The sequence below is a fragment of the Pantherophis guttatus genome, chromosome 1, assembly GCF_059756535.1.
Source record: "Pantherophis guttatus breed Tessera chromosome 1, ASM5975653v1, whole genome shotgun sequence".
In the NCBI taxonomy this organism is placed as follows: Eukaryota; Metazoa; Chordata; class Lepidosauria; order Squamata; family Colubridae; genus Pantherophis; species Pantherophis guttatus.
The window spans coordinates 114,550,070-114,621,286 of record NC_142063.1 but is presented as its reverse complement, the minus strand read 5'-3'; the positions used below and the strand labels follow the sequence as shown (position 1 = coordinate 114,621,286).

The 71,217-nt window shown below is 40.2% G+C and overlaps 4 protein-coding genes across 6 annotated transcripts in view; 3 read left to right on the top strand and 1 right to left on the bottom strand.

Annotated features, from left to right (window-relative positions):
* ZFP91 (ZFP91 zinc finger protein, atypical E3 ubiquitin ligase) overlaps positions 1-20,775 on the top strand; it is a 21,242-nt gene extending 467 nt beyond the window's left edge. The window contains exons 1-11 of the mRNA XM_034420299.3: positions 1-725; positions 1,792-1,817; positions 7,538-7,753; positions 8,138-8,174; positions 10,249-10,335; positions 10,673-10,801; positions 11,241-11,291; positions 12,462-12,540; positions 15,449-15,563; positions 16,947-17,046; positions 17,176-20,775. The exon at positions 1-725 is cut by the window's left edge and continues 467 nt beyond it. Coding sequence (XP_034276190.1) covers positions 346-725; positions 1,792-1,817; positions 7,538-7,753; positions 8,138-8,174; positions 10,249-10,335; positions 10,673-10,801; positions 11,241-11,291; positions 12,462-12,540; positions 15,449-15,563; positions 16,947-17,046; positions 17,176-17,686 — 1,731 coding nt within the window. The 5' untranslated portion in view covers positions 1-345 and the 3' untranslated portion in view covers positions 17,687-20,775. The remainder of the gene's footprint in view (positions 726-1,791; positions 1,818-7,537; positions 7,754-8,137; positions 8,175-10,248; positions 10,336-10,672; positions 10,802-11,240; positions 11,292-12,461; positions 12,541-15,448; positions 15,564-16,946; positions 17,047-17,175) is intronic.
* Positions 20,776-24,564: 3,789 nt separating this feature from the next.
* Positions 24,565-35,867, top strand: CNTF (ciliary neurotrophic factor). Of its 2 annotated transcripts, none has more exons than XM_034420298.3 (2): positions 24,565-25,806; positions 29,567-35,867. In XM_034420298.3, exons 1-2 carry the CDS (start codon positions 25,693-25,695, stop codon positions 30,065-30,067), a joined length of 615 nt encoding a protein of 204 aa, XP_034276189.1. In that variant the 5' UTR covers positions 24,565-25,692; the 3' UTR covers positions 30,068-35,867. The 2 variants fall into 2 exon arrangements, with proteins under 2 accessions (XP_034276189.1, XP_087737648.1); XM_087881522.1 differs by having other exon boundaries at positions 25,577-25,860.
* A 10,402-nt stretch (positions 35,868-46,269) lies between these two features.
* LOC117667101 (macrophage-expressed gene 1 protein-like) lies at positions 46,270-50,874 on the bottom strand. Its single transcript, XM_034420295.3, has 2 exons — positions 50,616-50,874; positions 46,270-49,551 (listed from the first exon to the last, which is right to left on the bottom strand). The coding sequence occupies exon 2, from the start codon at positions 49,511-49,513 to the stop codon at positions 47,345-47,347; it is 2,169 nt and encodes a 722-aa protein (XP_034276186.1). The 5' UTR covers positions 49,514-49,551; positions 50,616-50,874; the 3' UTR covers positions 46,270-47,344.
* A 9,907-nt stretch (positions 50,875-60,781) lies between these two features.
* Positions 60,782-70,975, top strand: FAM111A (FAM111 trypsin like peptidase A). Of its 2 annotated transcripts, none has more exons than XM_034420294.3 (4): positions 60,782-61,273; positions 62,022-62,083; positions 64,080-64,139; positions 67,529-70,975. In XM_034420294.3, the coding sequence occupies exons 2-4, from the start codon at positions 62,030-62,032 to the stop codon at positions 69,428-69,430; spliced, it is 2,016 nt and encodes a 671-aa protein (XP_034276185.2). In that variant the 5' UTR covers positions 60,782-61,273; positions 62,022-62,029; the 3' UTR covers positions 69,431-70,975. The 2 variants fall into 2 exon arrangements, with proteins under 2 accessions (XP_034276185.2, XP_034276184.2); XM_034420293.3 differs by having other exon boundaries at positions 60,786-61,273; positions 62,019-62,083.
* The last annotated feature ends 242 nt before the right edge of the window (positions 70,976-71,217 follow it).

Genomic DNA, 71,217 nt, shown 5'->3' with positions numbered 1-71,217 from the left:
TATGCGAAGCGCGCGCCACGGCCAGAATTCCGACAGCGCACCCGCGCGCGCGCGTCCCCGGTGAACCTCGCCCGCTGATTGGCCTGGAGAGAACCAGCCCGGCTTGCTGCTGTTATTGGCTCGACTGGGGGAGAAGAGGTTGGGTGAGGTGTGTGTCTTTGCATTTCTCTCCTGATTGGATGACAGGGAGCGCTCTTGCAGCCTGCTTGAACTCCGAACTTGCTCTTGATTGGCTAAAGTCACGCGAGGGGTGGGAGCTCCGTGTAGAGGCGGAGTGAACGGCGGGTGCTGCTGTCAGAACCGGGGGGTGAGCCGCTGTTGGGGCCTCCTCCGCTAGCTGCTCTAATGCCGGGGGCGCCCGAGCAGGCGGAGACCCAGGAGGAAGAACCACAGCAGCAAGAGAGAGAAGAGGAACGGACTCCGCCTCCTAGCGGCCGCCGGCGTCCCCTGCCCCCTCCCATAGTCTCCGCCGAGCAGGGGGCGGAGTCTAGCGGCAGTCGGGTGCTCCGTGGAGGTCGGGAGCGCGGACGAGCGGCAGCCGCGGCTGCGGCCGCCTCCCGCCGAAGAAAGGCCGAATATCCGCGTCGGCGCCGAAGCAGTCCCGGCGCTCGCCAGAACCAAGACCCGGACGAGTTGCCGCCTCCACCCGGGCTTGAAACTGGAGCGCCACCCTCAGCCACTGCACCTTCTGGGACTACCGGTCGAAAGGGAACGCCACGCAGCTCGTAAGTATCGAAGCCGCTTAGTGCTTTTGGGAGGTAGAAAGTTTTTGCCTTTAGTGGCCCCGCTTCGCAGTCTGTGACTTTCGACTGCAGAAACTTGCAAAAGTAGGATTTAATACTGACTTTTTTCCGTTTATATAGTAGAGAGTCCGTTGCCTTCCACGTTTGTTGCAGGTTGGGTTGTTTAAAAGGGTGTTGATTGGCAGGTACCTTTAACTGAATTCTTGCGCTCTAACGAAAGTTGTACTAAATTTCTTGTTCTCTGAATCACTTTTTTTTCCATAGGCGTGTATTGTTCAGCACATATAACATCAGTATTTTACCTTTTATCTATTGTAAGTTGTAGAAAAATGTTGGTGCCTGATTGTATAGCTCTAACTAACCAATTTGCAGTATGCCTGTATGCATCTTTATTTGAAATAAGTTCCATGTATCTAGTAAAACTCAGTGAATAATCCTAAATTTAGAAGTTTTGAGTGGGGAATAATTTTTATTAATTTATAATATAAAATTCGAAAGAAAATAGGAAGATGGGGGAAGGAAAAAATGTAGGGAAAAGAAAGAAAAGGCATTGACTTTTGACTCCCTTTGGTGAATAAGGGTGCATAAGAATAAGATAAACTTCAGCTTTTTACTTTTACATAATAGTATAAACTAGCCATTTCTATAATAACCTACCTAATCAGTAAAACCCAAAATCAAAGTTTCATTATTTTTCACCTCAAGTACAAAGTCCAGAAGCGGTTTCCAGGTAGAAACAAAAGTAATTGTGTTTTTTTCTTTAATCAAAGCAGTCAGTTTAGCCATCTCTGTTAACTCCAACTTCTGCAGCCATTCATCCATTGTGGGTAGGGGGAAATACTAGAAAAAAGATTTATTATAGTATTTTAATTTTATTGGATACAGGTAAGCATCCTTGATTTGTGCAGGCCTGACTTTCTAGGTGTATAAGGTAAAATGTATGAGTGAGATGACTAGAAAAATACACATTTAGGAACTTCTATAAGCATCTACATCTTAGTATTGGGCGTTGTGCTAATTCACATTGTATGTTTAATTTCTATTTCAGGTGCTTGGATAAAGCAACAGTGAAAGGTAAGATTTAAATTACTCAACAGAAGGATGGATGGTGATTGTTTCGATACATCATCAATGGTCAGGAACTCTGAACTTGAGATAATTGGATGTGAGCACTTTTATATTAGATTGGGGTGTAGAGACAAGCTTGTGATCCTGCTAATGTACTAATTTGTCATGCTTCTGACTGAATCCCTCTCTGAGCTTGAGGTGGAAGAGATTTTCATCATCCGTGCCATGGTCAAATAATTCCTTCATCTTGTTACAATTCAGTCCCATTCTTGGCCTTTTGGGACAATGCAGTTCGTTTGAATGGTCTGTCTCAGGCAACTATTGTATTTTTCGGAGTATAAGATGTACTCCCCCCCAAAAAAGTGGGTGGAAATGTCTGTGCGTCTTATAGACCGAAAGTTGCCGAAGCCCCACCCACTTGCCGGCCCCCACCCTTCAGCCGGTGCCACCCAGCAATTTGCCTCCTTGCAGCAAACAGCCTTGCCAGCTTCAGCACAGCCTGATTTAGCACGAGCAGCTGATTGGCGATTAGATTTACCTCCCGGAATACCACCGATCAGCTGTTCCAGGCTGCAGGAATCACTGCCACCTATCGCTGCCTCCACATGCCCCATTTTTGGCCTCCGCACGTCTTGTTTTTGGCCTGTTCCAGGCGGCAGGGATCACCACCTGGATCCCCGCCACTTGGAATGGGCTGAAAACGGGATGTGCAGAGGCCAAAAATGGGGCGTACAGAGGCCGAAAACAGGGCACACAGAGGCAGCTAAATGTGGAAGCGGCGTCGGCATTGATGGGCAGCAGCAAGCCTTGTAGCCTGGAACAGCTGATCAGTGGTATTCTGGGAGGCAGATCCAACCACCAATCAGCTGCTCATGCTAAATCAGGCTATACTGAAGCTGACCAGGCTGTTTGCTGCAAGGAGGCAAAATGCTGGGAGGCAGATTTTTCTTTTCTTGTTTTCCTCCCCAAAAGCTAGGTACATTTTATAGTCCAAAAAATACGGTAATTGGTTTCTAGCAGATTCTGGGGAGTTTCCTGACAGTCTGGAAAGCTGTTCCATCCCCTGCTTAATACATAACTCGCAATAGGAATCACTTCAAGCTTAGACAGTGTTTCTCTGAGCTTGGTTGCCACAATCCTTCTGGCAACTGATTTCAGTTGGCGGCTAAATATTCTGCAGCTCTTTGGGAAGTAAAATGACATCTGGAGGAAATGCCAATGGAGGAAAACAAGAAGCTACTCTGATTGAGCCTGGGTATGTGCCCATGTTCAAGCCTACACTGTTTCAGTAAGGAAGGCAAAACATGCTTATTTCTCCTCCCTTATTTCATTAATGGTCTGTCATTCAGAAGCCTTATATAAAGTAATTTTCTGGGAAGAGACAAGATGAGCATTTCACATCTGGTTGATGTGAATAATTGAAAGAATAATTTGCATAGCACTTTGTTGATAAATTGAATCAGAATCTTAATAACGAGTATGGCACCATATTATGAAGTTTGGGACTCTTTGGTCTGTGACATCCAAGGAAGTAGAATATTGTCTAGCTTTTCATCTATGCCTAATTCTTGCCCCTTGCCCATCCTGACTGCTGTGCGGTGTGGAGCAACCTGAATCCAGAAAATTGTCAATGCTGTTTCTGAGGAGGAGATTTCTGTCCATGTTGAAGTAGACTAACTGAACCCCTTTCAGTCTAATTTCAAGCCTGGACATGAAATAAACATGTTCTTGTCATTGGAATGGACCTGGTAATCTTTGATGTTGTCAACTATGGTCTTTTAGTGAAATACTTATGGAGTTTTGTGATTACAGTCGGAAGTAGTTTTGTAGTGGTTCTCCTTTATTTGTTATAGGTAATTTCAATTGGAGAGGGGGTGAGAGGTTGGTCTGATGCCTCTGTTTTATGGTGTACACAGGTGGTGGTCCTCTCATATTTTGTAATATCTACACAAAATCTACTGGGTTGGGTTATCTCAGAGATTCAGGGTATGCACCATTACTATAGGGCAGTGGTCTTGGGACACTGTTACATTTTAAAGATGATTGAGGATGCAATTTTTTTGGGTTAAGTAGTTTATATCTATCAATATTAACTTTATGAGAAATTAAAATAATTTTTAAAATATTTACTTACTGGACTTTGTGGACCCATAGGGCACCCAGACCCTACTTAAGAACCATTGCTGTGGGGGAAATGCCATTGACACTTTATCCAGTGCTAGGAGGCACTAAAAGATTGGATAGGAAATAACCAATTAAAGCTGAATCCTAGTAAAATAGAATTAGCGTTTTTTCATTCTCTGCTCTGGATTCTCTGTTGATGCTAATGTTGTCTCTAGATGGACAGACATCAGCCTTGAAATAGTAATTTGCAGTTTGGAGTTCCTTCTTAATTCATAAAATCACTCAGATTTGGGAAGGTCTGGCCTCTGACTGGGTAAATCCGGATGGGATGATTGAGGCAGGTCTTGAGAGTATTATCTGAGAGGACTTTGATCCTGTGGCTCCCGAGGATGTGGACTGGATTCTGGGTCAGCTGAACGCGACCACGTGTTTATTGGACCCTTGTCCCTCCTGGTTGGTGCTGGCTTCCCAGGAGGTTACATGAGGCTGGCTCCAGAGGATTATTAACGCTTCTTTGAGTGAGGGTGTCCTGCCGGCCGTCTTGAAAGAAGCGGTGGTGAGGCCCCTCCTCAAGAAGCCCTCTCTGGATCTGGCTGTTTTGGCTAAATATTGTCCAGTCTCCAACCTTCGTTTTATTGCGAAGGTTGTTGAGAGTGTGGTGGTGCGGCAGCTGCCACAGTACCTGGATGAAGCTGTCTATCTAGATCCGCTCCAGTCCAGCTTCAGGTCTGGGCATAGCACGGAAATGGCATTGGTCGCGTTGGTGGATGATCTCTGGAGGGCTCAGGATAGGGGTTGCTCTATCCTGGTCCTATTAGATCTCTCAGCGGCTTTTGATACCATCGACCATGGTATCATGTTGCGCCGATTGGAGGGGTTGGAGGTGGGGGGCACCGTTTTGCGGTGGTTCTCCTACCTCTCTGATCGGTTGCAATCTGTGCTGATAGGGGGGCAGCGGTCAATCCCGAGGCGCCTTGTTTGTGGGGTACTGCAAGGGTCGGTCCTCTCGCCCCTTCTGTTCAACATTTATGTAAAGCCGCTGGGTGAGATCATCCGTGGCTTTGGGGTGGAGTTCCATCAGTACGCTGATGACACCCAGCTGTACATCTCCACCCCAGGCCACCCCAACGATGCCCTTGAAGTGATGTCCCAGTGCCTGGAGGCTGTGCGGGCCTGGATGGGGAGAAACAGGCTCCGACTCAACCCTTCCAAGACTGAGTGGCTGTGGCTTCCGGCGTCCCGATATAGCCAGCTGATGCCATCGCTGGTTATTGGGGGCAAATCAGTGGCCCCCACGGAGAGGGCTCGCAACTTGGGCATCCTCCTGGATGCACGGGTATCTTTAGAAGAGCATATGACAGCCGTGGCCAGGGGGGCTTTTTATCAGGTCCGCCTGATAAGCCAGTTGCATCCCTTTCTGGATCGGGACTACCTACGCACGGTCACTCAGGCACTCGTCACTTCCCGCCTGGACTACTGCAATGCTCTCTACATGGGGCTCCCCTTGGAGCACCCAGAGGCTCCAGCTGGTCCAGAATGCGGCCGCGTGGGGGTTATGGGAGCGATGGGGCGCTCCCATGTGACACCTCTCCTGCACGAGCTGCACTGGCTCCCGGTGGTCTTCCAGGTGCGCTTCAAGATGTTGGTAACCACCTTTAAAGTGCTCCATGGCTTAGGGCCGGGGTATCTACGAGACCGCCTTCTGCCGCCAATAGCCTCCTACCGGCCAGTACGCTCGCACAGAGAGGGCCTCCTCAGGGTGCCGTCCGCCACACAATGTCGGCTGGCGACCCCCAGAGGGAGAGCCTTCTCTGTGGTGGCACCCGCCCTCTGGAACAACCTATCCCCAGAGATACGCACGATACCAGACCTCCGGACTTTTCGTCGGGCCCTGAAAACTCATTTATTTCATCTAGCCAGGCTGGCTTGATCCCATCCGTTCGGTTTTAATTTGAAATTGGTTTTAACTGGGTTGTTTTAAATTGTGAGCCAAAATTATTTAATTACCTTTTAAACTGTTTTTTAAATTTTGTACGCTCTGTTTTATCTCGGCTGTTCACCGCCCTGAGTCCTGCTGGAAAAGGGCGGTATAAAAATCAAATCAAATCAAATAAATAAATAAATAAAATATCTTCTTCTCAAAGAGCAGACATACTGTAGACTGTGACTAGAAAAAACTAACTGGGTTTGTATAGTGCACCAGTTTGCACCCCTACCTGGTGATGAAGGACCCAGGTACAATTATTTCCTGATGACATTATTGCAATTGCTTTAATGTAGTTGCTCTTTGAAAACTACAACTGGTCCTTGCCAACACTGAGAGAATATTTTGCAAATCCTTCACTGTTTACTAGTGATCTTCCAGATACAATTTAAGATGCTGGTATTGATCTATAGACAGCCAACTTGATCTAGTGGTTAAGGCATGAGGCTAGAAATCAGGAGGTTAGAAATCAGGAGGTTGTGAGTTTTAATCATGCCTTAGGCATGAAGTCAGCTGGGTGACCTTGGGAGTCCCCCTCTCTCAGCTCTAGAAAATCAATCACAAACTACTTCTGAAAAACCTTGTGAAGAAAACTGAAGGGACTTGTCCAGGTAGTCATCAGATATTGAAAAAAACCCTGACTTCTTAGCTTGGCACCTTGGTATCTACAGGACTGCTTTTCCAACTCCAGTGGCCCAATTTATTGTTTTAACAGCAGCCTAATCTAGTTGTGATAAAATTATATTGATGGTATGGGCACTCCTCATTTTCCAGCTACTCATTTAGTAACTATTTGAAGTTATGATGGTGCTAAGGAGATTTATAACCAGTACTCACACTTGTGACTGCTGTATCATTTCCATAGTCATCTGATTACAGTTTGGGTATTTAGCAATTACTGCACATTTATGATGGTTGCAGCATCTAGCAGGTGCCCTTTCTTATCTTCATAGCCAGCTTCTGAAAAGGCAAGTAGTGGGAAGTTGCAAGTTGAAGTCAGGTGATATCCTTAATGACTGGTGATTTGCTTAATGATCACAGCTGGAACAGTAATTTGAAATTAAATGCCTCTATAGTAGTTGATTTCAGGAAGACTTTAGTTTTGTATACAAGTAGTCCTCGCTTAATGACCCTTTGTTTAGCGACTGTTCAAAGTTATGACACTGAATAAAAGTAACTTACAACTAGCACTCATTGTTACTGTCACAATATCATTGTGATCATGTGATCACAATTGAGTACTTGGAAACCAGCTTCCACTTATAACAGTTGCAGTGTCCTGCAGTCATATGATTGCCATTTGTGACCTTCCCAGCCAATTTCCAACAAGCAAAATCAGGAGGTCACAAGTCACGGTTAAGTTAATCCTTATGTCTTAACCATAGCAAAAAAAAAAAAAAGCTTGTAAAATCAGGTCCTTAATTGCTACACTGTTTAACAATGAATTTTCCAGCCCCTATTGTAATAAGTTAAGGGCTACTTATACTTATTTGCTCTTGTTTATACTAATAAGGAAGGGTAATCAGCAAATTGAAAGTCTTATTTTTCTGGAAAGCAAACATTCAGGAAACCAATATAGAAATTAAACATGTACATTTTATATATATTTATATTACAGATCCCAAAGAAGAGACAGAAGAGAAGGAAGTTTCTACTACTGCGGCAGTTAGTGCCTCAGTCACTACAACTAAACCCAGCCGGGGTTGGCGTACCAACAGGGCAACTACGACTGTTCAGCAATATGATGCAGAGAATTCCCGGAGTTCCAGATCAAAGACTGGGTCCCTGCAACTCATTTGCAAATCAGAACCAAATGCAGACCAGCTAGAATTTGGTATGGTGTTTTTTGTTACTAGGAAATAAAACAATAGTATTTTCAATTGAGTCAGTGTAAAACTTATAATAAATAAATATAAATAAAGTCACACATGTTCTATTGTCCCACAAAGAAGACTGTTAATAAAAAGATAATTTTGGTTAATCACATGCAACAGAATATACTCTAACACTTTAAAAGAAACAATATTCACTGAGTAGTTTATGCATTATTTTACTATTATATTTGTCTTGATCTTGAGCAAAAATTTCCTGTATTTCAGTTTAGACTTTAGAGGCTTAACATTCATCACTTTAACACAGTAGCATATCAATAGAAGTTTGTAAATCCTGATATATAGGTTGATCAGATTTCTACATCTAAATATGTTTCTTTTTTTAGAAGTTACTGAAGAGCATTCATCTCCAACTAGAATCAGGTAAGGAATTATACAGTGGCTGGAAGATTAGGATACAAAATATCTGGGTTCATAAAGCAGTAATTTTTAAACTATAAAATTATCTTTGAGTTGAACTTAATTCTTGGTGACTGATTGGGGGAAAACATGTAGTTTTCTGAACAATATTGCAGAAGTGTTTTAGGACTGCTATCTTCTAAGGGCTGTCAAACTCACAGGCTGGATACGTCACGTGCTAGCCACGCCCACACCTGGTTTAGTGAAGGGGAAGTCCCGATATGTCACGTGACGCCGCCGTGATGATGCGAGTTTGACACCCCTGTTCTAAGATGTTCTTTAACTTTTGAGTATAGTTTATGGTATTTAGTTCTCTACCCAAGTAGTAACCAGACCTGATTTCTGCTTTGCTTCCAAGGCCAGACACACCAGGTGCTAGGAGGTTCAGTGAAACATCGCTTTAATCTTTTGAGGGGAACCGGTGTTTGTTCCTAAATGATTATTAAATACAAAAGTATATCATTGCTGCAATTTAGGGAGAGTTATTATGCAAGTAATATAAAATTATATCATTTATGGCAAAATGTCTATATGGAGATTCTCAACCAGGCCATGGTTGTCCCAAAGATATTTTTCCAAAAGGCAACTGCACTTTCTTGGGTTTTTTTTTGTTTGAAAGCGTTTTGCTTCTCATCCAAGAAGCATTGGAAAAAAGCACCTTTGGGATCATATGTGGCAATTTTTGTCATATATTGGATGACATGCAAATTGTCACAGAAGTAAATTTCATGGAATGCTTCATCCAAAATATTTTGCATTCAAGAACTTTTTGGAGGCTGTCAAGATCATAATTTGGTCAGTTGCATTTGGGGAATGCTAAATGGGATTCCATTAAATTGAGTCTTCACTTATGTAATAAACATCTGTTAAAGTAGTGAATAGATTCATTGTATGGGAAAGAACTTGGTTGCAGCATATACAGCCCAGGAATTTATCTTGTTAAGATGATTTAAAATAGTAGCTTTATTGCTACTTGCCTGTGTCATCTTAACAAGAGGTGTGCTGTAGCTTGTCTTGAATAACCAGGTAAACACTTCACTTCCTGATTTAGAAGAATGGTTGTTTTTAACTCTAGGATCTGTGTGTGTGTTTGTGTGTGTGTTTTGTAAACTTCAGTGACTGCATATTTCCTTAATAAGGGAATCCCAGGAATGAACATATAATCGAATGAATTCTCCTGCAGGACTATTGTAGAATCATTGTAGTTCAGTTTCATAGGAACACTAGTGTAAGATTTTCTTGATCATAAATGTGACTCTTGAAACTACAGAATTGTTGAACATATGTCTGGTGTTCTCTGAGAAAGCTTATTCTCTGGAGTCCTTGGTACTCTCTGAGCTTGGTGGTTCTCATGTAGATCATTCATTCTTCAGCTGGGTAACATCTCTGTTGCTAGAAGAGAGACGGGTTTGCAGCAGAGAGGACTCTATAGGACTACAGTTCAACCTTGAGCTGTATATATTCTTTGTATTGAAATCTTACTCCATTATACTTGGATCTTGTTTCTTTATACCTGTTGGAAAAAATGTCCAGAAAGATTCAGGTCTGTGTTCTAGTGGCACTTGCACTATAACTGACCATAGTCGTCTGATGTCTGTAATTATATAAATCTTCTGAGCTGATGACAAGCTCAGTTGTGTTTTCTCTTCAGGGCCTAAATTATTATCCAATATTTTAGGAATACAAAAAATATGTCCTTACAGTCTAAAAAAATTGTTAGAAAGCAAGGTCTAAATGTTTTGCTTATATTTAGTATAAGCAGAATATTTTATATTGAACTGTTGCTAATATTCCTTAGTAGATGAATATGTTAACATGTCGTTTCTAGCATATATTCTGGAAAAGGTTGGTTTGCATTAATAGAGAACTGGAGATCCATACAATATTGCCTCTTATCCAGTGTACGTAACTGAAAAAAATTGTAAGGTAGGGGTTATAAGTATAGACAAGTAAGAGATCTTGACTGTTTTTTATCCACGAGTGTTTAATTTATGGAAAAATTGTATTCAGTATTTTCCTTTTCTTTCTCATTGTCAAGTGATGAAGAAGAAATGCTCATCAGTGAAGAAGAGGTTCCCTTCAAAGATGATCCCAGAGATGAAACTTACAAACCCCATTTAGACAGGTGCTCTATTTTATTTTCGGTGCAGAGAGCAGTTTTATGGTCACTTCAGAACAGGATGGGCAGCAGATAAATAAATTATTGTCAGTCTAGCCTGTTGTAATAAACTATCTCACTGCTAGAACTCTTAGTATTATGTTTCTGCTACTATGGACAAATAGACTGTTTTTAAATAATTAAGACCAGGATTATGCATATTTAAAATTGCAGATATGACAAACACCAAAAAGAAATCCATGTTAAAGAACTGCCTAAAAACTTCAGTATGACATTTAACTAGAATATTTATCTAGAAAGTATTTATGTTCTTGGATATGTAATATATAATGGTTATCTGCAGAGATGCTCCAAAGCAAAGAAAAAAAACTGGGAAGGGAAAAGAAGAAAAAGAGAAACAGAAGGATATTAAAGTGGAGGTGGAAGTTAAAGAAGAAAGTGAGTTTCGAGAAGCTGAGGATCCACCTAGGAAGTGAGTATCCAAGTGTTAGATGCTGTGCATTAGAGTGTAGCCAGTCCTATAACTCTCAGTAATACCAAGCCTTTGAAAGAAACTGAATATAGGGATGGTCCTTGTTGGGCAAAATACCCTTCAGTTCTGAGATTGGCTAGGTAGCCAAGCTGTTCTGCGTTATAGAGATATTGTACTGGTACAATGAATCTCCAGTATGTAGGAAGTGATATACCTGGTTGCTTGAGAATTAGATACATTAGAACAGGTTTTGTGCACATGAAATAGATGGTACATATTTACAGAAATAAAAATGAATTGTGTGGAAACTAGTTTCCTATCCTTGTGTTTTCTTTAGTGGTGGATTTTGTATATTTGTGTATTGTATAACTTAAAATTTCAGTTACATATCTGCAGTTATGCCTTCATTTTCACATTTCACTTTGTCTTGATGTTTCAGGAGAGGAAGGCGGAGAAAAGATGACAAAAGCCCACGACTTCCTAAAAGAAGGTAAGTTGTTTTTGTATGGCTTAAAAAGATAAATCTAGTACAAACCCATTTATCTAATTCATGATTATTTAATAATATATTCATCTTTAAAGGGCCTTCTCTTGCTTTTTCTTAGTTTTGTGTGGAAGTAACGAAAGGAAACTTGAGATAGGAAATAGATGTTAGATGTCTAGTTCATCAGCTATTTGCAAAAAAGCCATACTTAGGGTGATACCTTCATAACAGTCCTAAACTGCATGGCAATCCTACATCTACAGATCTTTCAATGTTAGGAATATAGTATACTTTCAAGAATTATTAAATTCAATTCTCCTATATATTTATTAGACATGGTCATCTAAGAAAAAAAAAGAAATTATACAATTTATTACACTTGTAACTAAATTCATTGCATCAAAACTGTGTTGAATAAGTCACAAAAATATAGCAAATTCCATAAAGTTGATAGCAAGCCAGCAATTTAAAGGGATAATAACATTTCTAGAAGTTCTGATTTTCACAACTTGTTCCCAAGAACTATATTAAGCTCCGTTTGACAACTTAATCTTCTAAAGAAAGGACTGAGAAATGTGTGAAACAAAATATAAGCAGAATACAATATTATTTCATACAGTGGATTTTAGAGACCACTTATTTTAAATTACTTGTATTTAACATGTTATATACTAATGATGAAATTAAACCATTTAATATGGTTTTTGACACTACTGAGCTCTCGCAATACACGAAATTATTATCCGGCATGTACATTAAAAAAGATACTGTGTTACAAGTAGTCCTTGCATAATGACCAGTAGCTTAGTGACAGTTCAAAGTTATGATGGACCCTCTAACAGCAACTTATGACTTGGTTCTGGACATTCCCCCTTGTAGTGGGGGACTACAAAATGACTATATTTTAGGCATATGGCAACTGGCTCACCTTTGTGGCTGGTTGCAGGTGACTGATTTAAGACTTTTTTGCTGGTTTCTATTTAATGATTGCCACAAAAAAACAAAAGTAATAAAATCAGGTCTGATCATGTGGGTGCCTCGATTTACAACTGTCATTCCTTATGATGACAATTCCAGGCTTCTTTCTGGTCTCAAGATTGAGAAAAACCTGTATATTTATACCATTTGTCAAAGTTGTGCTGTTTTCTCTTTGTTACTCACCTGTGTGCATTTTAGGAAGAAGCCTCCAATACAATATGTACGTTGTGAAATGGAAGGATGTGGCACAGTTCTTGCACACCCTCGCTACCTACAGGTAAGAATAATGTTTACAAGCAAAGGAAGGAAAAAGAGATGCCCTTCTTTGCTCAATATGAATTTCTTTTCTTTTCTTCTGTGGACTAGCCTAAAAAACATTACAACAATTCTCTGATGCTCCAAATTCTAAATGCTCCAAATCCCAAATGCTTGTTTCATACCATGGCATGACTTAACTTTTCAACCCTGTTCATGATTCTTTCTCCTGAAATGCTGAATTGTAACTTATTTATTCTGGATACGGCTCAAGGTTGACTCTGCCTTCCATTCTTTCAAGATGAGTAAAGTGAGGACCCAGATTATTGGGGGCAATATGCTAACTCTGTAAACCACTTAGAGAGGGCTGTAAAGCACTGTGAAGCAGTATATAAGTCAATATAAGTGATGTTGCCATTGCTACTTTTTTCATAACCTTTTGCCTCTCATTTTTCCCTCTCCGCTATTACATTTTATTAATTTTATTATCAAATCCCGGATTACCCTATGCAGCATTTCTTGCTCTTCTCCTGTTTTGACATTAGTCATTCATTATGACTAATGGATAATTATGGATAACCCTTCAATATCCATCCTGTTCATTATGAACTATTCTTTTTTCTTCCTCTGTTTTTTTTTAGCATTTGAACACCCCATAGCTTTTCTTTCTTTTTGCAAATAGATTAAATATATATTTCTTTTGCAATCATTATTTAATGTATCTTCCTCTGAGTTCTAGACTATTGGAAAGTACTTTTTTTCCTCATAGTTTCAATATTCTCACATCTAAATCTTATTGCGGAATCTAGACTCAAAAAAATTTCACAGGGACAAGCACCTTTTACCTCACTGCTAATGACCTTCATTGTTAGATTTTTTTAAAAAAAACTTCATTCAAATTTTATTTTGCTATTTTCAGTGCAGTTGAATACTCTTTCCAAATCAGTTTCCTTCATGTCCTACATTTCTGTGATTTTACTTTATTGAGTTCCCTTCATTTATATTTAAGGATTTGAATTTTTAATATTCTTTCTGTATTCTTTGTTTTCTTAGTAGCTTTACTCATTTTCTGCGTCCATTGAAAACTTTGCCACTAATCTGACTAATAAACAGAGCCTTGGATTTATTGACTCCTCTCTCTTCTCCCCCACCCCACCACAACTCTTGTTGCTTCTCCTTGCACAGCATTGCAAAAAAAAACAGCCTTCCATTCTTTTCTTTCAGCAAAATTCCTTTCTATGTCATAATAATCTTTTACCTTAGCTATTGCAATCTTTCTGGTCTTTTATCACACCTTCATTCACTCACACACATCCCTCACAGCACTGAGTCAGTTTGGTTTAATGGTGAAGGTGCTGGCTTAGAGTCGAACAAATATCTATATTTTTAAAAGTGAGATAATAATCACAAATACAAAGACCTGAAAATAGAAGTAGAATACCTATAATGAAAGACAGCTAGTGCCATTAGTAATAAGTGCTTTGGGTGTAATTCCCAAAACGTCCAAAGCACCATTTGAATACCATTGGCATTGACAAAAATCACCATCAATCAGTTGCAAAAGGTAGCTTTACTTATAACAGCTTACATTCAGTGACAATACATTTAAAATTCTTAAACAACATTTGCCTGTCTCAAGTCCTTGGGAAAGGCTCAACTGGATATAAACACCAAATCCAGTTTAAACACCTGGCTGACTGTGACCAAGCATAATGGAATTTTCATTATTTTGAATAACTTCAATTCTTACATCCCTATATTGCTACTCATCCTCTCACAGATCCTGCATTAACTTCTTGTCCTAATCTTTAAAGACTACTGCAGTTTTATCCTTTTTTCTCTTTTGGCACCTACAATATTTACCTTAAAAGAAAATTGTCCCTTCCCCTCTCCAATAAGGGGGAAATGGTAAATTGGACCATAGTGTGTTTACAGTAATAAAGTATTTTGTATTGTGCCTAGTTATAGGTTCACGGAAAATAAAGCCACTGCTTTTGTTGTCTCTGTACAGTCTTTAATGGGCTATTAGGGGAAAAATTACTGGTCTCAAATTTTCCCAGAAACCTTTGAATCACTCACCTCATCCTATAACTTTTTGTAGTATTTCCAAGTATTTGGGATGTTAGGCACTGGAATTTTGGGAAATTATGTGGGTGCTACAAAATTGGTGAAATTGGGATGTATCCCTTCACAAAATCGCTATTATAGGCACAATCAGTTAGAAAACAATCATGTTATAGTCACGGGACTAAAGGAAAATAATTCCAAAATTGGGATATTTGGTAGAGATGATATCTAAACCTTAAAACTTCAGTACTCTATATTTCTTAGTCACTTTCCAAATTATCTGTGATATATTCCTATTAAAAGAGCCAGTTTGCTATTGTGATTATGGCATCAGGCTAGAAACCTTGAAACTGAATTCTAGTTCTGCTTTAGGCATGAAGGCAAGTGGGTAATCTTGAACCAGTCACACTCTCTCACCCTTGGGAAACTGGCAATGGCAAACCACTTGTGAAGTCTTGCCAAGAAAACTTGGGCAAGAAATTGCCAGGAGTCAACATTAACTCCATAAGGTGGCTATTACTGTGTTTCCCCGAAAATAAGATCTTCCTGGATAATAAGCCCAATTGGGCTTTTGAGCGTGTGCGCTAAAATAAGCCCCTGAAAATAAGCCCTCCCTGAAAATATTTAAATGCATGCGCAGCTGGAAATCGGGTAAAACAGCAAGAGGAGTCCCATCTTGCTCCATGCGCCCCAAAATAATAAGACCTCCCCGAAAATAAGGCCAAGCGCTTATTTCGGGGTTCAAAAAAATATAAGACAGGATCTTATTTTTGGGGAAACACGGTAGAATATTAAATGTGTTTACCACTTTTGTTATATTAAGATCCCAGGTAATAAAAATACAGTGTTTTCTTTGTTTTTAGCATCATATCAAATATCAACATCTGCTGAAAAAGAAATATGTATGTCCTCATCCCTCTTGCGGAAGACTTTTCCGGCTCCAGAAGCAACTGTTGCGGCATGCCAAACATCACACAGGTAATATGAGTTGCAAAGAAAATCCCCACACTGTCTCTTTAAGGAGGAAAGTAAATTTCTTCTTGAATATCCAAGTCTTTAATTTAGATATGAAATGCAAAGTTGATGCAGATTGCTTAATGACACAGATGTTGTTCTGTGGCTATATTTAAAATGAGAATGACTCAAACTGAAGGATGCAGTTAGGATATTACTGCTTCTAGTCTTTTAATATTTCCTTTCCTCATTTTTTTTAGCTCTGATATAGATAAGAATAAGTAACATTGATTCTGATATTCATAATATAAGATATATTATGCAATGAATTATTTGCAATTGATATAAATAAGAACAATACCATATATGAAATCAGGTAATTGGAGTAGACTGCTTATTTGTCAGAAGTCACTTTTGACACACACACCCCCCCAAAAAAGATCAGTTTTGACAAGGTTGGACCATACTGTCTACCTTCCATGTTTTGTAATCTCCTCATTTCAAAACCTGAAGTTTCTTAAATAATATATGAAAAGTTTGAAGGAATATGAACAAAAAGGAATGTATTTCCATTAAGATAGGTACAGCTGCTTTTACCAAACAGGGTGAGCTCTTGGTGATCTTCAACTCCCATAATTCCATTGGTATATGGAAAGCAATGGTCCCACTGTCATTAAACAGTGAGCATTATGATCTTCGGTACCTTCATAGACTATGAATGAATGAATATGTGCTTTTGTTGGCACAATGTGGTAGAATCACGGGCTAAAGGAGAGGCATGTCAGTGTGGAGTTGCTCCATGGGAGGAAGTATTATAGATCAGACTAGTGAAACCTTATCTTCTGGTTCTCAAGGGAAAACGGCTAGTCTGGCAAGACTCTTGTAATATAGATGACCTACAATATAGACCAATAAAGGAGAATATTTATAGCTCAGAGTTGAAATGAGTTGTATCCTTGGTGCTATCTGAGCTTCATTATTTTCTTGCAGATATTTCATTACCCAAACTAGGTATAACAACCAAGCTTAGAGAAGTACAAGGATGGCTCACTACACTAAAGGAGCTGTGTTGGCCTATTCACAGAGTTGTTCTGCTTCCTTGTGCCTGACACACAGAATGAATAATATATATGATATTTCAAATATAATGAGAAAGATTTTAATTTATTTCCCCTTGGAGAATGAAGAAAAACTAGAATATATAAATCTCAGAATAAGAATGGGACTGTTTTCATAAGATTCTATTTGTTTTTGAGAAATACTTCCTCATCACTATTAGAAAATATTTATTTTTTTCAACTATTATCCTTAATACTGTGATTAGGAACATGGCAGATTCTTTTTGAATAGGTATGGATCTGGATTAGATTCAGGTTTTGATGTAAAATACTATGTTCTGCTTTACAGATCAAAGGGATTACATTTGTGAATACTGTGCCCGTGCTTTCAAAAGTTCCCACAATCTGGCAGTTCACCGAATGATTCACACAGGCGAGAAGCCATTACAGTGAGTAGTGTCCTTGATCTTGCTTATTTTTTTCATGAGGAATTAGCTGCATCAATAATTTTTCCCTTTACATTTCTTAAATATTATTCTGATGAAGAATTAATTCTGCTCCCTCTCATTTTTCTGTAGATGTGAGATCTGTGGATTCACCTGCCGGCAGAAGGCCTCACTAAACTGGCACATGAAAAAACATGATGCAGATACCTTTTACCAGTTTTCATGCAATATATGTGGAAAGAAGTTTGAGAAAAAAGACAGCGTTGTAGCACATAAAGCCAAGAGTCACCCAGAAGTGCTTATTGCTGAAGCACTGGCAGCCAACGCAGGGGCTCTCATTACCAGCACTGACATCTTGGGTCCTGATCCAGAGTCTATTGTCCAACCCACGGATGGCCAGGGCCTTCCCCTTCTTCCAGATCCCATTGGAAACACCACTCCTGGAGAGTGCCTATTGCTGAACTCTGATGGGATGCCTAAGGCCTACTGCAGTGGGGGTGACCGGGTCAACCTGATGGCTGATGGAAAAATATTTGTTGGTAGTGCTAGTGGTGAGAATACAGAAGGGCTGGTCATCAATACAGAGATTCTTGGAGCTACCACTGAAGTTCTAATTGAGGATTCTGATTCTGCAGGACCGTAGTGGGAGAGGAGCACATGTGTATTGGGACAACTTGAACTTGTATTTAAAAAAGAATAAATGGGGAGAAGCAACTTATTCAACATAGAGAAACTAAACATAAATAAATTACTAGTCAGATAACTAAAGGACCTGCCCACCCCCCTTCTGCCCCAGCTCACCCTTTCTTGCAGAGTGGATCACTACACTACATTTTTTTTCACTGTTTCCTTCTTGGAGAGGAATGTTGCCTTTACACAGAGATTGACAAAGCAAAAGAATTCTTGCAATGCAGGGAAGGGAAGCAGCTAAGCCTCTCCCAGCCCTCCCAAAGTAAGCAAACTTCCAGCTTCTTGACATATTGCAAAATTGAAAATGCTTATACTCTGGACCAATATTTCATTCTTGAAACTGTATTCTGTTCCTCCAGTTGTATCAACCTATTCTATGCATTACTAAATTCTGACCCTTGCAAGCTCTTATTTTTCATTTTAGAGCTTGGGGATATAGCTTGGCACTTTAGAATCCTTCCTTAGGATGAGCTGTAAAACAGCGTATTTTCCCCATATTTTGTATCTTCCCATCCATAAGAAAAGAAGGGATTTTGAAATGTTGGTGCTTGCTTTCTGAAAGAGGAGTGCCATCTTTCTATATAATTGCTCTGGTGCAAAATACCTGTGGGAGAATCAGAATGGGTGCTAGGCTTATAAAAGAAAACTTGCACTTTGTACATGTCTTTTTTTAAGTTGTGATGAATTCCTTATTTATTTGCCTTCTTAAAGGGGGTTTATTTTAGTTGCTGTCTAGAGAATATTTTTGTTTCAAAACTGAACATCCTGTGTAAGGGATATAAAACAGAACGGGCTTCTTCAGCAATCCATGTTTAGGAATTCTTATTCAGTCTGAGTGAAGGAAATACTTGTGGAGCAGGATAGGTCTTTAGCACCCTCTCTAGTGAACTGTGAGGCTCCTGTTTGCTTCAGCATTTATTGTTTAAGGATGTAATGGCTGTTCAAGAAACTCATGTCATGTATTTCCTCACTAACCACACTACTATTTGCTCACTTACACTGCGGTGCTTTTCTTTTCTCTCTGGCGTTGATGGGCTAATGCCATTAACAGGAAGCTTTGTCTCGAAGAAGTTATATTAACTGCTTTAAAAAGCCTTGGCTGCTAACATGCTCTGCCTCGTGAGACTTTGATATAACTCTTCAAACTTCATTTAGGGACATTATTTGATTTAGAGTGGTCGCAGCACCAGCTTTACTCAGCATAATATCCACTATTCTCAAATATATGCAATTGTTTCTGTGGAATTCGACTATCACCAGACAGGTCTAGATTTGGAGTGGGATAGAGTTTTTAAAAACATGGAAATACTTTAAAGATATATTTATCACATGATTTACATAAACTCTTCACTGTTACCTGAGAGCTTATGATGTTACAATATCCTGGTAGTATTTCCCTATTAATGACCTGACATTCATGTGATCAAGAAGTAAAATGAATTTGCAATTTAGACTTTATTTTGGAGCTGTATCCTGTATAATTCTAATCCCTGCTGTATAGTGCTGGCTGGCATTAACTGCAATTATTCCCAGCGGATCTTTTTACAATGCTAATTATCTGGAAGGAAGGCTTATAGTTTGTTTGTTACATTGAAGCCAAGAATCAACAGGGATTAAACTGAAGCAGTTACTGCAGTTCATTACATATTTTCTGTGATTCCTGCCTCCCTGCCTGGATGCTTGGCAGCCATTCAGATATATAATGTGTAGGTGGCATTGCATGCAGCTCAGGACTGCATGTTCCACAAGACTGCTACTGCTACAAATTGTGTGATTAACATTGATGCGAGAAAAGTATTTGGAGCTGAAAACGTGTGCATACTACTGAGGAAACTGACTTCTATCTTGATTACAGTATGCAGTATTTTGCTAGGATAATGAACAAATTACAATATGAGCCCTGTTTGGCAAATTACTTGAAGTATTTATTCTGTTTGGCTATCGGTCTCTTGTCTGTTTCTAGCCCCCACCCCTTTATTGGGTGCAAGTATCATTTTATTAAAATAACAATCTTATATTTAGCCAGGATAGCCATCCGCACTCTAGATGAAAACTTCTGATTTAGATTTGTGATGACTGTTTATCAACCAATAATAATTCCTTTAATTTTGTTCCCATCACAAGCATGTGGTTTTGATTCAATCAATTACAACTGCAGCAAATTATTTCTATTTTCTTCTAGTAACATCCCCCCCCCCTCTTTTTTTCCTTCATGGGAAGAAGCATGGCGCTGGGAATTGAACTTGTATAATTTTCCCTCTATCAGATGGATAGCTTACAGTAACTAGTTTAATATTGTTCCACTCCATATACAGTTGCGTAGTCTAGTAATATCTATTTCCTCACTCTGGTTCTCTAACAGTTGGACCCCCTTCCTGTTAATATTAAAGGATAGTTCATATCACTTTTTGTCAGAAGTTGACGAGAACTTTTTTTTTTTTTTTTGGTCACATGAATAAGAATTCTCTTTTTAGGCCTTTATTTTACTACAACCAATATAACTGGTGAGAACAAGAGGGTTAGATGTTCTTCAAGGACTAGTCTTCTATTGTGTGAAAAGTACTCCACCTACTTCAAATAGTTTCTGAAAAATGGCACAATGCTGAAGTCTTTGCAGCTGGAGAGAATTGTCAGATCTCTGGTAATATGGTAGTGAAGACCAGGGAGAACTGCACTAGCATTGTGAATCCTATCAGAGAGAGGACAGGATTTGCAATTTTTAGCAGAACTACCTGAAGTAGTAGCCACTGAGTGGCAACAGACCTGTGTTGCATTGTGGCACACCCCTATTTTTTAGAGTTAAATAACAGATGGTTGAGTTAACAAGTCTTTGATTCCTTAAAAGCCTTGTTGCGTACAAAATTTCCAGAAAGTGATAGTGGAGATTTAGATGAGGTGCCAGGATGGAGGGGCAGTGATCCATGTTCATAAAAGTTTGTGTATACAGAAGTAAATAAAACAATTAAAAGGGATGCTTTGTTTTTTCATGTCATGTCTTTAAATTCAGGAAGCCATAACCAAAATAAATACTTAAAGGGAAAAGCAGTCTGTGTCATGTTACATGCCAGCTACATGGAGAATGATCACAACTGAAGTAGCTTCCCACACACCACTGTAGTGCAGGTCTTTCTGCAGTGCCCTGCTGCTGAAGATTGCCTATGAAAGAAGCAACAATAGGATGTGACTAAATGGAGCACCAGAATCAACTACCACTGTCAAAAAGGAATGCATTTTTAAAAAATGTGTCTTGACTATTTGAATGGTTAACTAATTACATAATGCCTTTGAAATTACCTCTTAATATATTGTGAAAGTATCCAAAAAAGTGTGCATTACTTTTGGAAGTATCCTGAAAAGTGGCTGTGTTTGTAGGTTAAAACGCTACTGCATTCAAAGAGGTAATCTATTCTCTCCCATCATGAGAAATTTAATATTTCTATATTGATCTTCAAAATCTTTGGAAATAATGTTTATACATGCCCTGTAAACTCAGTTCAGAAGAGAGGAAGTTGCCATTTTCTTCTGAGATTCCTGAATATTCTGGATAATAAATTTCTTCCCCTTTTTACCCAGTGTGGGAGGTTATGTACATCAGCTCCAGAGATGACATTTCTGAGGAATGGAATGTATTTGATCATGCATTGGCTATATCAGTGACATTGGTTCTGTAACATTTAAATTTGGACTATCTGTCCAAATGTGTAGTAAATCAAATCAAAATTCTAAAATGTCCTTCAAGGAGCCATAGAACATAAAGTTCTTTATAAAGGCAACAGTACTATACTCAGCATTTCTAATATCTATTAGAAAAAGGAAACCAATTGGAAACATCTTCCCAACTTAAATTTTTTTTGAAAGTATTCTGGAGGATTGTATAGGATTCTGTCACTCTGAGTCACTTGTTGAGATGGATAATTATCAAATTGGTTAAATAAATTTCAATATAGTAGGATGTTGAAGGAAATTGGAGCAACCTGCTTCATTTATGTTTCTGTTAAGATACAATAGGGTACTAAATGACTAAAAGGTTGCTAGCATATAATGATTTGTTTCAAAGTATGTCAAACATTGTAGCGGGGTTAGTGTGTTTTTTTAGAAAAAAATGTACCATATAGGAATGTGACAAATTGGAGAGGAGGGTGCTAAAAAGAAATGTTTGGTGAAAACCAGTGAGTTCAAGCCAGATTCTTGAAGTCTGCTACATTACACAATAGCGTAATTGGTGGATAGGATTTTTTTTTTCATATTGATGGAGTTATACACTTAGTGCTTGCAACAATTGACAAGATCATGATGCAGAAACCAACCTAGAATAGGGACACCCCAATGCCATCTTAAAAGATAGATTAGTATACTATTATTAGGAAAACAGAATAATATAGCTTGTTTTGCTAATTGGAAATGAATTATGAAGCAATTATGAGCCTGAAAGCCAGCTAGGTGACTTTGGGGTCAGTCATACTCTCAGCCCAACCCAAATCACAAGGTGGTTGTTGAGGGAAAATAGGAAGAGGTAGGAGTATTTTGTTTTTTCACTACCTTGAATTACTTATAAAATAATAAAACCAGGATAAAAATCAAATTTTCACTCACAAATCTAGTATGGTGTAATGGAAGCTCTGATGGTTCCTCTTGAAAAGTTCATGATTTCATAAGTGCTGGCTGGAGAGTTTTAGTTCCTTTGGGAACTGAGGTTTGAATTATGCAGAATATTAAGAGTTTTTTGATATATCATTTCAAGGCTTAAAATTCAGAATCAGACTGTTTGATTTGTTTCGGATTACTAAAACAAAAAAAATTACAGCTTTATACCAGTTGGACCCTGATTATCTTCTATTTTGATTTTACTAAAATATCCAGTTTGAGCTATGAAAACAAGTGCCAGAGAACTCTACTAAGCTGACAGAAACCATGACAATATAATCAGGCATAACAATAGTTTGATGGCAATTTTCTGCTACAAAACTACTTTGATTTGAGGATATTTTGCAGTTAATATTTTTATATTTCATATTTTATATTTCATATTTCATTTTCCTACAATGTTAATTTCATTTAAATTATTTAGTAGCTTACCCTTTATTCTTGTATGACAGCTTTTATGACAATTACGAAAGCAGCAACAATCACATCAAACACGTATTACAGCATCAAAAAAAATCTTTAAAATAGGGGAAGTTACCTGAATTATACAATTGGGGATCAGCACTGTCCATAGTACTAACCAATGTAAAAGTTCTTATAGCAAGTCAATTACAACTGTTGGGCAATTCTTATTACTGTATGGAACATTCCTCATCAACTTATTTTAAACTAAGAGTTTGAAATTTATTAATGGTACCTCAAATTCTGCAGTCAAAGAAACCTGTAGAGAATAAAATATATTCACAATGACTTAATTCCTTCATGTTTCATGCTGCCACAATTTGCACACTTTTTTTTTGACTGTTTAAATCATAGGGTGCATTATACCAAACTGTCTTGACTAGCCAAGCAAATGTTCCAGAATATATAAATAATTGATAAAAACTACTTCTAAATGACACTGGCATTTGTGCTTCCATAAAAAATCTAAACTCCAAAGGCTCATCAAGCCATATATCTAGTGTTTTAGGCAAGAGATGATGGGAGCTAGAGAATAGAATAGAAAAGATTACACAAGATTTTTAGTATCATCTATGACTTGTAAAAAAAAAAAGGAATATATATTAAAGCTTTGTTATTTTCCATTACATTTTATATGTTGATTGTAAATGGTACTAGATGTATGAATTGATATCATATTTCATCCATTTCTGGATAAAATTTGTTGAAGGGTTAGGGTTCTGCAAAAATGGCGCTCTCTTCACACAAGTGTATAAACAACAAAGAACAACAGCACCTTAGAATCAACTGAAGCCATCCAAAGGACATGGGTGCTTTAAGAAAAGCTGCACTGATCACACCTCTCTTTTGGGAGAAGGGCGGTATAGAAATTTAATTAAATAAATAAATAAATAATTTGTACTTTCTTAGTTTCAGTACAATATTTGGTCTTGCATATACTGAGTGCTCAAAAACCATTTTTTCATTAACTTAAACTGAAGAAAAAGTAAGATCCTAAATATATTTATGAAACATATTCAGGTTCTTGGGAGAATACTTAAGAATGATTGAGTTAAATTGGCCAAATATTTCCTGAATAAAAAAAATCTGTTTAACTCTTACAAAGACAATAGAATTGTTAGCTTGGCATTGAGTCCAGCTAGTGAATCTGAAAACAGTCACCAAAACCCAGTATCTTTTATTTCCACCAAACATGCTCCCAGCAGTGTTAGGGCAGAGAAGTTGGTGTGTGAAAACCTCCCCTAATGTTTTTTGGTGGCCCAATTTCTGCAACTGGTGAGCTGTTGATGCAAAGTGGGAATATTTTTATCTATGGGTAGATGCAGCTGGGGCTTTCCGTGTTTTATGAGAGTTGGGGTTTAGTCTCTTTCCTTGCTAAATGCCATTAGCCTGCATTGTAGTTTTGTATCTCAAAATAGCAGGGAAAAGATGTCACCGATTTTCAGCATTCAAGCTCAGCAGGGCTTGGGCACACATCGCTCACTCCATGTCTACAAGATGCTAGAACTCAGATTGATAAATTGTCATATTTCAAATAGCCTGATCCTAAGAAATGTATGGCACTGTAAGTTATCAACGGCATTGGATTGTTCTTGAAATGGCTCAATAGCCAGCAAAGGGCTGGAGTTGCACAATATGCTCGCCAATAACAAAGAACAATGGCTGTGTTCCTTCCAGCAACATGTTAAGCTAAAATAAATGACAGAGTGGTTTACCATAGAACAAACCTCACAGAACACCTAGGCATAATCTATTCAGTTTAGAATAGCCATTGTGATCTATAAACACAGGGTTTATAGTGTGCTTTAATAAAGGGATCAGGTGTCCTGGTGGTTCTCTAACTACTGTAGTTGGGTGCTACATTTGTGCCAGTTAGTTTGTAAGGCAGCCTCATATCCAAATGTGTGTGACCCAGTGGCCAAACTGATCTTTCATGGGGCTGACATTCCCACAGCTCAATTTCCATTCTCAACGCCGGTAGCTCAATGGGCTAGGTTTGGCTGTTGTTTTTACAGGTCGAGTTGGTTATGGTGGGAAGCTGAGGGGAGTTCTGTAGCGATTATGTTTCACATTGATTTTTAAATTGAATGGGCAAAACAGAAAAGTCTAAATCTAACGAAGCATTTTTTTTTCTTGCAAACTCCACACCTGAGCACCGTGGTTTCAAGTTGGCTGGAAGGAGGGGAAAGTGCTAACTCCTCTGTTTAATACCTGCCGAGCTGAATTAATTGTCTGAGCCAAGAAACGGGAAACTGGAGAAGATTGTAAACCAATACAGAACTGCACCAACAGCAACAGCATCCCTTCTTAGGCTGCACCTAAGCGGCCGAGATTCACATTACCGATCTTTTTTCCAAAACACCAAGGTTGCGAATGGGTTTACTGACACGAAACAGCTTCGTTTCACAACGGGAAAAAATAAATCCTGCTTAGAAGAGACTCTGAACTCCTTTTGATGTCTCCTGGTCGTGGAATGGTTAGATCACCCCGGGTTGAATTTGCAAGGATTAGCTGGGGACGCCGACGGGGCTATCCGCCAATCAAACTCAAACCCGGAGCAAAACGTTACAGAATAGAGAGCAGAGCCAGCCAATCGCCGGGGGGGCCAAAAGGTGACCGAAACGCCCGCGTTGCTGCTCTCAGAGGGTTAAGCTCCGCGCCTGGAATGTGCAGTTTCTCCTCAGGCCGCGGGGGACGGAGCGAGCGGGCGGGCGGGAGGGCGAGCGCGTCAGGCGCACCCGTGAGGAATTCTCTCGTTCGGGCTGGAATGTAGGAGCTGAGCGAGGCTTTTCCAGATCGCTTTCCTGACGCGAGCGGCGCCTGGTCGGCTCCTGCTTTCTCCCCTTGCGGGCGATGGCTACCTCGGAGCGGCAACCCGGGACCTCTCCACACCGGGACTCGTGGCGTCAGACCGTTCTCCTCCTGAGGAAGATGCGCTCCGATGTCAGCAGCCTCCTGGAATGCTACGTGAGTTTGTCTACTGCGCGCGTTCCTCTGGGTGCGCGCGCGCGCGCAAGAGAGGTGTGTGTTTTAGGGCCGGGGGGTTCAGGTTTGGGTGAGGCTAGGGTATAATTGGAGAGAAGAGAACCTTGTGCTGTTGCTTCCATCACTGTTTATTTTTTTAAAAAAAAAAAAATCCCAAATGGAGTTTTGTTAATGCTATCAATTAATGAACACCATGCACTTGTTCGAAAATCGTATAATACCTAAACAACACATTCTATGATTTATACACAAGTGTGATGATACCTCAGTAAGATCTTTCATCACCCCACTGACGCCTGAAGGTAATGTGTACCTAGTGGTAACTGCAGCTCCCAAAGCAAGCTTGAGCTGCTGTATTTGGGATTTTGTTGTTTTTTTTTTAAATCTGAAGGCTGCCATCAGCTCTTTCCACCAACTCCCTTTAAAAAGCTATCTAATATTAGGGAATGAATTATTAGTAGACTGAATCATATAACTGGAATGGACAAACGCTATGCATACCGGCTTTTCCTGCCCACGGGCAGAGTCATCCACCCCCAACTGGATGCTGAACTGCAGATAACAAATCGCTCAAGTCACAGAGTAAAATGTTGTATTGTTAAACAATAACTAACAAATTAAAGACATTTCAAATGTCCTAGAATTCATGCCCATCAAGCTGTATGTGTGTGTGTGTGTGTACTCATGTGTGCAAAAAACATAAAGTGCTTCTCCCAAAGGAATGTTTTACAGTTTGTTGCCTTAGGGATGGAGAACCTACTTTTTTATCAGAGATCAGGATAGAACTGAAATAAGGGTTCGGTTTTATTTATTTTAAGGTGGGTCTGGCTTTGTCAGGAAAGAAATTGGGGGGGGGGGGAGAGATAGAATGCCACCTTGTGGGAGACTATGTATATAACTTGACATGGTTTTTTAAACCATGACCACATAATATTTATTTTAAGGAGTCTAACAGTCACACAGATGACAGTCTTGACCAAACCAATTTCACATGGTAGGTTGTAGGATGATAACCATCATCCCAAAAATGATGGGTGGCATGGCAATGAAAAGAGATGTCCATATACCTCCATTGTAACTCGTAGAGGATGGATGGGTTGGTCTACTTCCTTTGCTGCCATGATCAGCTGATCAATTTCTTCGCATGATCATTTAGCAAGATTGAACTCTTATCAATAAATGTCCTATTGCACTCTTGAAGGCACACAGAATGAGAATGAGTTCTTTCCTCACTTATATCAGGGTTAAGGTTAGGGTATCGTGTGCCCATCCTCAAGGGCTCATCTGAAAAATAAATGATAAGATATCATGAAATAATCCCATCTGCATCAAATAATTAATTATTCCAAATGCTTACTTGTTTCTTCAGGAACAACAGTGATGTTTCTGTTTGCCTGATTTCAATATTGGGATGACAGAAGATTAAAATTAATATTACCAAATGTACTCCACTTGACCCATTCTCTAAGAAAAAAACTGTCATTGTATGTCACGGTATTGGATTCTTCAGATGCTAGACAGGGTGTGAGCAATTGGCTCTGGGAGATAATCAATGCTTTTTCAAGGGAAGGAATAACACTGCCTCATTTGAAGGAAGCAGCAGGGCCCTCTTTCTTATAGAAACTATCCCTGGACCGACCTGTGTTTGACAAAGTTCAATCAGCCTTCAACCTGCAGTTTTGGGGCGTATTTGTCAAGAATTTGGTGGGTAATCAGCTATAGAAGATTATTGAGGAGATTGGTGATTTGGAACCTTTTCATTCAGGATTCTGGCCTAGTATAGGTTAGAAACAACATTGGTTCAGTTCCTCTTGTAGGTAGCTATTTCAGGAGTTAGATGTGGCTAGTATACCTTTCTTGGTCCTTTTAAAGCTTTCAATACCACCAACTTTATCCTTTTGGAACATCTAAGGTTTGGGAGTAGGAGGCCCATTTTACAATGGTTCTGCTCTTGTTTGAGTGGGCAGTTCCCTTCAGTGACCATGTGGGGGAACACTCTAGTTCATGGAAATTTCAACATGTTTTGCCCCTAGTGGTTCAAAAAGGGGTGGTGGAACTTCTGTATTTAGTATTGCCATTCTATTAGTTAGGCTTCGACTTAGTTCCATCTGTGTTGTCCAGCATATTGGGCAACAATTGCTCTCCACCACTTGTGATAAGATCTCATTTAATTGCATCGGTTGTTTCAGTAACAGAAAAAGACGCATTTTAGTTTGCTAGGCCAATGCCTAACTTTCTTCCTTTCTTATAAAGATTTAGGACTGGCAGTGGTGGAGTTTGGGGTTTTATGGTTATGTGTTTATATTTTAACTTTATGCTGTTTAGATTTTTCCAGGATTGGGGCAGATTACAAATATTATAAATAAATAATAAATGAAACAATGTTTTCCTTCAGAATATAGCCTCAGCAGGAGGCAGCGCTTAGTTGACTCAGCTAATTTTGGAAGCTAAGCTAGTTCAGCTCTAATTAATCCTTGGATTGTTAACCATCTCTGAATGATAAAGCTGCTGGCTCTACAGTAAAACATAATGGCTTGGTTTATGCAACATTACAGACCAACGGCCCCAAACTTTATGGCTTAGAGCAGGGGTGTCAAACTCGCGGGCCGCGGACCAGATGCGTCAAGTGCTAGCTCCACCCCTGCCCAGTTTAGCGAAGGGGAAAAAAGTCCTGATACATCATGTGACGATGCAAGTTTGACACCCCTGGCTTAGAGGATCATGAAGCCATTTTTAACTTGGACGCAGGAGGTAGTAGGTATGTCTTTCATTAGCAGAGTTGAAAATCTAGGACCCATTTTCTTTGGACTTTGGGAATTAATAGTGAGACTGAGCCCTTCATTCCCATTTATATTTTACTATTTTTCATCCGTAAATCAGGCGACCTACAGTTATTGTTGTAAATCACCCAGAATCATTTAGGGGAGATGGACTATATAGGAATTCAAAAAATTAATAAAATAAAATAAAATAAAATAAAATAAAATAAAATAAAATAAAATAAATAAAATAAAATAAAATAAAATAAAATAAAATAAAATAAAATAAAATAAAATAAAATAAAATAAAATAATAAAATAAAATAAAATAAAATAAAATAATAAAATAAATAAATAAATAAATAAATAAATAAAATAAGAATTTTGTCATCAAATCTTAGTTCTGCAATTTTAGGGTGTTTGGAGATAGTCTTCAAATTGTCGACATTTTTTCAATCATTATTTTTTAAAGTCTTTATACTTGTATTTAAAACTTATTTTGCTAAACTCAACCTATGTTGTAAAACCTGTTGATCCAAAGGTTCCTTATAGCTGAAAAGCAGTTAACAATAAATTTCTAAAAGTGATTTAAAAAAGGAACTGTGGCAGTGTCCTTTCAAATATCCAACTGTGGTTTCAGCTAGATGGTTATTTCCTTATCTCCTAGTGCTAAAATCCCACCAGATACTACTGTCTTGCAGTCTCTTCATGAGGATCAACTGTCTGAAGCACCTGTGGGTGATCTCAAGTCCTTTCCTTGTCTAGAGAGGAGTTATGGAAGAGCCTGTCCACTTGCTGGCTCTTCATTCCACTGCAGCTGTCAGTGCACCGTTTCTTCCTTGGATGTCCTGCCCCTTATTTTCTCTGTTTATTCATTTTTTAGTTTGTATTTTTTTATTGTTGCAATTGTAACTTTTAATAAAATTACTATTTAAAATCATTCTCTCCTCCTATCTCACTCTCGCTACTCCCCATCGTTTCAGGCTGAGAAGCAAGATCTGGTACAACCCTTCAACTTTGAGTTGATCGATGTTGATTTGATCGATGGAGTACCGCTAGCTGATGTTGAAGAATGGAGTGAGATTTCAGATGCTGAGCGTCTGGGGAGCAACTTACAAGCTTATTGGGCATTTCAGATTCTATTGGATCAAATCTTGGAAGAGCAGAGAACTGATTTAACCCCAGAGGATGTAGCTTTCCATGAATCTATCCAATCAGTTTTGCTGCAAGTTTCTGCTTTAGCTTACCAACTGGAGGAGCTGATGGTAATGCTGAAGCACAATGTGCCAGCTAAAGAGGTGAAAAATACAAAAAACCCTGATGAAAACAGCTTATTTGAAAGGAAAATAAGGGGCATGAAGGTGCTACAGGAGCTTGCCCAATGGACCGTCAGGTCAGTCCGAGACCTTCGCAAAATCTCTACATCTGTTCAGGTATCACCCACCACTGAGAGTGACAGCCTGACTCAGGCCCAGGAAAAATAAGGATTCTGTTGGATTCTTAAAGCTTCTTTAAAACAATGTCTCTCCCTCGTTTATGGTATTTAGATTGAAGCAGTATGGCCAGTCTGAGCATGCGGAGAAGATTGGAATGAGTTCTCCTCCCATCCATATTAGTCTATTCAGGATGCAGCCCATTCCTGAGTGGTGAAGAATTTCAAGAGTACCAATGCTACTTGGTGACTCTAGGCTTGTAGTGTTGTTGTGCTATAAGGTTTATTTGCAAATAGATGCAGGCTGAGCACCAGATGAGTATTCATACTATTAACACTCCAATGGATTCCTGTTTCCTGGGAGTTCTGCCAGGAAACTCTCGTTGCCTCTGTCTAGTTCCAGTCTAGACTAATTCTGTGCTTCGTACATACCATTCACTAATCTCCTCCCCGTGATTCTTCAAGGAGGAAAGACCCATCCTCTTCCATTGCAAAGTCATTGCCAGTGTGTTTCTGGTTGCCTTCTTCTTTGCTGAGAACTTAAGCATGACTAGCAACAGCCCCTATGCTAGCTTTTAAGGGCCACTGCCTTGGGGCAGTTATTTTCCAAGTATGGTCCAGGAAGGTCCATGTGGTAGTGTGTTGCAACCTCCCCATGCCCCTTCAGCCCAGTGGTGTACCTAGCATGCCTGATGCCCAAAGCAGATAATTTTAACCACCTCCCTCCTCTCTCACCAAGAAGTACTTTGGTGTAGGGTCCTGTCATAAGCATGAAGCCAGCTGGGCCACTCACTCTGTCGTACCCTTAGGGAGAAAGCAATGGCAAACCACTTCTGAAAATGTTGTAAAGGGAACTTGTCAGAGTCAAGTCTGACTTTAAGGCACACCCTTTTCCTTCATCACTGCTGCACCTGCCAATTGTTATTCAGCAGATTAGCATGTTGGAACGGTAACCCAGATCCACACCTGCAGCTTGCCTCCTTGTCATCTTTGGCAGCCCTCCCCTTGTGTCTTACCTGGGGGAGAGAGTGGGTCATTCTCCCACCCTTTCCATAGTATTGTTTCAGCCAGGCTTCTGTCTAGTTGAGTGGTCAGTTGACTTTAATCAATGTGTGGATGGGTGGAAAAGGTCAGATTTGCCTTGACAAGCCACTCGTCGGAGTCAACTTTCTACTTAGCTGCTGCCTCAAGTAATAAAAAAAATACCTGATTTTTGGATTACATTTTTGGTACAAATTTAACTTTTAAGAGGCCTTTACAGTAAAAATGCAGGGGATGGGAAATAATACAATTATATAACCATAATTTTATTTGTCAAAAAAGGCAAGGTTCCATATTCTTAAGGACAAAAGCATAAGGAGTCTTTGTTTAATTGGATGATTATCACATGTTCTCTGAATTGTTTCTTCAGATGGCCATGATTTCAGAAAGTCTGAGAAACACAGCCCTAGGGCAACCATACTGAGGCCCTACTTAAAGAAAGCCTTTAAGCCTCCCTCAACAGTTACAAGCAGAGTTCAAGTTTCCACAGTGATGAGCCACAGTGGCACAGTGGTTAGAGTGCAGTACTGCAGGCTACTTCTGCTGACTGTAATTTGGCAGTTCAAATCTCACCAGGCTCAAGGTTGACTCAGCCTTCCATCCTTCCGAGGTGGGTAAAATGAGGACCCAAATTGTTGGGGGCAATATGCTGACTCTGCAAACCACTTAGGGAGGGCTAGAAAGCACTGAAAAGTGATATATGTAAGTCTAAGTGCTATCCTGTGAAACCTTAAAGCGGTTCATTAGATTTTGGTTTAGCATGTTGTATAAATAAGCCATTGTAGTTTATAAGTTTTTCCCAATAGCATTTGAACCTACCAATTGTGGACTAATTAATAAACCATGATTAAACAAACTGTGATTAAATAGGAAGGAATTGGATTCAGATTAATCATCTTTTATTTTCATTGCGTAATTTCTTTTTTTGAAAGTTCGAAAGCAGATAAACTTAGTTTAGTTTACTTTGCACCTCATACAACGAAATTAAATGCAATCTTCAGTGTACACCATACATAAGAAAACTATAAAAATAAAACAAAAACACACATCCTTCACATTCTATAAAATTGAATTGAAAACCCCTGATACTGCATTAATATTACACTACACAATAGAATTCAATATAGTTATTGCTCTGGGATAGAAGCTGTTTTTCAGTCTGTTTGTCCTTGTTTTTATTGTAAAGAACAAAAAGTAAAGTCCTTTTCTTAAGGCGGAAGAATACAGATTAATGCTATTATTGAAGCCAAAACGATCAAAGTATATAGTTACATTTCTTTTTTTTCCATTTAGCTATCCTAAATGCATAACAATACTGCCAAGGTTGGCATTCAGGAATGTTCCTTTGGGTCTCTCCTTTCCATTCTCATCAGCATGGTGCTCAGATGGGGCACAAAAGAAATAGGTGTATTTTTAAGGATATTAAATCATTCCAAATTCTAGTATTTAATATGAAGGAATTTGGCCAAGAAATCATTTCTGTAAGTTTATATGCAGATCAGTTTCAGACAACTATAACAAAATAAATAGGATTCTATAATATTTATAACTCTACATGCTTAAATCTGAAAAACCAATGGAAGTATGTAGTATAGGATTGAGGGCTGTTTTTCTTTTTGGGGTAGAAATCTTTATTCGGTGACCTTAGACAAATATAGGACAAGAGTATTTAGTGCATAAAATAAATTGGGAAAGAATTCCATCTCTTTCTCTCCGTCTCTCCCCAAAAGGAAGATTATGGAAATGGATTTATGCATGTAGTAGAAGGTAGGACGGATTTGTGATAATCTCTCAAGTTTTTGTACCAGAGTAATCCAAGGATTGCTTTCCAGAGTAAGAGCAAATAGAATTAAGTAACAACACTGATGCAGTGCAAAAACTGATGGACATTATTTTGTATGGTCAAAATTAAAACAAATTATTTTAAAATAGGCTGTTCTGTAATATAATATATTTGTGGGTATGTTTTTTTTCCACATATAAAATAAATAAGCAAAAAAATCATTAAGCAAAAAATTTCAGTTCTATGAACACAATCAACCTTAATTTGGAGAAATTAAGCATTTTGGTGACAGAAAAAGAGAGGAAGAATAGAAAGAATGTGAATAGAGAACTGTAATAAAGGCTATGGCAGTTTTGCATTTGTATTGTACTTCCAAGCAACCATCTATTTCATTGCCCAAATCTTCTGATTTCCAGATTAAAATGAAGAAGCAATAATTGGCCTGTACTGACCATACAGGAATGTACTGGTTATTTTAGGACACAATGGGCATGATTATGTCATGGCAAGTCTGCAGCACTGGCACCCAATTGATGGGCAAACAGAAAGGTGTCCTTCCTGGCAACAGAATGAGCATCAGGATGACTCAGCTAATCAGGATTAATTTGTTGGCCAGCAAGAAGTGCACTGTCTGTGCGCTCAATTTTGCTTTGGGGATAAAAAATCTCCTTTCTCTGGAAAATGTTTTTTTTTTTAAAAAAAAAATAATCTCATGACAGTGGAAAGCTTTTTAGGTTGCCATCTTTAGCCCCTTTACTCATTTCTAATGTGCGTCATCATATTGGGAGACTACAGATTGGGAAGAAGGGCATCTCCTCCATAATGTCTGCTTGGAATGCCCTATACCAGTGATGGCTAACCTTTTTGCCGTTGCGTGCCAAAAGCGGGGGGATTGTGGGGGGGGGGTTTGCGCATGCCCACACCCATAATTCAATGTGCCCCACCCACCCTGTGCATGCATGTAGGACCCCTCCCCCACTCCCCCCGCTTTTGGCACGCAATGGCACAGTGGACACCGTAGGCCCATTTTTTGCCCTCTCCAGGCTCCAGAGGCTTTTTTGGAGCCAGGGGAGGGTGAAAACAGCCTTCCCCATCCCCCCGGAGGCCCTCCAGAGGCCAGAAATGGCTAGTTTCCCGACTTCCAGTGGGCCCAGAAGGCTAGAAAATCAGCTGGCCGGTGCGCACATGCGCTCTGGAGCTGAGCTAGGGTAACACTTGCGTGCCCACAGATATGGCTCCACGTGCCACCTGTGGCAGGCGTGCCATAGGTTCGCCATCACGGCCCTATATCATAATGCTCAGCAACATTGGAAATGGGAGCTCCTTCTTTGACAAGACCTGTCAGGTTACAGCAGAAGATTCCGGAATATAGAACTATAATAAGGCTCTGGAATGACACAAAATGATTGCTAGAGGAAGGAGTAACTATTTTATCTATGATGGTGACAGTGTCTGCCTCCTCCCCACCCCCCCAAAAAAAATTTGTAAAAGCGTTTAGTTTTCTAGGGAGTGTAATTCCCTTAAATTTTGTGAGTTGTTTGCTACTGTGAATAATGATTGTGAAGGAAAGCCAAGTTGCATGAAAAACCACTCTCTGAATAGTTGTCCTCATTGCAAATAGTGATTTAAATTTATATTCCCTTCATTGTCATGAAGGTGAACATCCAAAATCAGGACAATGGAATAGATTTTGTACAAAATTTGTCAAAAGTAAGACTCCTCACTCCCACATTGTTGGGTGTGTAGGATAGGGGGGAAGGAGCAAACAATTCTATTTATTTTTCCGTAAAAGCTCTGGTCATCTAAGCTATGGATGGGGGAGCTTGGGGGAGGGGATCACTGGTTCCTACGTACAATTTATACTTAATGTTCTTTCATTGGGTTGAATCCAGATTTGCTCTTCTCTTAATGAAAGATACTTTGGCTCAGATTCTGCTGAAGCTCCCACTAAAAAAAATTGAGAGAATTTTTTTTTTAAAGTTCCCCTTTTATAGTCTTCAAAGCTGCCTCCCATATGATTTTGAAATGATCCCACAATCTTCCAGAAAAGATTTCCAGCCAACCTAGAGAGGAAGATGGATAAGGAACTGATGATAAGTACTCCTCCTTCTTCTGCCAGTAGGAATACCCAGTTTCAGAATTGTGAAATTGGCAGATCTAGAACCTGTACATTGAAGAAACATGAGAAATAATTATTTTTTTCCATAATGGTGTCTGCCTTATCTCTATACTAACTTGAATGTTTATTTATCCTCTTTTAAAACAATGTGAAGTGCTTCATTTGGCATGCTTGTTCAGCTACTGAAATATGCAAAATATGTGAAATGTAATCATTATGAGTGATTCCTTATTTTTGTACTGTGAGCTAAATTTCTGATAGAAGAAAATGTCTAATAAATGTTAAATGTGGTATCTTTGATTAATGGAAATAATACTGACAGATTTCACTTGTAACATAAAGATATAACTAGTTTGATTGGTTAAAATAAATACTGGTATTTTATTAAAATATTAAAGAGGATGCTGTATGATCAAGTAGCACATTATTTTAAATTAATTATATTCAGCTCTATCAATAATTGCCTGTAGAAAAAAAATCCTTCTCTCTCTTCAGCTCTTATTGCTCTACTCAAATCTGTGGTGATTCAAGAGAAGAAGAGAGGCTGGAGAACTTCCCTTTCCCAAAAGGAAAGTAATTAATGTTTGGATACTGCTGAATGCATTTCTTTTCATTGGGGTATGCTAAAAATTGTGGAAAGCAAATGTCACCTTAGAAGAGGCATTCTGCTTTTACATGCACTGGAAGGAATGCCTCTTCTCAGACTCTGCTAGCTGTGGCACATTTGTGTGTCAATGGATGTTTTGTTTTGTCTCAGAATGATAGTTTCCTAGACATGGAAATTTACTTCGTGATTAACTCGTATTATCAAAAAGGTTTTATTTGGACAAATCAGAGAGCTATTTATCGAATTATATTGAAAATTGTTCAGAGATTTTAAAAAAATAAAGCGTGTTATTTTAAAGCAAAGTATTTTCTTCATTTTTTTGTAGTAATTATTCAAATGGTAAAATAAATTCAAAACATGGAATATTTCAGGCTAATCAATTATAAGCATTGGGAGAAGGAAACAGGAATGCAGCTAATGGTGCTACCAGCAGAGAGCAATGATAACAAAAACTTTCAAGCTCACCTTTTTTACTTTTAGAATTTCATCCTTCCTGAACACTGAATAATGCTGGATAATATTTCCTGTACATTTTATTCCAAATCAAAAATTGCCCAAGGAATCATTGGTGAACTTTTGGGCCAAATGACAGTGATCTCTTGACATTTCACCAGCAGTTGCTTCTGGCATCTTCAGAGGCAGAGTAAGGAACTGATTGGTTGAACTGGCGAGAGGATCCATGGTTGATCCACGCCATAGAATCCAAGAAAGCTGGTTCCTGATTGGTTCAAAATAGACAAAATCGTTTCAAAATGGATCAGTCAGAGGAGGAATCAGGGATCAGCTTATCAGATTCTAATATAAAAGCTTGGTCAACCCATTTCAGTTGCCTGTGAGCATCTGAGAGGTATACTACAAAGCAGCTCACTCTGTCTCTGAAGATACTAGACTTTGAAAGTGCGAAAAAAAGTAAGAATGGGGTGAGGCTGGTGCCTAGGTGGAAATACCTGTATTTGCAAACCATTGCTTAGGAGAGGCGTTTCTATAGCTGCAATTACGTTTCCTGAGAATATATAACAATTACAAAAGAAGTTGAATCCTCTCCTACTGTAGTCAAGTTAGCCTGTGGTTCCGATCTTTTATTACTCAGCTACAAAAATTCAGATGACCACCAGATGGCAGCAAAGAGATTGAGAGTTTCATCTTCAGTTACCTAAGAACAGCTTCTTAAATCTTGGCAATTTTAAGATGTGTGGACTTCAACATGCTGGCTGGGGAATTCTTGACAATTGAAGTCCATACTTCTTAAAGTTGCCAAGGTTGTTCTAGAAAATAATCAGCTGGGGAAGTCTGCAGCAAAAAAAAAAAAAAATGCAAATCAGGCAAAAGATCTGGGAGAACAAAAAGGTCAAAAAGTTACTGTTGGAAGATTATTCAATATGGGAAATTCCAATGTTGGTTTGTTTCTGTTTGGGTCCTCAGTGTTTTTGAGCTATTGCCATTCTGTAAATTATCCATCCTATCCAAGATCTTCATAATGTAGTTTCAGACAAAAGTCCTTTTCAGTAAAGGGCATTCACAATTTTAACTGGAAATTTCTGCCACAGTATTACTGGCTATTTCCCTCTGTCTTGTCCATTATTTCATTATATCTTGCGCCCTCTCTTTCTCTCTCCCTCCCTCTCTCCCTCCCCCCCTCTCTCTGGAAGATAGCATTAAATATGGTTTCCTTTCAATATTTTTAAAATTAAGATAACTATATTTTGTAATTAAAAATTTTCAAACACTCATAAGGTTCCCATAAGAACTGTGTGAGTATGTGTGTGTGTGCAGGACAGGGCAGGGGAAAATAAATATCAAAGCACTGTTGTAACATTGTTGTTCATGGCTGGGAGGTCAATGCAAATAAAAGTAAAAACCAATTGGCTCATACTTCTAAAAACTTTTCTACATCAGTCAACTTCTTTTCTTATGGCTTCTGAAAAGGCTTCATTGAAAACTCACCTCTTAATTAGCTTACATCCCCTGCATGGGAATTGCTTAAAATGGTCTATAGCAGATCTGATCATTCACAAAACAAAAATGAATTACAGTAGCATTTCTTAGCAAAATTCCTCCATATGTGTGTGGGTCTGTGTATGAACATGTTAATAGAGATAGGCAGCTGGCATGCAATTTCTTGCACATTAATAGTAGTTTGTAGAAGAGAATAATATCTGGAACAACATGTTGAAGACAGGGAAGAAAACACACAGTGAAACTGAGCTTTCTTGTGCTTTATCCACTCCCACTTTATGTGTATTCAGTTCCCATCCATCTCTCTTTAGCAACTGGAGCACAAGGTAGTCTTGATTGATTAAAAAATGAGTTGAAATAAGCATTGAGTCAGAGCCAAGTACATGGTGAACTTTGCCGAGAAACCTGATAAAACAATGAATGACTATCTGCTTGTGAAGTAGACAATTTGGGAAATAACATAGCATTGACCTAAATCTGATTAGCTCTGTAAATGTTCCCATGGTAAGGAATCTGATTCAATTAAATAGGTCATTTCCCATTCAACTTTGTGCTTCATTCTTGCTCAGTTGTGACTGTGCAGCAGGATCAGGGGAAATTTTTGTGGCTGAAGACCGCACTTAATTTTGGGGATGGGCTTGAGAGCCATAATGATGGGTTCGTGATGCAGACTAGGAGTGGTTGCGAACTGTCAGAACTGGAATTTTCAATTTCTTGTCCCAGGTTGATGTGTGTGCTTGAGATTGCAATAAGCTTTCATTATGTTGTACACAGAGGTGGCAGTGTATTCAGCAGGTTCTGACCAGAGGTGGGTTTTACTTACCTTTACTACTGGTTCGCAACGGGTCCGCGTGCACTCGCTTTGTCTACGCAATGGATCTACGCATGAGCAGATTGTCATTTATGACATCTGGGCGGGTGGGCGGAGTCTCCCGCCAATTTTACTACTGGTTGTATAGAACCGGACAGAACCGGGAGCAGTGGTGAAATGTAAAATTTGTTACTACCGGTTCTGTGGGCATGGCTTGGTGGGGGTGGGGGTAATGTGACTTGGTAGGTGTGGTCAACTTTTTTTTAAAAAAAACTTTTAAAAGCATTTTTTCTACAACCTCTTCGGCCACATCGCTACCGGATCGAGTGATCTGGTCTGAACTGGGAGCATTTCACCCTTGACCGGGATCAACCCACCACTGGTTCTGACCAGTTCTGGAGAACTGGTAGTGGAAATTTTGAAGAGTTGGGAGAACCAGTAAATATCACTTCTGACTGGCCCCACCCCCATCTATTCTCTGCGTTCCGAGTCCCAGCTGATTGGGAGGAAATGGGGATTTTACAGTATCCTTCCCCTGCCATGCCCACCTAGCCATACCCATCAAGCCACGCCCACAGAACCGGTAGTAAAAAAATTTGAATCCCACCACTGGTTGTACAATACACATTTACCTATTTTCCCCTTACAAAAGGGCAAGGTTAATTCCTAGGAGCATATCCCTCAATTATGGAAAGCTGTCTGAGTTCTCCAAAGAGAAGGCTTAGGGGCTATATGAAGTCCTGAGACCTTGGTTTTCCCATCACTGCTTTATTGGTGAGTTTCCTTCAAAAAAGCATTATAGGTAATCCTCAACTTACGACCACAATCGAGCTCAAAATTTATGTTAAGTGAGAAGTTTGTTAAGTGAGTTTTGCCCCATTTTACGACTTTTCTCGTCACTTTTGTTAAGTGAATCACTACTAATTCTTCAATTAGTAACACGGTTGTTAAGCGGATATGGTTTCCCATTGACTTTGACAAAAATTCGCAAAAGGGGATCATGTGACTTTGGGACACTGCAATTGTCATAAATGTGAGCCAGTTGTCAAGCATCCCAATGAAAACCACATGGCCATGCGGGTGCTGCAACGGTCATAAGTGTGAAAAATGGTCATAAGTCCCTTTTTTAAGTGCCATTATAACTTTGAATGGTCATTAAATGAACTGTTGTAAGTTGGGGACTACCTGTATCTGTACTTCTCATCTCATCTTAAACACATCTGGTGTCTCTAACTTACCACAAGCATGTTTCTATTTAGCTACTTACAATTTTCAACTATTCTAGTACCAATTTTCTAAGATATAAGTATCTTAAACAAATATCAACATAAGCCAGAATTGTTCCTGTCTCTGGAAAAGCACTTATTCCTTCTGTCTTTTCAGAAGCAAAATTCTAGAGAAAAGAGTATAGGAGTAGTAGATAACCTATTATTATTATTATTTTTTAAATCATTATTTTCAAAAATCACTGTTATTCCAACATTTCACCTTTTCCCTGAAGTTGCCTTTTTATTAATTTGCTTGGTATGGGAAGTCTTGTGGTATGCCGCCCAGAATCAGCTTGTGTGAAATGGGCAGCCATATAAATTTAGTTAAATAAAGTCTTCACATCTTTGTCCAAAGATTGCATCAGACAGTTCTAGGCTTGGTTTCTGCATTATTTCCCTAGATTCATTGCAACAGGAGAACATTTGTGGTATTTTAATTTTACTTCATCATTTATTTTTGGACAGAAAATGCTGTTGCATTGGCAAGCCAAGTATTGGAAGAGCTTATAAAGGAGTAAAGATCAAGATTCCTTTGCGTTGAGTTTAGCCTTTTATTTTATTTTTTTGGCATCCATGGAAGTAGTTTGCAATTGTCCTCTTTCAGGATCTTTTTTCAACTTCCTTATGCAAATTACAGCTCTGAGATACCCCTTCAAAAGCTAACCTAGCCTGACCCTGCTTAGCTTTTTTTGAAAATAGCTACAGTCAGCTCATTGTTGCTATCTGCTGTGCTATCTCCTATTTAATGGATAATGTTTCTCATTTGCAAGTCCGGTTAACTTTTATTATAACTGAGGCTAGGTAATTAAAGCATTTGAGCAAGCTGTATGTGTTGAACACACAGCAAAATATTAGGGAAAGAGGAATTGCCATATTTAGTCTAATGCTGAGTAGAATGTTTTCATATTCTGATCAGAGGTGACTGTTTCAGCCGGCCTGTAACTATGGATAAATGCCTGATTGGGTGTGACACTTACATTAACTCAAGTTCCTCTTTTGATATGAGTTCATGTCTATCTATACCTCAGCTACAAGACTAGACTGTAAAATGAATTGTAACTCCTCTCTATTCATAATTTGGTTTGTGTCTCAATTTGCCACACTGAAATGCAACAGTCTTCACAAATTGGAGGGGTAAAGCTAAATCAAACCCCCAAAATTATTTAAAGCTTAGGGCAGTGGTGGGATTCAAATAATTTAACAACCGGTTCTCTGCCCTAATGATTTCTTCCAACAACCAGTTCACCAAACTGCTCAGAAAATTAACAACCGGTGCGAACTGGCTGAATCCCACCACTGGCTTAGGGTGTATCAACCGGTTGCAGAGTTGCAAGAATGATAAATGAGATGAAGAATTAATATTAATATGCTTTATATGTGTAATATAATTAATCTGCAATAATGTTATCTTCTACTATAAATCTATATTGTTTTAGACTTAAGCCATTGGGCCTGAAGGAAATGAGAAGCTCAGCTCTTTTTTTAAAAAAAATATTTTTATCCTACTTATCCTACTCATATACAATTCAAGACAGCAAACATAGCTAATATTCTTTCCTCCTCCTATTTTCCCCACAACAACAATCCTGTAAGGTGGGCTGGGCTGAGAGAAAGAGACTGGTCCAAGTCACCCAGCTGGCTTTCATGCTTAATGGAGGCCTAGAACTCACTGTCTCTTGGTTTGTAGGTCAACATCTTAACAACTACACCAAATGGACTCTTTTTCAAAAAAAATTGTGAGGGATTCAATGGGTCCAATTGCTTCAAGCTTCATACATGGAAGCGCCATCTAAAGTATGTTTCAGTATTGAAAATCCATTGACAGACTTTTAATTCAAGATGGCAAGCCACGTTCGTTAAAATAAAACTTCACAATTATTTCGGTATTTTGTAGACTTTCATTTATTAGGCTGCTGATGTCAGCGGACCAAAAACAGCAGAGGAAAAAAATGCACTCACGTGAGATACAGAAGGAAGAAAATTGGAAGGGGTGGGAAAAGAGGAATCACTTCTTATGCAGTAGAAAAAAAAAAAAAACACTTGCCACTAAATCTTCATTACTGCTGAGGAGATGGTATCTTGCACTGTAAAGGGATTCTTTACAGCAGACCATTTGGCATATATATATTGCTCTGCAGTCCAACAATGTAATGCTGGCATCAACTTTACCACTGGCATCTTTGGGTTTTAATCTTCTGTCTAGTGTAAAATGGATTCTGGCACAAGATAACAGTTTCTGTGTAAGAGGTGAGCTTGGTACCATTTAAAAGTTGCTACAATCTCTCTTCAATATAAACCCAATAAGATTAGTTGAGTTATAAGTTCTCTGCATACTTAATATGTTTCCTCTCTCCTTAGGGTCATAAAATGTCAGATGTATTTATGTTTATATTGAACAGGCAGAGACATTCACGGGTGTGGGCTGAAGCCAATAGTAAACAGCCCAACCAAAGAATGTCTTAAGACCATCTCTACCAAAACTGGCAGAGCAAGAATATAAACTGACAGAAAACACTGCACTCCGATGTTACCTAGTTTGGGAAATGAAACATCTGCAAGAAAACAAGCAAGCTCAGAGAGCACCAGGGATCCCGGGTAAGCTTAATTGAATCTCTGTAAATGGAATGTGTCAGTTTCCCCATGTATGGTTGGCAGTAAATAACAGACCTCATTTAACCCCATAATTGAACTCTTTTTTAAAAAAAAAATTATAAACTTTATTAAAACACATATAAAAACATTTACACAACATAATTGAACTCTTGGTTAGACATGACAAAAAACTGCCAGACTTGGTTAGATTAGAATGTATATTACAAATAAGAATGAAGACTCAAATACAGTGTTCCCCCGTCAGTCCAAGGAAGTCTTCTGTATGCTTGAGGTGTTGAACTCCTGACTTCTTTTCCTCCCGCCACTCTGAATTAATAGACATTTGTTGGGTCACTTGATGGTCATGGCTGAGCTGTGGTTATATAATGACCGTCGCTGGCCCAGAAATTGCTGGTTCCCACCTCACCAGTCTCTGTCCATCTTATGTATTTACATTTTTAAATACTTGATGAAAAACTATATATGTCAAGTTTGTTCTTTGAATCTGGGATTATGTAATACTGTATTCTCAGCATAAATGAAGTTCATTTCAAACTATACTTTAAAAGAAAGCTCTATGCTTCGGAAGCTATACAAGGAACTTTTGTAGGATTGCTCAAAGAGTGTAAATGAAGTGTTGAATTTACAGACAGAAGAGAATATTTGTAACACAGGGCTGAACTGTGCAATCTTTGGTGTTCTCTGAGCTTGATCGTTTGCTTGCAGATGTTTCATTATCAAACCAGGGTTGGGCTGCTGGAGGTTCTCAGGAATTTGGGAGAATCTCTAGTTAAGATTCTGTGCAGTTTGGAGAAACCCCAAATCCCACTCCTGGCTGGCCCCCACAACCCTGCCTCCCCCCCCCCCGGAGCCCCACGCAGCCTGTTTTGGATGCAGGTAAGTGCAGGGTGTGTGTGGAGGCTCGGGAGGGTAAAAAACAGGCCTACCGGAAGTTCGGGAAGGCCAGACGTTCGGGAAGGCCCGTTTCCGGCCTCCAGAGGGCCTCCGGAGCCTGGGGAGGCTGTTTTCACCCTCCTGGAGGCTCAACGAAAGCCTCCGGAGCCCAGGGAGGGCAAAAATGCCCCGCTCTGTGGTGCAGGAGGCTGACTAGGCCACGGCCACCATGGCCATGCCCACCCAGCAACCAGGTAGAGAACCCCTTGCTAAAATTTTTGAAGCCCATCTCTGTACCAAACTAGATAATACCCAATCATTGGACAGATGTTTTCCCTCGGCCTACTGATCCTAAAGACCCTACTGATTTGTATTCAGCCATTCTATTATTGGAGCACCAATGGCAAAGAAATAAAAGAGTGGCAGATCATTCAGCCACTGCTCTGGGGAGGCTGCCTTTCTGTCCAGCAATTGAGAGATCAGTTATATCTCTACGGAGCCTGGAATACTGGGAAGGGTCCCTAGGACCGTCAACTGTCTGAATCATTGTTATTATTCCCAAATAATCCTTCAAATAGATGTTTGCCGATCACCTCTTTTAGCTAAAAGCTATTTGAGTTGCAACAGTTTTACAGTTCACATAAAAGCCAAACCAGAGGGGGTTTTTTTAAGTATGAAAATAATAATATAAAGTATTTTTAAAACAATACTGGGGGTCTTTTAGGCACCTTAGCTGAAGATGGATTTCTATCCCCAAAGATTTATAAATGAAATTATATGTGAGGAAGCTGGAAAGAGAGAGAATTGCTATCTTATTTCTGACCCAGTTCTTGCCAGGACTTAAGTTGCAAATAAATGAGGTCTGAATACAATACAGGACAGTTCCAATATCAAGACAAGCTCATTTGTGATTTTGGATTTTAGTGAAGCATGTGTGTATTTGTTTTGCCTTGAGCAAGCACAGCTGCATCAAACAATGAGTCAACTACCTTGCTAAAAATGTCATGAATCTAGAAACTCTCTGCTCTCACAGTTGGATAATTCTACCTCCTACCATTGTCTAGCTGATAAAATAAAGGAACAACTCCATTATTTTCTGGTCTGAGGAGGCCAACCATGATTTGTGTAAGATGGATGAGATGCGTAAACTAGAGTAGAGCATGAGAGATTCTGTCAAAGTCAATTTTTGCACATGAAGAGTACTTGTAAGGCCTTAAATTCCAACGTTATACAGCGTAGCATACCTAATAAGCCCAAATAGAAGAAATGCATGCTGGTTGGGGATGATGGGACTTCATAATCATAATCATAAGTTTATTTGTCAAGCACATATAAGATAATAGGTAAAAGTATAAACATAATTTGAATACATGAAAAGAGTAAGTAAAAAGGAATATTAGGACAGGGACGGTAGGCACGCTGGTGCACTTATACACGCCCCTTACAGACCTCTTAGGAATGGGGTGAGGTAAACAATAGACAGTTTAAGGTTAAAGTTTTGGGGGGAAATCTGAGAGGAAAATGGTGACATAGTACAGATAGTCCTTGACTTACAACCATTTGTATAGTATCCATTCAAAGTTACAATAGGCACTGAAAAAAAGTGACTTATGATCATTTTTCACAATAGGCGCTGAAAAAGTGACATGATCATTACAACTGTTGCAGCATCCCCATGGTCACATGATCAGAATTCAGACACTTGGCAACTGTCTCATATTTGTGACGATTGCAGTGTCCCAAGGTCATGTGATCACCTTTGCACTCTCCTGACAAGCAAAGTCAATCAGGAAGCCAAATTCACTTAACAACCTTGTTACTAATATTAAAACTGCAGCGATTCATGTAACAACTGTGGCAAGAAAGATTGCAAAATGAGGCAAAACCTAGGAGTGTAAATTTTGGGCTCAATTGTGGTCATAAATCGAGAACTACCTGTACTAAATTTAATGAACCAATTATAGGATTTGCTATAAAGAACTTCTTTCATGTCAATTAAGAAACAATGTGTAAGTAAGCCTGCATGAGTGATAGCATTAAATTCTATTCTACTTTGTTAGGAAAAATATCAGAAGAGCCTGGAATGAGGAACTTTTACAAAAAAAATACTTGATAGGAGTCTTCTCAGCTGTGAAACCTGGTGGGTAGCCCTGAACAATTCCTTGTTGCCAGCCCTGTCCTGTTCACTCATTTTACGTGAACTGGGCACACCAACAAGTGTTAAGACTCATATGGTTCTCCAAGCATAGTCACCCCAACATCTCAATGCACCCAAACTAAGGAGAATATTATTTCTAACGAGCCAAATTCCATTCCTGCTCTTCAAATCTGCCTGCTCAATGGGCAATGGGTGGGGCTTGAGCGAGGGCCAGTGTGTAGCATCCCATCCAGGGGTGGGTTCTACTTACCTTTACTACCGGTTTGCAACGGGGCCGTGTGCGCGTGCTTGCTTTGCTCATGCGCGCTCTTCTGCGCATGCGAAGAAGCGTTCTGATGACGTCGGGGTCAGTGGGCGGAGCCTCCCACCGGTTTTACTACCGGTTCTATAGAACCGGTGCGAACCGGGGGCAACCCACCACTGATCCCATCCCATTGTATGTATATTGAAATACTTAGTTCAGTCCAAATACCAGAACACGATAATTCTTAGCATAATATAATGTCTGAGCTGTTTATCTAAGAGTCTTTCATCAGCAGAGGCCAGAATGGAACTAGAGAAGAAGTGCTGGCATCCTGATGAATTGCCATGACTCTGGCTGGTGTTTTGGAACAGTTGTCTTTTTGCAAGGTGGAAAACAGGAGATGACAAGACTTCAGCCATGGCCCAGAGAAGAAAAAAGGCTAGTGTCTAGAGGAGGGAAGTTTGAATTTGCTAGCAGAAAAGAGAGAAGAATAACTAACCATTAAAAAACCTCTCTTTTTACCACCCTGTAATCCCTTAATTCAGGGTAGAGTTGGGGAGATGGATGGAGTTGAGCATTTACTGGCCAATGCCCTTCCTGACGCCATGTGGAATTTGCATCAGATATTTTTTCGCAGCATGGAGTTCACAGCTTGTATTTTTTCCTTTGTGCTCTAGGAAACATCTGCCGCTACCTAGGATTGAACTCCTAACTTTCCGGGTGGGAAGCAAGTGTCTTCACCACTGGGCCACAACGCCGCTTATAGAAGAGTAACTAACCATAAACGTCCAAATATATCAGTTTATTGTGATAAGCAAAGAGAATAAACAAAAGTGTTCAGCAATAAAGCATTTCAGAATATTGCCACATATATTAGGCTTAAGGCAAAATTGATCTCTATTTTCCAATACAAGTTGACTTTTGTAATACTTTAATATGTTGATAAACCCATATGTTTCCAGGAATTAAAGCAGTTATTTAAATCTTACCAATTAGGGCTGATTTCATAAGGCAGTGATGAAAAAACATTACCTAAGTGGTCAAAGCCTTTTTTCTAAACAACAACAACAACACAGAATTTATTAGATTGACAAAGAATCTATTGAGCAACTCCCAAAGGAAGCTTGATTCTACTTGGTATTGTTGCTCATCCGCTTTTTAAAAATGTATCAAGTGAGGGCTGTCAAGCTGCAATAAAAGTAAAATAAATTCCCTTACATATAAATGAATTCTCAGTACACTACAGAAAGAACTCTTCTTGCTCTAAATCAGTCTGCTAAAATTACTTTTAAGTTCTTTCCTATCTTGTCTTGTCAGTGTAATCTATTCTCTTTCAGCTACAGAACTACAGTTGCTCAAACAAAAAGCTATATTGTTACATCTGAATTAATTTCCTTTCACTGAGGTAATTTGACATTCAGGATAAAGCTTAGATCGTTCACCTGATTTCTCTCAGATTGCTTATTTTACCTGTATTCAGGTAAGTGAATGATTGATTACCTGTGTTCACTCAATTCAAAACAAATTATTTTGCCTGGAACGTGGTTATCATCATTTTGGTCAAACAGTAACAGAGTTGGAAGGGACCTTGGAGGTCATCTAGTCCAACCCCCTGCTCATGCGGGAGACCTATACTAGGGATTCGAACCGCCAAACTGCCGACCTTTCTGATCGACAAGTTCAGCATCTTAGCCACTGAGCCACCTAGCCAGGCTAAACATTTTTATGTACACCCATAGTTAATGCTTACTTCTCCTACCCTACACAGCTTTCCATTATTATTCTGCCTCTCCCGCTTCCCAGATTCAGCTCCCTACAATTGGAATTAAACTTCAAAGAATAGATGAAAAGATGTTTTAAGCAGCACTAAACTCTGGAGGTGTTTCTGTGGTTCTATAGTTTCTGCCATCGTTGACTAGGTGCTCATTTGTCACCTCTTGGTAGCCTCTCATCTTGTAGCGCCGAATTCTGAACACAACAAAAAGGAAGATAACCAAGACTACCATCACTGCGATGCAAATCCCAGCAATGGCCCCACTTGATAGGGCCAAGCTGTCGTTTCCCTGGAAAAGACGAGCTATTTCCTTCCCATCTGTGCCATTGGCCAACCTCCAGCTCCCACTCTGCCCTATTTTGACCCAGGCTTGGCTACCTTCGGTGCTCACCAGGATTGTTTCAGAAAGGCTGCCATTTGGGGACGGTGTGCGCAGGAAAGGAGGGAGCTTGATGGGAGCCAATTGCTGAGCAAAAAGTGTCCCTGCCTGCAAACAATAGAGAATTTCACAGCCGTCACTCAAATACGCCTTATGTTGACTATGCCCAGCTGGACATTTCATGGGGTATTTAGTAGGAGAATCTTGGTAGAAAAAATCCTGGAGGATTCCAGGGCTTTGACCCTTTCGTAAGCCTGCCAGAGGATTTCCAGATTGGCAGCTGAAGAAGCCACCAAAGGGCACCGCAAAGCGGGAGCCCATCTCATAGTCATTGCTGACGCACACCTTCAGATTATCAAACAGGACCAAGGGGAAGAAGTAGGCTGGACAGGTATAGGTGCTAGTCACTGGGTTCTCATTCCCGGTGCTGTAGAGTCCTCCAAAGAGAAATCCTGTGCTCTGAACTATTGGACCAGTGGCAGCACACCAATAAGCAAAGAACTTCACTGTGCTGGGATAGTAGCGGATGCCGCACACTGTCTTACAGCACTTAAACACAAGCCAGCAAGTATGGCAGTCCTGATGACACTCCATCTTGGGCTGGTTGGCGGTACGTTGCTCTTCATGCAGCAGGACAGCCGAATAGTTCTGTGGGCAAGAGTAGCTGCCAGTCAAAGGGTTCTGGATACGGTAAGCCTGGCAAAGCTCTTCTGGGTCCTGTCCTGAAACCCCATCGCACTCCTGAAAGATTCCACCAAAGGTATAATTGGTGCTGAGATTTTGGCACGAGCCATCATCCACATTAGCCTGGAAGTTGAAATTCTTTGAGCCGGGCTCAACGCAGCCTGGGTGGGTGTTGATTGCGTAGAAGAGGCGGATAGCGTTTTCCACTGTAGTGGCCACTCGATGAACTGTAGGCTCTGGCAATTCAGGTAAGGCGTCAGGGGTGATGAAAAATGGCAGAGGAAGCCCTGACTTGCCTATCGCCACTAAACCATTGGGGATGCCCTCCTGCCATTTTTGGAGGGTGATGCCAGGATAGAAGGGCACACTGCCCCGGCTCTCCAATTTGGAATTTACTGTATTCGCCAGATACTCCTTAGTCATATTACTCAAAGCTTCCATGGAGGTCCCAATTCCCACATTGACTTTGTGGAAAAAAGTAGCAGAGGCCGAGGCAGTGATGCTTGCTTTCTGAGCGTCGTTGTCGAGCAAAAACTTCTTTTTCACCTGATCTTCTTGTATGAGGGACGCTCCAGCCTCCACACTTGTGAGGACATGTGTGCCGTAGCTTAATACCAGCATTTCTGCCATATACTCAGCAATCCGACTCTGGTTGTTCTCCAACTGGTTGCCTATGCTCACAAGCTGATGACGGAAGTCCTTGTGGAAAGTGAAGGATGGTTGAGCTTTCACAGAGTAAACGTGATGCCGTACTTGCACTCTTGTGGTGACTGTCTCATCATAGACATTGTGGGTCTTTGTTTCTTGGGAACCAGCGGAGAACCTGCCATTGAGCACGGTGAGGTAGGAAGCCTCAGCATTGATGGATTCGGAAAATGCATCAGTGTAGGACAGCCAGTCTTTAATAATTTCAGAGTGAATCTCCATTGTGCTCTTCTTGAGGGGCACCACAAAGACATCGTTGGGAATGAGGTACTCGCCATCTTCAGTGGTCTGGCATTGGGAGTAGTTGAGGGTCATGACCTTGCCCATCTCCACATTGCGCAAGTTGTCCCAGCCACCTCCAGGTAGGACTTCTAGTATCTTTTCACTGAGACCTTGAAGTCTGCAAGCTTTGAATCCTGGATCTTCAGCTCTTGTACTCTTTATATTCAGCAACATCAAGAGAGGCCAAAGCCAAAATGCCATGGTCAAGGAGGGGAAAAGGCCACTTTACTTGCCCAGTCCTGAAAAGAGAGAAAAGTTTCATTACTTAAAAGATTATTTGTTATTTCTTGAACCACCCTTTGCTAAGCCGATGCCTCCAAAAATCAGAACTCATAGCCAGCATCATCAAAGCCAAAGCTGCTAGAGGGGGAGAAAGCTAGGTAAGATAACAATCAAATGTTACAAGTACAATTTCTGGCAATTCAGTGGAAGGAGAAATGTGTTCAAATGGATTTACCCATGGTAGACATAACTGAATGATTAAAAAAAAAATGGCTTAGTATTGCTGTAAAAGTTAACATATAATCCAATCCTTTCAAATAACATTTTGCTACACACACAACGCACAGACACAAAATGGCTGCGATATACTGTACATATAATAGACCATCACTTGTGCTTTTATAATACATATCAACCAGGTTGCTTCTTTCAATTGGAAAAACTATGATAAACCCAAGTTATGACCTCATTCTGGCTTTCTGCTGAGAATTAGCCTCCCTCTCCCATTTGCCTCTGACAGTGATTTACATGGCATAGGGGGGAGTAGGGAATAGCAGCAAAGAGGAAGCAGCTTTAAGTACAACAGCTCTCTTCCAGTACTTGAGGGGCAGAATGAAACAATAACATACAGAGATAATACGAAACAGTTGCCGAAAGTCACTGAGATAAGGAAGTTGTCTTATTCTCCAAAGCTCCTGAGGGTAAGATAAGAAGCAAGGGATGGAAGCTCATTAAAAAAAGATCCAACCTACAACAAAGGAGAAACTTCCTGACAGTGAGAACAATTAAATCAGTGGAACGACTTTGCCCTCCCAAATGCTCCATCGCTGGAAGTTTTCAAGAACAGACTGGACAACCATTTGATCTGGATGGTGTAAGATCGTCTGCCTTGACCAGGTAGTCGGACTAGATAACCTCCAGCCCTATGATTCTATATTTTTTGATTTGTAGAAAATATGTAGCAGCGTGGCCTCCAAAACAAAGGCTGGACACATTCAAAACTCTGCAAATCTCCTTAACTCTTTGGTCCTAATTGGGTTGCCTCTTAACTTTGGAAAATTCATCTGAATTAATTGCTTACCTTGCTTGATTCTCCAGGTCCACAGCTTCTTTCTGAGCTTTGCTTCTTTCTGAGACGAACTCTCAGCTACTTTGCTCAGTTTATCACTGATTTTTTTTTTTAAAAAAAAGGGTAGACGCAAAGAGACTAAAGAGGAACTTTGATTTTCCCAAATAATAGGATTGGATAACTGAAACATGAGGGGAGTGTCCCTACTGAGGAGAGCCATGAGTCATATGATTTTTCAGGCAGCAGTTTTCAAGCAGAATCGAAACAGAAACTTTCTTGGGAAAGTCCCTTCTCTCCCCTTCACCCCCTTACCCCCTCCTTCTTTTGCATACTTTCCTTTGTATTTTTTCTCACTGAAATTATTTTCAGTGTAAATAATTTCTGCTCTGGGCAAAAAATTCATCCATCTGTGACAAGGAGGAATTATTAACCAAAAGGCTCTCTTGTTCTACAGAAATGTTATACATTGCAAATTACACGTTTCTCTTTTGTCTCCCTTTTTCTTCCCCCAGAGTTTATATTCCCCCATATTTTATGTATAGATAGTCCTCGACTTACAACAGTTCATTTAGAAACCGTTCAAAATGGCACTGAAAAAAGGGACTTAGGACCCTTTTTCACAGTTACAACCGTTGCCAGCATCCCCATGATCATGTGATCAAAATTCAAATGCTTGGCAGACTCATACTTATGACCGTTGCAGTATCCCAGGGTCATGTGATCCCCTTTTTGCAACCTTCTGTCAATGGGGAGGCCAGATATACTTAACAACCAGGTTACTAACTGATCAATCACACTGATTCACTTAACAACTGTGACAAGTAATGTCGTACAATGGGACAAAACTCACTTAACGAATTCTCACTTAACAACATAAATTTTGGGCTCAATTGTGGTCGTAAGTCAAGGACTACCTGTACTTAATAAGACATCCAAGAAATGGCTGGAATTGGAGATGAACCAAAGCATGAGCACAGATAAGGTCTGTTTAGGATATTGAAAAGATGACTGAGCTCCCAGTTTGGATTTATTTTTACTATCAGTCCATGAAACCACCCTGAAGAGAGTAGAAGAGTAAAAACCTAGAGCCGTGATGGCGAACCAATGGCACGCGTGCCACAGGTGGCGCGCGGAGCCATATCTGTGGGCATGCCATATCTGTTGGCTAATGTGTGCTCAGCTCCAGCACGCATCGCCAATGGGCTATTTCCAGCCTCTGGAGGCCTCGGATGGTGGGGGGTGGCAGTTTTCACCCTCCCCAGGCTCCAAGAAAGCCTCTGGAGCCTGGGGAGGGCGAAAACCGGGCCTACCGGGCCCACAATAATCTTTTTGCCGTCACGTGCCAAAAGCGGGGGGAGTAAGGGGGGGGTCGCGTGCAGATGTGCAAGGGGGTGGGGCGGGGGTGCATTGAATTACGGGTGTGGACACGCGTGGGCACGATCCTCCCACGCTCCCATCCTTTTGGCATGCGACGGCAAAAGGGTTAGCCATCACTGACCTAGAGAGTAAGAGCTACCCAGGACTAGTACAAATGCCCCAAAGAAGAATTTGACAAGTAGGGTCCCCTTTTGAGAAAACTCACATGTGATATCTCTTTGTGCTTATCTGAAAAAATTCTGCCTGGTTGCCCCTGGAAATCAGTCAGTTCAGCTTCAGATGTTTGTTTAGCAAATATTTGCTCCTTTGTTTTATCTGCCCATTGATAGGTCGTACTGTGGTAGTCAGCATTTCTAAGCCAATGACTCACCTACTTTTTAGGCTACACTTTAGCTGTTCTTCCTTTGCTCCTCTCTCCATCTACAGCTCCGCAAACTTTGGAGATTATGCTGACACAGTTGACTTGTGGCTATGAAGGGCCATTTCAGCTACTTATGGAAACAATGAGATTCATATCTATATCTTTCTCATTCAGAACTGTTGTCCACTAAGAACTGGTGTCAGAAGGGTTTGAACTTCAGAACTGTTGTCCACTCAAATTTAGGTACAGGTACAGGTAGTCCTCGACTTACGACAGTTCGCTTATTGACTGTTACAATGGCACTGAAAAATGTGACTTACGACGTGTTTTTCACAATTACGACCTTTGCAGCATGCCTACGATCATGTGATCAAAATTCAGATGCTTGGCAACTGGTTCATATTTAAGACCATTGCTGCGTCCCAAGGTCACATGATCACCTTTTACGACCTTTCGACAAGCAGAGTCAATGGGGAAGCCACATTCACTTAATAACCAAGTTACTGGCTTTCCAGCTGCAGTGAGTTACTTAACAACTGTGGCAAGAAAAGTTGTAAAATGGGGCAAAAAACAAATGTCTCAGTTAACAACATAAATTTTGGGCTCAATTGTGCTCATAAGTCGAGGACTACCTGTAGTGAATTCATTTGGGAATTCTTTGTTCATTTCAAAGAATTAGGGCCACCCCACTGCATGAACTATCTGTAGATTTTAGAATATGGAGTCTTCTACCATGCGCTGAGAGGTTCAGAAGCAGACACCCACACATTCCTTGGCCCAAAAGTGCTGCTAGAATTGGATTTCTGAAGGAAATTACCATCCTGAGATTTACTATTCATATAAACCTGTCAAGCGATTCACTTCAGAACACATCACATACATTATTCAATCATTCTCCAATAAAACTGCGCATTTACTTGAAAAAAAAAACAAAAAAAAAACTTTGATCTTCAAACCAGGCATAATTAATGTCTTGAATTCACAGCCACAATGTTCAGAGACGTTTGGCTGATCAAACAGCTTTATACAAAAGCCAGAGAATAAAGTCAGAGGACTTTATACAAAAGTCAGAGCTAACATTAGTTGTATCCAAGATGCCTTCGAATAACAAATGTTTGGGGAAGACAACAGTGAAACTGAACTGAGGCAGGGGTGAAATCCTGCAGGTTCTGACGGGCTCTGGAGAACTGGTAGTGGAAATTCTGAGTAGTTCGGAGAACCGGTAGTGGAAATTTTGAGTAGTTCAGAGTTGCTGGCTCCAGAGTGGGGTGGGAATGGAGATTTTGCAGTATCATTCCCCTGCAATGCCCACCAAACCACGCCCACCAAGCCACACCACACCCATCAAGCCACGCCCACAGAACTGGTAGTAAAAAAATTTGGATTTTACCACTGAGCTGAGGTCTTTCTTACCTTGCTTTGGAACTCCCTAAAACTATCTGTTAGGTATAGTAAGAAATGAAAATGCTGAATTAAAGGACATAATCAGAGCTCTTACTATGGTCATAGACAGATTCTGCCCCAATGTTTTTTTTATTTTAAAATCCAGTTTAGTTATCTGCACAGAATTCCTTCCTAAGGACAGGAGGAATATTCCCTGTGATAGGGAATTGTTCTCTATTATAGCTTTCCCTAACCTTTGAATATGTTGGACTTGGACTTCCATCATCATGGTCATTCTAAAAGGTTTTTTTTAAATCCCATCTTTGTTACTTTATAAATAACTCAAGTGTGAAACATATTAATATGGCTTCCTCCTTCTATTTTTCCCGACAACAAAGTTAAGTCCATTAAATGAAAGCTGAAATCCAACATGTCTAGAAAAGAACAGGTGGGGCAGAACAGTTTTATCATATGGTTAGAGGTTCCAACTCAAATTGGGCTAGTTTAATTTAAATTGGAATTGCATAATACAATAATTCTTGCATATTATTATTTAGATTTTTAACCCCACTTTATTACTTTATAAAAAAGGGTGATAAACATACCTTAATAGTCCTTCTTCCTCCAAGTTTTCTCACAACTCTGTGGGGTGGGTTGACTGAGAGAGTGTGACTGGCCCAAAATCATCCAGCTGGCTTTCATGCCTAGGGTGGGACTAGAACTCACCATCCTCTGGTTTCTAGGCCAGCACTGTAACTACTACACCAAACAGCTTTCTGCCAACCAGCAGGAATTAGCTCTGTAGCTTTAGCTACAAGGAAATATAAGTAGTACTCAACTTATGACCACAATTTAGCCCAAAATTTCTGTTCCTAAATAAGACATTTGTTAAGTGAGTTTTGTCCTGTTTTATGAATTTTCTTGTTAAGTGGATCACTGCAGTTGTTAAGTTAGTAACCTGGTTGTTAAGTGAATCTGGCTTCCCCATTGACTTTGCTTGTCAGAAGATTGTAAAAGGGGATCACATGACCCCGGGACACTGCAACCGTCATAAATATGTGCCAGTTGTCAAGCATCCATATTTTGATCATATGACCATGGGGATATTGCAATGATCATAAGTGTAAAAAACAGTAATACGTCACTTTTATCAGTGTCGTCATAACTTTAAATGGTCACTAAATGAACTGTTTGTTGTAAATTGAGGACTACCTGTAAATGCATTTGATTGGTTTATTAGTATTGAAATGGAAATCCCAAGCAGTTATTGTCACATACGCTTATATTAGAAAAGTCAATTGATACATGAGGAATGGTTCTCAAGTCGTAACAGTGAAGATGTGACCTCTATGCTTGCACATTCTGACATTTTCGTTCCTGCTTCTGCATTGGCTGTGGATATCTGCACTGTATTAATAGGTAAGTCTCTTTTTCAACATCATTTTACTCTTGGCCCCTTTTTTCCCTCGATTCTTGGCTCGGCCTTTTCGCTTGTGGATCAGAAACCACTCATTATGCCATCATTCTGTGAGTGGAGTTTATTATTTCGAAATGACCTGACATCATGGGACAGTAGCATTTTTGTTTGAAAGTGTAAAACCGGATTATGTAACTGTTCTGCTGGTGTATGTACTGGATTTTCCATTGTAGCAGATTTCTATGGGAAAAATAAAGAAGTTGGTTTTGACATGCGCCACTCAAAGAAATATTTTACTGAAGCTGTCTATAGCACTTTCAGATCCAGAGCTACCAAGTCATGCTGCTGGACTTCCCAAAAAAGTGCTTAATTTGCCCCCACAAAAGGCAGAATGTTGAGTTGGAATCTGTGGATGAAGGCAACCTCTGTGTCTCAACTCGACCTTCTCAAGAGCTGCACTCTTGGTTGCCCATCCGAGGTTCTTGCAAATTGTTACCACATACTAAAACAGGCTATTTTGCTACATTTCTCAGAGCTGCCCACAAGCTCATGGAACAATCAGAGTGTTGTCTAATGTCTAGCTTGCTATTTGAAGTGGATGGGTTGTTCTGATGAAAATAGTCGCCACAGCGATACCAGCATCTCCTAATACAGCGAAGCATAAATGTTGTATAAAGGGTGAAATTGAAAACAAATACTAAATAACACATACAACAAACGTATATTGTTTTAAATTGATAATGCTATAGACTAGAGCCAGGGATATCCAATCTTGAGAACTTTAAGCCTGGTGGACGTCAACTCCCAGAATTCCCCAGCCTTGCTGGCTGGGGAATTCTGGGAGTTGACGTCCACCAGGCTTAAAGTTTCCAAGGTTGGAGACCCTGGACTAGACTATTAGTATGGAAGTAGCCTTAGGCAAACTAGTCTTACGTGCCTACTGCAAGCATTGACATACTTCTCATTGAACATCTAACGGGCAATGCAATCAAGAATAGAGATCCAAACCATAAATGTCTTGTTATTTTTATTAATCCATCATAAATTCTATCTACAACAACAGAGCCAACAGTAATGGCTCACCATGCATAACTATCCACCTTTAGTAAATAGAAATAGGACTCCTCTAATCTTTGGAAGTTAGACCTGGATTTTTTTTCTGGTTGATTCAGTGGAAGGCATTGATCGGATGGACAGATTACCTTGGAAATGCTACTCAAATCATGTTCATAGTTTAACCTTCTTCTCAGTCACACTATCACACAGTCACTATCTACACTGCACCTTTACCATTTTTCAACATTTCTCACAGCACTTGTTGCTTACTTTTCAGCAGCTTTCCTTGTACAGTAACATTTCTATCCTTGTTTCCAATTCCAGCCTTTAATCTATCACTATCATTCCATGCCAATATACCGGTTTGAGCATTTCCTTATTTCAGTTTGATCCAAAATGATTTCAACCCTTTTATTTTTAATTCTTTTCATTCTGTGGGAGCCTTCTCATTTAGCCCTTTTCATCCACATCCAGAACAATTTTTCTTTTCATCAGAATCATTATGTCTTTTGCTTGACTCTTAATATTTTTCATAAAATATTTATTAATTTGTATACTGATGAAATGACTCCAGGTAGCAAAAGAGGATTGAAGCAAGTAAAAAAAAAATAGTAAAATATTTTTTTTTTTAAATGTCAAACTCAACAGTTAAATGCAAGCTGTATCTTATGGAAGGATAACTAAACAAACAGATTTTCAATCAAGCAATATCAGAGAACCAATCACTACATGCCATCCAAAGCTTGTCGGAAGAGCCAGATTTATAAAGTGTAATGAAAGCTCAATGGGTTGGGGCTATATGGACCTGAGGCATCTACCTACAGAGACACAAACTAAGAAGCTGTCTCTTAGAAGAGAATATAAGGTCTTCATTAAATGAGGTTTAAAGAAAGCAAAGTTATTTGTGCATGTAGAAATAATACCTGCTGTTTGTCAGCTGGGTTGAAGATGGCAATTGTAATTCCTAGATTTTAAAAAGGAGATAATAATCCTAATTATTACAGGTCCAATACATATGCCTTAATATGCATTACAGCACTTTGCTACAGGCTAATCTGATTTTATGATATATTTGCAAGTTGAGTTTAAAAGGTTGTTTAAGACTTGGCTTCTATATCATGATAATTCTTTAATTATTTATAAGTTAAAGTCAAAGGCCACAGATGGCTATTGGAAGGTATGTTAATACAACAAATTAACACCTTCCCTTATTTAAAGGTAGCCTTCTCTGAATCTGGTTCTTAGTTTCATGAGCATTGTAAGATCTTATTTACTTCACATACATATGAGTTTGCTATTAAAATTAGTACACTAGTAAATTACTATTTACTAATGTTTACACACTGAGTGGTGGCTCAGTGGCTAAGATCAGAGAGGTCGGCAGTTCGGCGGTTCGAATCCCTAGTGCCGCGTAACAGGATGAGCTCTTGTTACTTGTCCCAGCTTCTGCCAATCTACCAGTTTGAAAGCATGTAAAAATGCAAGTAGAAAAATAGGGACCACCTTTGGTGGGAAGGTAACAGTGTTCCGTGCGTCTTTGGCGTTTAGTCATGCCGGCCACATGACCACGGAGATGTCTTCGGACAGCGCTGGATCTTCGGCTTTGAAACGGAGATGAGCACCGTCCCCTAGAGTCGGGAATGACTAGCACATATGTGCGAGGGGAAACTTTACCTTTAAATTACTGTTATCTGGATTCCTTGGCCCTAATTATTGAGATGTATACAGGTAGCGCTCGACTTACAGCATTCATTTAGTGACTGTTCCAACTTACAACAGCACTGAAAAAAATCAGTTATGACCATTTTTTAACTTAACAACTGCTGCAGCATCCCCATGGTCATATGATCAAAATCCAGATGCTTGGCAATTGGCACGTTATAGTGGTTATAGTGTCTCGGGATCAGGTGATTACCTTTTGGGACCTTCGGCTAAGCAAAGTCAATGAGGAAGCCAAATTCACTTAACTATTATGTTCTACTAACTTAACAACTGCAGTGATTCATGTAACCACTGTGGCAAGAAAGGTTGTAAAATAGGCAAAACTCACTTAAAAACCATCTTGCTTAGCAACAAAAATGTTGGGCTGAGTTGTGGTCATAAGTCAAGGACTACATGTATGACACTGTTAATTTTTTCATTATTCAGTGAAAAGACTTGCCACGTTTTTACTTAAAATTTCTTTTTTTTTAGATTATTGGATTATTTATTGGGACTAATTCTACAGGTGTTATTTGTCATGGTGCAAGCACATACAAACACATTTAATTTTTATTTTGTTCCATACCACTATAGAAACAGAAACAGATAATCCAATACTCAGAGTTGGGTATAGATATGCAGTTGATTCATTAGAAATTGTGAATTTACTGTATGTATTTGTGCTACATAGCCTACAATTCTATGGTATGTACCAGAATCAATCTTATTTAAATGCAGGGACTTCTGAGTAAACTTGAATGAGATTTTATTGTGCACTTGCTTTTTAGACCTCCCCTGGTGAAATATTTGTGCTGATGGATAGGTATTATTGAGATCAAGCTTTAGCTGAGCAATTATTTGGTTCAGGTTGTACACTTGTCTAAAAACATACTCAGAATTATCTTTACGTTGGCACTTCTGTTAATGCTTCCAGTGCTCTATCAAAGCTCACCAGCTGTCTCTGATGGTGAGAAATAAACAGACAACATAATTAAGTAAACTTCTTATGTGATACTGTTGTCATGACGGCAGTGTTTCCTCTTAGCTACCATATATAAAGCCACCTTGAGACTTCAGCCATATTTTCATTGCTTTCCTTCTGCTTTTTTTCTTCTTCTGACCATTAAATGACTTGAGTTGCTTAGTGGAAAAATTAGGGGAGGAGCGGGGAAGGAAGGAAGGCCAATTTGTTACCCTACAGTAATAAGATCCACTGAGGCATGAATTTCCATTGCATCTATTTTTCAAACTGTCCTCTGGAAAAAAAGGTAAAAAATAGAAAACTACCCCCTTCCAAAGATACTGTTCTCTCAAAGTTCTTGATGAGGTGATGTTTCACCAAGTGTTTTTTAATTGATCAGTCACCATACCATTCCAGAATAACAGAATAACTGAGTTGGAAGGGACCTTGGAGGTCTTCTAGTCCAACCCTCTGATCAGGCAAGAAACCCTATACCATTTCAGACAAATGGTTGTCCAATCTCTTCTTAAAAACTTCCAGTTTTGGAGCACCCACAACTTCTGGAGGCAAATTGTTCCACTGATAGTTAAAACTGTCAAGAAATGTCTTAGTGGCAGGTTGATTCTTTCCTTGATTAGTCTCCATCCATTGCTTAAAATGACATTCCGGTGGGGGGGAAAATCCAGTAACTTTCCCATCAAAGAAAGAATACACTATTCCCCACAATCCAATCCATTGAAAGGGATTGAAGGGAATTGATCTTTTCTTGGAAAAGCCTTTTAAGGCGATCTCCTTAGTGTGCAATTGCTATGCCTCTTTCAGAAACTTTTATGAAGCTCTTCAAAAGACACTACTATATAACAGCTGCCTGTATTTCTACTGGGTTTTTTTTCCATTTCCTAATTTATTGAAGACCAGAATAGTGGCACAATTTACAGGAGGCAGAAAAGAAAATGTAGAGACACCGTTGCTCTTCTAGATTTTCTGTTGAAATACCGTATTCTGTATTCTTGGAGAATGTGGATGTCTTATGGTTGCCTTTCCTATCCCATCCCTTCCCCTTTTACCAAAAGCACCATCATCCTTACCTTATGCTCCGGAGAAAGAGTGCTGAGGGTAAAAGAGAAATTTGAATTCCTTATTCTGGAGTTAGAGGGGGAAAAAACCATTGAGAGAATGTTCCCTCCTTTTATTCTCAGAAAGCGAAATTCCTACAGCAATGAGTCGGTGAGGAGGAAATATTTAACTGTTCCATGCAGAACAATTCTCATTTAAATTTTTGCACTTTCTTGGAAATTGACATCATCATCATCCTGGCTGGTTCGATCTGGCAGGGCTGGCACACTTTAAGGGTTTTTGTTGTTGTTGTTGTAGTTAAATCAGTGTTGCCCAACCTTGCAAATTTTAAGATGTGTGGATTTCAATGCCAAGAATTCCCCAGCCAACATACTGGCTGGGGGATTCTGGGAATTGGAAGTCCACATATCTTAAAATGCCAAGTTCAGGAAACATCCCTCTAAGAAGAGGTGAGCCTTTGGCTGCATCTAAATATTTTGAACTGGAGTAGGGCTTTGCTGGCTTGGAATTTCTGGCAGTTTAAGTCCACACACCTTAACATTTCCCAATCTTAAGAAATATCGGATTAAACAAAGGCACCCTTCGGGACCCCAGAAGATCGCCTTCCCTGTTACAGCACCCGCACTCTGAGCTACAGATGGTCCCCACCCCAATGGGGTTTCCAAGGATCTTGAAGATCTGGCTCTTCGCCCACGTTTTGGGCCAGGGTTAAGCGATTGGATTAGGTGAACTCGGTTTTTTTTTCTCGCCCCGGTCCCCATTTTTCACATAAGGGCTGGAATGCGAACGGGGCTTAGATTAGTGAACTTTGAATCACGCCGACGACGGTCTTCCCATCCAACCCCCGGTAGTCTTTCTCCGCTTTCCAGTGGGAGGGAAACGATCCCGATGCTATCCCTTCCCGGCTTCGCCGACACTTTCCGCGGGCTGGAATCTACTTCTGCCACCTCCCAGGGATCGATCCAGAGCGCCCCAAGAGGTCATAATAAAAACCCGGGAATTTATCAGCAACTCGATCTAGTTCTCCCTTTCGTTTCTGGGCTAGCGGAGACTTTCCATTTCCCGCCTTTCAAAGGGAAATGGGCGGGAATCGCTTTTTGGAATCGCGCTTTTGCCGAGCTGTCTCCCTTATCTTTCAGGATCCCAATCACCGCCCCGGAAAAAAAATTTGAGGAAACAAATCACTTTCTCTATGCCATCCCCGCCTTTCGAAAAGCCTACGCAAGAACTTGCGGAGTCATTTCCTCTTTTTTTGGCGTCCTGGAAGGTTTGCTGGAGGTCTCCCCGTTGTCGTCTTCTGTTTCCAATCCTCGGCTCATAGAAAGCGCCCTGTAAAGGTAAAGAGTTCTTGAATATATTTGTGAACGCGAAACGATGGAGAAAATGATCGGGATCTCCTTTATTAAGTACTTTCTCTGCCGATGCCGTCCAGCCAGAGAATTTAATCTCATTTCACTGGGCGGGGACGCCAGAAACCATAGTTGGTTGATCCAGCACAGGCAACCACGAGCGAGATATTTTGATCATGATTTAGTGTGAGTTGCTGAGCTAATTTTGGTTTATTCAATAAACGGGAATAAATGTTCCCTAGCCTGGCTGAAAATGAATAAGGGAGTGAGTTTTTTTAAAAAAGTCAAAATAGCAGGAGAAATTCAGTACAGATAGTGACTTGTTCATTTAGTGACTGTTCAAAGTTATAACATCATTAAGAAAAGTGACTTAAGACGGTTTTCCACACTTACAACTATTGTAGCATCCCCATGGTCACATGATTTACATTGCAATTCTTGACAACTGGCTCACATTTATGACCGTTGCAGTGTCCAGGAGTCGTGTAATCGCCTTTTGTGACCTTCCTGACAAGCGGAGTCAGTGGGGAAACCAGATTCATGTAACAACCGTATTATTAATTTAACAACTGAAGTGATTCACTTAACAAATGTGGCAAAGAAAAATCATAAAATGGGGCAAAACTCACTTAACAATATAAATTATAGGCGCCATTGTGGTTGTAAGTCAAGGACTACCTGTATAATCCTCTTGTTTGGGTCTTCGTCTCTTTTCTTTCTCCCTTCACTTTAGCAGCAATAAGGATGGAAGAGTTGAAACATGATTCGATTGCTGGAACCAGTGATGAAAATCCAAAGGTAGAGTTCTTGCTTATTCTGAATTGATTACTGTTCTCATTGTCTGTGTGTGGTGAGGTGTGCTTTTCATGGGCATGTCATGACATGCCTTTCATTAGTCTCTCCTTGCCTCCAAGCCTGTGGCTTAAACTATTTAAGGCTGTGGGACATGTTAACATTTATCATTCCTATTATATACACAACTGTGGGATCACGGCTGCCAATTCTTTAGCTGGGATTGGCCTTCATACACATCAAGTTCTTAGATATCCTAGGACAGTGATGGCTAACCTTTTTGCCATCGTGTGCCATTGGGGGGAGCGCGGGGTGTCGAGCGCATGCGTGTCCATACCCATAATTCATTGTGCGCCTCCCGTACATGCATGCGTGCCCCCCCGTGTTCCCCCCGCTTTTGGCATGCGGTGGGCCTGGTAGGCCTGTTTTTTGCTCTCTGTTGTGGCCCCGCCCTCCGAGCCTATTTTATCGGAGGAAGAAGGCTCCGAACATGAGGGAGAGGAGTCGGCCAGGCCTCCCTCTCCAGGCCCCTCCCCTCTGGCACTGCCTCAGGTGCCGGCCAAGGAAGAGGAGATTAGCCAGGAGCCAGGTGTCTCCGATGAGAGCGAGGGAGGTGATCTGTCGTTCCTGGATCCACGCCAACGAAGGCATGATAAACGGTTGCAGCAGTTAAGGAGGTGTGCCAGGGATTATAACTGAGTCACTGGACCACACCCCAGAGACTATATAAGAGAGTGTGGTGGCTGTTTAAGACTCTGTGACGAACAAAAACTAACTCTGGCTAGTCACTTGAACAACGCTTAAATCTGCCGAAGATTTCTTGTTTTGAGCTGGACTATTTGTGAATTGTATGTATTTTCTGTTTATCTGGTGAAGTAAAGCCCTTGGCAGTCGGTGCCCATATTGCTGCCAAGTTCCCGATAACAACCTGTGTGCGTGCCAAGTGCTTCTTAACCCTCGGCTGGCTGTGTTTGTGTGTGTGTGGAGACGGGGACAGAACACCCTCCCCAGGCTCCAGAGGCTTCCTAGGAGCCTGGGGAGGGCGAAAACAGCCTTCCCCACCCCCACCCATCGGAGGCCAGAAACGGCCCGTTTCCCAATTTCTCGTAGGCCCAAAAACCCGAAAATCAGCTGGCTGGCGTACGCATGCACGCTGGAGCTGAGCTAGGGCAATGTTTGTGTGCCCACTGATATGGCTATGCGTGCCACCTGTGGCACGTGTGCCATTGGTTCGCCATCATAGTCCTAGGATGTTGTAAAGTCTCAGCATAATAAATCCAAGCAGCATGGCCTTTTGTAAGTGACAGACGTTTTGTCAATGTGCAGATCCTCTAAGTGCCATCAAAGTTTTTTTGGTATGGCACCCATTACAGGCAGTCCTTGACTTATGACCGCAATTGAGCCCAAAATTTCCATTGATGTGTGAGGCAGTTAAGTGAGTTGCTTCTCATTTTATGATCTTTTTTTGCCACAGTTGTTAAATGAATCGTGTGATGGTTAAGCAAATTTGACTTCTCCAATTGTCTTTGCTCATTGGAAGTGGGCTAGGATGGCTACAAATGGTGGATCACATGATCCCGGGACAGTGCAGACATCATAAATGCATGCCAGTTGTCAAGTGCCTGAATTTTGATCATGTGACCACAGGGATGCTGCAGTTGTTGCAAGTGAAAAATGATCATATGTAGCTTTTTCAGTGCTGTTGTAAATGAATGGTTGTAAGTTGAGGACTGCCTCTATTATTACTAGACACTCAATCCCAAAACAGCAAAAAAATACAAAACAATTCAGCCCAGATTAAAACAACCACAAGAGTAATAGGAGACCACAACGGGATCCTCATTAAGCTCATCCTTTGAACCAGAGTGAGGTCTTGAGAGCTTTCCTGAATCTTAGTGTTGAATTGGATTCAAATTTCCTGGCTGGGAGAGCGTTGTCAGCGTGACGAAAGAATTTGTGATCGAAGCGAGCTGCGTGAAAGCAAGGTTTCTTTATTTTTCAGGAAGACGGATCGAGCGAAGGTGCGGACCAGCATTCCTGGGTGGGCCAACCACAGTGTGTGGTAAGTGTGGTGTTTTTATACTATCTTTCCCTTTGAAGCTGTCTGCCCTATAACGATCTTTCGTTATAGAAAGCGTCTATACTGTCGGTTCCTGATTAAATCTTTCCTTAGATTTAATTAGTGCTTGTTATCTTCTTGATTTTCTATTGTATTTTAAGTTTGAGTGGTTTTCCCTGCACGTCCTGGTATTGTGCTCTTAATGGTCCGGATACTCTGAGGTTATTTTTAGAAGGTCTTTTGATAATGTATATGGAGTTTCTATTTCTTTTGTTATCGTTTTGGTTTCTGCCTTTGAACTGTCTAGGTCAGTGATGGCTAACCTTTTTGCCATCGTGTGCCAGGAGAGGGGGGGCGGGGGAGGGTTTCACACGCACATGCCCACGCGCATGCGCGCGCAACCCCACCCCCACCCCCCCGCTCCTGGCACATGATGGCCTGGTAGGCCCGTTTTTCTTTCTTACCTGGTTCCAGATCTTCTCTATTTATCTGGGAAGGGCAAATACAGCCTTTCCCACTCCCTCCGAGGCCCTCCAAAGGCCTGAAAGGCCCCATTTCCCAACTCCCTGTGGGATAGGAAGTGACATTTTTCGCTGTTCCCAGCCTCCAGAGCCTCTCTAGGAGTCTTTAGGAATCTCTCTAGGAGTCTCTAGGAGCCTCTCTAGGAGTCTTTAGGAAGGCACCTTTCAGGCCTCCGAGGGAGTGGGAAAGGCTGTTTTCGCCCTTCCCAGATAAATAGAGAGGATCTGGAGCCAGGTAAGAAAGAAAAATGGGCCTTCCCCATCACCACCCCCCAGGCCCTGTTTCCCTACTTCTGGTGGGCCCAGAACGCGTGGAAATCAGCTGGCCGGCACGTGCATGCGCCCCAGAGCTGAGCTGGCATGCCCACTAATATGGCTCCGCGTGCCACCTGTGGCACGTGTGCCATAGGTTCACCATCACGGGTCTAGGTGAAGTTCCCTTCCTACACTAGCACAATAGGTGCTGTCCTTATCTCTGATGGAATGCTACTTCAAAAAGTGGGGGGGCTGTTTTAGAAGGCCAACCTCCTTGGTTTTCCAAGATGGGAATGTTTAATAGAGAGGATCTAGTTGTTCTGCTTATCTACTGGGTGGGCAGGAAAAAAATGGAAATAAGCAGTTCCTTAGATAATTAGGCCCTATGCCATGTAGGGCTTTATTGATGATAACCAGCACTTGAAATGCAGATGGAAACCAACTGGCAGCCAACCCAGCTCACCTAGCAGCAGTGACGCATGGCCATAGTGAAAAGCATCCATTATTGCTTGTGCTGCTGCACTTTGAACCAGCTGTAGCTTCTAAATTGTATTCGAGGACAGCCCCAGGTAGAATATATTACAAAGTCCAGTTATGAGGTCATCAGGGCACGAGTAACCATTGGACGGCCTCCAGTTGAGGAAGGAGCACGATTGATGTGCAAGATGAGCCTGTGAAATGGCACTCCTGCCATAGCTACTGCCTGCTGTTTAAGCACTAGCTGCCAGTCCAGGAGGACCCTTAAATTGTATTCCTCTGTGGCACAGTCGTTAGAGTGCAGTACTGCAGGTTACTTCTGCTGACTGCCGGCTGACTGCAATTTGGCAGTTCAAATCCCACCAGGCTCAAGGTTGACTCAGCCTTCCATCCTTCCAAGGTAGGTAAAAGGAGAACCCAAATTGTTGGAGGCAATATGCTAACTCTGTGAATCACTTAGAGAGGGGCTGGAAAGAACTGTAAAGTGGTATATAAGTCTAAGTGCTATTGCTATTGCTCTTCCAGTATCAAATGGGGAAGCATTACCCTATTCAAGATGGACAATGAAAACTTCCCCAACCTGGGGAGGGGTAGGGGCAATGTAAAATTTGTTACTACCGGTTCTGTGGGCATGGCTTGTTGGGGGGGGGGGTAATGTGACTGGGTGGGCATGGCCAACTTTTTTTTTTTTTTACTTTTAAAACCATTTTTTCTACAACCTCTTTGGCCGAAGAGGTTTTAAAAAGATGCTTTTAAAAGCCTCTGCTGATCCCAGCTGAGTTGCCTGATCGGCAGAGGCTTTTAAAAGAAAAAAAAGCCTCTGTTGATCAGGCAACTCAGCTGGGATCGTCAGAGGCTTTTAAAACAATTTTTTTGGCCAAAGAGGTTGTAGAAAAAATGCTTTTTAAAAAAAGCCTCTGATGATCGCATGGTTCAGCTGGGCATGGTGGGGGGGGCAGGGATTTTTGCTACCGGTTCTCTGAACCACCCGCCTCCATCGCTACTGGATCAGGCGATCTGGTCTGAACCGGGAGCATTTCACCCCTGGGTAGGGGGCTAAACAGCCACAGCCTTGTCTGTAGCTGAACAGCTTCTAGACCTTGGGTCAAATCATACTCTAGTAATAGAAAGTTGGTTGAGTTTGAGTCTATTGTTTTTTGTCCTTAGTCTTTGAGGGCTCTTCATCAAGTTCTCTGTAGAATAATGTTTGAAAATATTGATCCATCCCACAAGTAACCACTGATCTAGCAATCAGTATAGAACAGGGCTGTCAAACTCTTGGCCCATGGGCCAGATGCATCACATGCTGGCCACACCCACACCTGGTTTAGCAAAGAGGAAAAAAGTCCCAATATGTCACGTGATGCCACTGTGATGAGGTGAGTTTGACACCCCTGGTATAAAACATCTAATTGTGTTGCTGCTGGCTAAGGGCTCCCTCCTAACTTGGCTTTCATCTGCTCCATGAGGAAGAAACAAACCCTGAAAGACAAACATGGAGTCTGTCCTCTTCCTATTTTTAAATGTCACATAAGAGAAGCCAGTTCTCCTGATTGGATCCTTAGTGCTTGGTTTTTGAAAGTGTTAGTTGACTCTGCTATTACTGGGAGTGATGAATCAATCTAACTTTACTTTCATTCTTTTCCTGTTGGATTGTCATGGTGGAATTTCCCTGCAGTCTCCATATCTCTCCTTAGTACATTATGGAATCACGTGCACCTGGAAATATGGGTAGAGCAGAACATGTTTTAAAGTAACCCATGAATGAGAATCCCAGGTCTGCAGTGTATCTGGTTACAGAGAAGATTATAAGTCCCTTCATCTTGAATATATATAGAAAATTGCCCTTAAAGTTATTGTGTTCAAGAGGAAAAACTATCTGGTATTGTAGACATGTTGAGCCAAGGTTTGTGCTCATGGCCTTAATTATTTTCTTTCTTTCTTAAGTAGCTTAATTATATTCAATTCAGGAAATGCCTGAATTGGGTTAAAAGCACCTATGAAAATATCCCATACAAAATTTTGTTTCATATCTACTTTACATAGGTGCTAGGCATTACATGGTCTTTTTACTGTTGTTGTTTTAATGAAAAACAAAACAATAAACCAAATGCATATTTAATTATTCCCTTTTATTAGATCAAAGAAGAGGTAATTAACAATGAATATGATTTTCCTGAAAAAGTTCCAACAAGTTGGAAGGAAGCAAATAAAGAAGAACGAACATTCGTGGTGACATTCGGTGAAAGTGGGAAGAAGTATCTAGTGGAAGGCAGACTTACCGACAGTCTGCTTAGTGCCCTCAAGTCTAATAAACATGTTTGTCACTGGATGGAGAAAAACAAGACAAAAGAGTTCCACTTAATAGAGAAGAGAGAGCCTTTGAAAGTCTGTGTCAATATGGGAATGCCTTTAAAGTATGTATCTGAAGGCTCACAATTTGAAATGAAGTCCTACAAGCTAACTAAAAATAAGAACACTAATGAACTATGGTATCGCCAATATGACAATAGGAAAGAAGAATGTATAGTGTTCTATGTCTGTGGAACAGGTTCTAGAATGGAAAGCCATGGAGCACAGAGCCGTAGGTTAATGAAAAACCAGAGCCTACTTAAAGAATATTGCACATTTTGTATATTTGCCCCTAAAGGAGAATCCATAAAAGATGCCCTGTGCAATGATGGCCGCTTTCTGCCATTGCTAAAAGAAAACAATTGGACACTGGTAAAAGATGGAACAGTCAGAGATAACAATTTTTTAGTTAACAACAACTTATCAGATCAAGTTTATGAAATCGAGGTGGAGTCTAAGAAAGGTGCCAAATATAGTGCTGATCAAAAGAAGAAATGGAATGATTTAGATTTGGGGGGGCAGCAGCTGAGTACCCCTGAAAAGCCACAGCCACAGCTGGACTTTGAGGAGGGACAGCTCAGTGCTTCTAAAAAACAACAGCCAGAGTCAGACTTTGAGGAGGGACAGCTCAGTACTTCTAAAAAACAACAGCTGCAGGACTTTGAATGGCAGATCCTGCAGTTGTATCCTAAGCTGAAGGAAGAAAGGCAAAACATTGACAAATTTTTGAGAGGTTACAAAAAGGATCCCCTTGAAGTTTATAAAATAAACTTTGGCAAGGAAGTAAATGACTCTTTTCCATTCGAGGTGATGAAGACTCTTGCTCAGTCTGGTGATTCAGTTGGATATATAGAATGGAGGGATGTTAACTTAGGATGCGTTCAAGGGTCTGCAACTTGCTTCGTTCTCCATGATAGATATATATTAACGTGTCACCATGTAATAAAGATGATAGTTGGAGAAGGAATTGAAGTAAAGGACTGGGGAGATAGAATTAAGCAGTCAGCCCGTGTAACTTTCTCTTATGTAAAACAGCATCCTACAGAAAATTGGTTCTCATTGGAGAACTGGTTTGAAATAGCAGATGTGGATCTTGATTTTGCTGTCCTGAAATTGGAAGAAAATGAAAGTAAAATTCATCCTCCACCAGGACTGTTGCAATTACATTTCCCATCACCACCAAATGGTCCCATTTTTATCATAGGTCACCCAAACGGAGGAATCAAGTCCACCAATATTTGTCTTGTTGTCAGTATATTTGATCGTAGCAATGAATTTAACGATCATTTGCACAAACGCCAGAACACTGAATGTAGCAACTTTGTATGTGGTTACAGCCAAAAGAAAAGATGCATCCATATGTTTAACCCAAAAGATTTTGAGGAAGATGTAAGTAATCCTAATGTTGTCACCTACAATACCTGTTTTTTTGAGGGGTCATCGGGTTCACCAGTGTTTAACAAAAATGGGGAGCTTGTTGCTTTGCACGCTGCTGGATTTGCTTATAAAATGGGAAACAAAGACTGCAGCATAATTGAATGTGGCTATTCAATTCATTCAATTATTTTAAAAATTAAATCCAAATTTAAATCTTGGTATGATGCTATAATTGGTCCTGATGCAAGGGAAGATAGCTCACATGTGGATGCACTTCTGCATGAAACAGAGGAGGAAATGGATTGTAGTTAATATTGTATTGTTAAAGTTCAGTCTACTTCTCCAAAAACTTAAATTGCTTAAGGGAAAGTTACCTGCCAAGGTTCTGCTTTCTTTGGATTTATAACAGTTTGTGAAAGATACATTTATTTTCAAATATACAGGCTGAACATTGCTGCCACTCTACATTAAATTTTTCAACAAGTGCCTCAAAGTTTAGTGTCCATTGCATTTTTAGAGCTCCCAGTAGCAATAAATTCTTTTGCAGTTGTGTATTTGTATTTCTTCCTTTATGCAAACGCTGTCTTACATTATTTGGGAGAGAAGAGTGGAACTAAAGTGAGATTGCAGTTAGTGATTTACAACATTTTCTAGTATCCAGTCATTAATGTCATGATGTAAGGGCTGTCCTTTTTCTGTTATTTTGTCAGAACAATGGTTTGATGATTATAAAAGATACTAGAAAGGTATGTTCCTCACTGCTGAGTCAGGGCATTATCCACCTAGCCTTGAATTGGCAGGAAATTGAATTGCCATCTTATTTTGCCTCTATTGCATCTCTTCAAAGTAACAGTCTTAGATTTTACAGTGTTGAAGCCGCACTTTGATGGTGTTTGAATAAGGGAAGAAATACAGCTAAGGATGACTAACCTACCCTAATCGTGGGCTGGGACTGAGATGAAGGCTATTTCAAGAAGGAAAAAAGAAGATGCCAGGACATGGTGCCATAATTAGGTGCAATTAGGAAAAGACCCAAAGTTACCAGTAAGAATGCCTAAGGCCTTCAGGAAAAACCAGAAACAAACTGACAGTTTGGAATCTGGAAAGTGGGCAGTGTAAATAATCTGTTCCTGACACGGAAAAGGACTTTTACAGGTTATTCTGGTCAAAGCATTATCTAAATACCAATCTACACAAGTGATTGGCAACTTTTCCAGTTGGGACAAATTTCACCTGTAAGGGCAACAAGAGTTTTATTTGCAGGATAGGTTTTGATGATTTTTTTTAAAAAATGGGAGATACTGATGTTACTTTTGGTTTACTGGGCTTAACATTGTTTTTAACTGCTCAGGAAGTTTTGCTTCAAAAATTTCATCAGCCCAATCTTGAGTGACTTCAGATATCTCAAAAATGGAGCCATATGCCACCTTCAGTCGACAAACTGCTTATTCTATCTATACACTAAAGTATTTTGCTCCCTTATTTCAAAATGATTGATAAATCTGATTAGCCAAATTGCTACGTGAAGGGGGAGTGGGTTAGATTACTAAATCACAACTTTATTGTCTTGTATAGTTTAAATATAATAGTTCTTCAGTGAGCACACTGAAGTCTAGATGTTGAATTTTCAATTCCCAAAAATGTTGACATCATTTTGATTATGGGATCTGTAGTCAAAAGCATCTCTAGAGGGATCATGTGGGGTTTTTTGATGGGTTCTCTAATATTTTCCAAGCTGCTTAGGCCCATCCTACTTACCTAACTAATTTCCTAACTTTGATCTTACATTTTAATATTTATGACTTATTATTGCTTTATTCTATCATGACGTAATCAATAAAGCTTTGGATTCCTTGAGCCATTGCATTGTTTCCATTTCTGTTTCTTGCAACTTAATATTCATAAGAAACTTTAAACCAGGAAACCAATGAGACAGCATTGTGTGTATTGTAATTTGCTGCAAATACCAGCTGGTGGCAACAAGAACTGTCAAAGCATAGTTTGGACAAGCATTTGGGTTTAGAAAAATCAAACAAGGCAAATTAATACTATTGAATGCAATTATTCCTATATAAAATTAGAACAAGTAATATAAAGCT

Excerpts from the sequence above, each read along its gene's own strand:
- CNTF (XM_087881522.1), top strand. The coding sequence starts at position 25,693 with ATGGCTACCTCGGAGCGGCAACCCGGGACCTCTCCACACCGGGACTCG. Across the intron at positions 25,861-29,566 it reads CGCGCGCGCGCGCAAGAGAG|GCTGAGAAGCAAGATCTGGT; the intron begins GTGTGTGTTTTA and ends CCATCGTTTCAG.
- LOC117667101 (XM_034420295.3), bottom strand. The coding sequence starts at position 49,513 with ATGGCATTTTGGCTTTGGCCTCTCTTGATGTTGCTGAATATAAAGAGT.
- FAM111A (XM_034420294.3), top strand. The coding sequence starts at position 62,030 with ATGGAAGAGTTGAAACATGATTCGATTGCTGGAACCAGTGATGAAAAT. Across the intron at positions 62,084-64,079 it reads CCAGTGATGAAAATCCAAAG|GAAGACGGATCGAGCGAAGG; the intron begins GTAGAGTTCTTG and ends TTTATTTTTCAG. Across the intron at positions 64,140-67,528 it reads TGGGCCAACCACAGTGTGTG|ATCAAAGAAGAGGTAATTAA; the intron begins GTAAGTGTGGTG and ends CCCTTTTATTAG.